This window comes from Crinia signifera, chromosome 3 (genome assembly GCF_055691185.1).
Source record: "Crinia signifera chromosome 3, ASM5569118v1, whole genome shotgun sequence".
Taxonomy (NCBI): Eukaryota; Metazoa; Chordata; class Amphibia; order Anura; family Myobatrachidae; genus Crinia; species Crinia signifera.
Window position 1 is genome coordinate 40,707,892 of NC_139219.1, and position 72,089 is coordinate 40,779,980.

A 72,089-nucleotide genomic window follows, 5' to 3' on the forward strand; every position below is an offset into this window, starting at 1 on the left:
CATAAGAAAAACGGGAGCCCAGATATTACATAAGTACCGAAAAATGTGTATTTCTGATGTTATCCACCATGTAACCTTTTTTTTATCTAAAGCTTGGTGGATGTGATCACATGGAGTAACCAATTTATGGCATGACAACTATGCCATTGTTACTGGTATAATCCACTTGACACCATAACGTTATGCTGTTAATCTCTTGTCACTTTGCTCCACATCATGGACAATATTTTAAGTGGAAATGAAGCCGAGCCTGCAGGGGGCTTCTTTACGCTCTCCCCACTGTCAGAGTACCGTAACTCAGGATACCGACGTTGGTCTAATGACCATTGCAATCCCCACTGGCGGACACCCATAACACACCTGGTGCAGCAGACAGTCAGTGGATGGGGCATAGTTGGTGGCCTTTGTTGTTATGCCAGCTGCTGCAATCATCATCAGTATCTGTGCTATCATCAATGCCATGCTAGATGCAAGAGTTCTATCACAAATGCCCATTTTCTAAAATTACCCCTTACCCATCCCTTTCACAGCCGAATCCAATATGCCACCCCCTTTCCCTGTAGTAACTCTAAACTCTCTATCCCTTATCCTTCACATACTGCCTAACCTTAGTACTTACCATCAGGTTCCTTTGGGATTCTGACTATACGGAATACCCTTTCAGTATCCTGCCTGAAATACTAAATTCCATGGAAAGACATATCCATGCACCTCTGTCCAACAGAGGGCATTATTCAATGCAGCGATGGTGGCCATCCTGGCCATCTAACCGCCTCGCCCTATTCTATGTTCCAGGGGTATTCTTGCCGTCCTCTTCCCCTGAACGGCGAGGGATGATGCTAGTGCAGCGAGCACGATGCATATATCGGTGACCCTCGCCGTTTTGACAGCCACACTCGCCATTTCCACCTCGCTGAAAAATCCCAGCGAGGTGGAAACGGCGAGTGCAGGGGGGTCAGTTGAATGCTGACCCGTGAGCTCTGACGGCAAGCAATAGGCACTGCTTGCCCTCACAGCTCGCCATGGGGCACTGATTATACCCCAGAGAGGCAGACACTGGGTAAGGTCATGAGAGATTACTGAAAATAAATACTAGTGCTTTTTATAGATAAAAAGTAATATTTTGGGTTTAAACTCTCATGCAAGTAGAAGATAAGAAAATACACTTAAGCAGATTTTTTTTTTTTAGCATGAGTCAGACATGGCTTAAAACTGAAATGTTACCGCTTGTACAATATATATCTTGTGTTTGGGTCAGATAACACCTAGTACAACAGTTTCCCTGTTATTTCTGGATGAGTCTTGACCTTCATAGTTGTATTTGACAGTTTGCAATTGTGGAGAATAACACCATGGCACCAAGTCACTGAATCACTTGTAAAACTGGTTCCAGTGTTTACTGGAACAGATCTACTTTAATTCACAGAGAAACAATGACATATTTCAACTCCCTAAGAGAATCATTAATGCTGCTTTATATGTCAGTGTCGCTCCTGGAGATACAACATGGGAGACGGAGAGTTTGTTGTATTTATCCCAAAGGGGAGTCATTGATGCTTGGGGCAATTTAGAAAAGTCAAACCTTTGTGCTGATTTATGGGCAAAGTGGCATAAACTACAAATTATGAACAACTAAATATACTACATTACTTTCAGAATGGGAACATACCTGTATGGAAGCATTAGACTTAATGCAGTGCCTTCAAGGGTCTGTGGCAACAGATGTAGATTGGCAGGAGACTGTCAGTGACTGATGGTCTGCTGCTGTTTGGGCGTGGGAATGGGCGGCAAAATGTATCCAATTCCAAAAGCACAGGCCTGTCGCCGCTATTGCGTGGGAGTGATAAATCCAGGATTTCCATTGGGAGATGAAGATTTCCTGTCTTTTTTGTTGGATCTACGGTCACGGCTGTCTTACGCGACCACATGAGCCATACAGCCAATGATGTCACAGATAAGCAAATGCAGTATTCTAGGATGCAGGATGGATCACTAATATGATCACGGAGCATAACATCTGAATCAGGCCCTTTACATTTTACCCATAAGTGCTACACAGTATCCATAAGAATTTACAGTGTCTGCTAGAGCTACACAGTGCCCCTAAGAGCTACCATTGCCTGCTGACAGAGGCTGTCCGAGTTGGAGGTCGGAAGTGTCAAACACATGAAATTTCTTAGCCCGATCCATTGGAATCGGGTGAAAAGTAGGCAAATTGTGCTAGTGTATGGCCAGCTAATCATAATCCAAAGTGTGCAGTTCATTCATCTGGCAATAAAAGGGAGTATGTGAATTAAGCAATAAACATGAACAAAACAAAACACATGTACACACAAAGCACTGACATCTTATGCCTAGTGTTGTGTATTATACTATTTAGCCTCTCTCTATTCTCTGCTCTTCTTCTCTTCACTATAGAGACCAATGGTCCTGACCTCCATCACTTATCTCCTACATAGATGAGTCAGAAATAATAAAATTCGGTACTTGTTTCTAGAAGGGCGCCCAGTTTTCTTACGTACGCTACCGTAGCAAAATCGTATTGCATTGCATCTCATATGCCATTATAGCGCCATGCGATGCGATGCGATTTTTGAATGTAATTTATTCACTGCTTTTTTGGCCGTAGGGGATTGCATTGCATTGCACCTCCCGAATAATTGCATGAGATTTTATAGGGTGCGATGCCATGCCATTAGCTATACACTTGTATGACATACAATGAGGTTTCACTGACCCCCTCCCCCAATATCCACGCCACCCTGAAGCGTGGCGAGTGCAGTGGAACGCATCCTCCCGACCTTTTCGTGGAGTTGTTCTTACATAGGCCCTTATTCTGGTTGGTGCGGTCAGAGCCGCACACGGGGCTCCGACCGCACAAACCAAGGGCCGCCCACCCGACGGATCGCCACGGCCGTCCGTACACGGACGGCTGGCGATCCGCACAAAAATGGTGGAGGCTACGCCTCCACCATGGTGGGAGCTGCCCCCTGCCTTCGATGGTCGACGACCATCGAAGGCAGGCCCGCACGCCGCGGCAGCTCCCGCAAGCTCAGACCACACGGACAATCGTCCGTGTGGGAGCTTGAAAGGGGGCTGAAAGCTGACATCCGGCGACGTCAGCTTTCCGCCCCCATGTCATGGTAATGAGGGCGTCATGCCCTCATTACCATGCATACGCCCCGCGTTTGCATGGGAACGCCCATGAAACGCGGGGCGTACACATAGGGTAATGAGGGGCTGAAGCCCCTCACGCCCCTATACGCCCCCTTTGCGGCGGACGAAATCCGTCTGCGGCGAAGGGGGCTGCACATGCGCAGAATGACCTCTGCGCATGTGCAGAACAAAAACATCGGCGGTACGGCCGCACGCGGGCCGTACCGAGCCGAGTAGAATAAGGGCCATAGTGTGGCAAGCGCAGCGAGCCACCGAGCCCCATGAGGGGACGTGGACTACATGTTAAGTAATATGCGTCCGCTCGCTGCGCTCGCCACACTATCCACCGACGTGGATAGTGGGGGTATGAAAAGGTCGGGAGGACGCGTTCCGCTGCACTCGCCTTCGGGGTGGCGTGGATAGTGGGGGGGGTCAGTGAAAATTCATTGTATGTCATACAAGTGAATAGCTAATGGCATGGCATCGCACCCTATAAAATCTCTTGCAATTTTTCGGGAGGTACAATGCAATGCAATCCCCTAGGGCCAACAGAGCAGTGAATAAATTACATAAAAAAATCGCATCACATCGCATGGCACTATAATGGCCCATGAGATGCAATGCAATGCGATTGTGCTACGGAGAATAGCCCTGTATGCTTACAGAATACTGGGCACCCTGCTAGGAAACAAGTACCTAATATTCTACCAGTAATCTTCACTTTCCTCTTTACTCTCAGGAATATACGTACAGTATGAGCTCAGGGTCCTGCAATTATGATAGTATAGGCTGCTCCAATATACAATAAAAGACTCATCATGATTCATTAATTAATATGTTACATTTATATTTAGTACTTCCTATATTACTACTCTCCCATGTATAGGAGTTGCTAAGTAACGTGGACAGTCCCAGGAGGCTTCATGATGCATTTTGCATCATCATCATAGCCCCCCACACTTCACTACATACACTTTGTATAGAAGAGCATGTGGTCACAACAGGGCTGGTGCAAGGCATCTCCGCACCCCAGACAACAACCTGCTCCACGGGGCAGGGAGGTGCCGCTGCGTTGACCTGCTCCATAGGGGGAGTGCTGGCTGCCGCTGACCTCCTCCAGTGCCTGGTCCAGGGGGGAGGGGGCGGGTGAGGGTGCTACCACTGTACTGCTCTACAGGGTGGATGATTAATGGTCTTGGATGATAAATGGGCTGGCGGCTGCTTTACAGCTCCTCGTGTGGCTTCTTTCCAACTGGGTGCTGCCCTCCAGTGGCCAGCTCCCACAGGCAATTGCCTAAAGCTGCCTAGGTCACAATAATGCATGCACCCCACCTAACCCTCTGTGCACCACCTACCTATCTTCCTGCTGCACCACATGCCCCTTTACTGGAAGAGACAGCCAGGATATGAACATCTATGGGCACTAAGTAATAATAAACAATCATTATAATACAGTCCACACTCCCAGGACATAAAGACAAGTTTGTTGTAATATCTGGTGATAACATATATTTGTGAATAATGCTGTTACTTTTCTATTCTAGTTCAATTATCTAAAATACATAAATCTAAAATATATATATTTTATTATACAAAATGCCTTTCACAGCAAAAAATCACTGTGTAAAACAAATTAGATTTTCTTATCCAAAATGATATCAGAAGAAAATAAATATAATGAACCTGGTAACAAATATACTTTTGAAGCACATAACGGATACGATTTCACAAAAATAAGTGTTAATCACAAAATTGTGCGCCGGTATACAATGATATGTCGTGTCTGGCACTTCAAGTACTGAATGTTTTTTTTCTTCCCGAATCCCAATCACTGTGGTCAGCAGCTATTGACAGGTAGGTCCGCAAAACTTCTCCCCTTTTCCCCGCTCTCCCACTTGGCCCAGCACATGTGCACCTGTGGTTTCTCGCTCACCTGCCTTCATCTGTGCCCCCCTCTTCAACCCAGCCCAGAATCGGTCTTTCTCAAGTAGCAAATTGTAGTGCCCCTATTTCAATATATGGCACAGTGCACCCACATTGGTAAGGTAGCTATGTGTGTGTATGTTGTAGCTATTTATGTGTTGGGGCGCAGGGGGCAGTGTGAGGGAGGTCCTGGGCACAGTGTCCTTGTTGTGAATCTGGCTCTGTGGTTTGGACTACTATATATAAAAAATAAGGAGACAAAAATCTCTTTAATAAAATAGAGAACAATTGTTTTGGGAAATCTTTTATATTATGTAATAAATGGTGGGGAATGCCCAGCGTTTTAGGGGCGTCATCATGAAAATGCTTGGCATTCCCCTGGGAACAGAGGCGGAACTACCATTGGTGCAGCAGGTGCATTGCACCGGGGCCCCTGAAGACTAAGGGGCCCACTTCTGCCACCCACTGCTGTGTGGCATATTGTGAACTTGGGTTGGAGTGGAAGAGGAGGGCCCAAAAATGTAGTTTTGCACCTGGGCCAACCACTCATAAGTTCCGGTACTGCCTGGGAATGCAGGTGTTGTCTTACCCACTTGGGGTGGGCGGCTATGGTCACATGACACCAGCACCTGGCTTGTCTTTGGCGGACTCCGATGGAAATAAAAGTAAGTTTAGACTGATTTTTCTCCCCTTTGGAAATAAAACTCAGTCTATGGTCGGTGACCATCGAATGATTTCTCTCCCCTCCAGCCGCAGGAGAGGGGATGCGTTCACGCACATTCCCTCACATGGTACCAAAGCGATTCGGTGACAGCATGCGGGTGTATGGCGAGTTGGCGTTTATGGGCTTGCTAAGCAGCATATGTATGGGGGGCAGAAGGAAAGAAGGGGTGGGGGTAATGTCAGTCAACAAAAAAGAAGAGGATATAGGGGTTATTTTGGTTCACTCCTTCTGGCAAATTCCTTCTTAGATGGACAAAACCATGTGCACTGCAGGGGGCAGATGTTACTTGTGCAGAGAGAGTTAGATTTGGGTGGGGTTTTACTTCAAGTTGTGAGATCTACAGTATATTGCAGTGTAGAAAAAAAGCAGTCAGTATTTTCCCTGCACAGAACAAAATAACTCACCAAAATCTAATTCTCTCTGCACATGTTACATCTGCCCCACCTGCAGTGCACATGGTTTTGTCCATCTAAGAAGGAATTTGTCAGAAGGAGTGAACCAAAATAACCCCCATAGACTTACAAGAACATAGCATGACATAAGACAATACAATCTCTTATGAGGATTACAATTTTAAATATCCGCAGATATTAAATAGATAATCAATAAATAAATAACTAGTCCCTAAGTAGATTCAACCAGGCTTTGTTTTAGAAGATCAGCACCTTCACCTTCCATAACAAAGGCTTTCCAGGGGTTCCAGCGGGCTAGGGAGGAGTGTGTAGAAAGATATAGTATGTGGAGGAATGGTCTGTCTCCATTAAGAAGTGAGAATGGACTTTATGTATGACTTTGATACGGGGGGGTGGGGGTGCTACTTGTTTCCAGCACTGTGCCAAAGCAGCCCGAGCTGCAATGCATATATGACCAAGGACGTAGTGTGAATGGGAGGGAACTGAACTTGGGAAACAATTTAGGAGGGCTATGATAGAGCTAGGGCTTTATTAATAAGGTCAAAGACATCTTTCCAAAAGGGTATTATATATGGGCAGAACCATAAGACATGGAACAGATGACCAACTTCTCCGCAAAGGAGCCAACAGAACTTCAAACAGGAGGGCCAGATCATATGGAGTCTGTCTGGCGTGAGATATAACCTGTGTAGTAGTTTAATATGCATCTAAGAGTGGTTCAAGCACTTGGACATTTTATATGAAGATTCAAAGATTTTCTTCCATTGGGCCTCCTGCAACACACAACCAATATCTACTTCCCAACGGGTTTGAGCTTTGAACTTGGGGGATGGGATCAATTCTAAGAGTGTTCTATACCAAAACAAGATCTCTCCTTTCAAATCTTTGTTGGAAAGTCTAGAAATTATATGCGCTAAAGAGGGTGCTGGTACTGTTGAGCAGATAGCCCCTCCCCGTTTTTAATAATACACAAATGATTGTAGTGTAACCTGTTCATTGACCCAGTGGTACTTTGGATTTCATTTTGGCTTATAAACCACATCAGTCTAGTCTTGCATAATATTACCAAATGTTATATGTAGAGACAGGATTATATGCATTTGCATATTTGCATATGCATTTGCATATTTTGCCCATTCTCACTGGTTATTGCATATTTTACCTCAAATCTAGTGATGGTGCATATTTTAGGCCCTGCCCCCTTTCCACCCGCGAGTCATAGCACTGTTTTGCCCTGCTGCTGCTAGCCAGGTAGTGGTAGAGTGTGCAGGCTGGGGCAATATGTGCACAGTGTGGGGAACCTTGGATGTATGCTATGTCTGACACTGCTCTAGGCTGCCAATCCATGTTGATAAAAGTCAGTCGGGGTGGATGCCATTACGAAGCTCTTGAACCTTTGCCTGCCCTGGCCTGGGACTTTACACCAAGAGACAGACTTCTGCAGCAGAGGAGGCGGGCAGAAGGGTTGTGGCATCACGCGGCACGGAGGAAATGCCGTGTCACAGTGAGTATACGGCGCAGAGAGGAAGTCTTCCACTGTGCTGCCCACGCATGCTATGCTGACATTTGATCCATCGGCGCTGGAGATGAGGGTCCGTGTAGTTGATGCAAGAAGAGCTTTGGACGCTGCAGTCTGCTGTAGCAGCCAGGAAGAAAAAATACCTGTGTATAGCGCTAGACATCTGCAGATGATGTGGGCCTATTTTTGTGGTTTATTTGCAACTAATTTTATGCTGATTTTTAAATAAATAAGTTCAAAATTACTTTTTATTATTATGTAATGTAGCATATTTTAACACTTTTCATGCATATTTTAAGTATTTTTTATGCATATTTGCATGCATATTTCAAGCTTTTTATGTTGCATATAATCCTGTCTCTAGTTATATGTAATTCCTCTGTAGGTAAATATTAATTAAAAAAGCCTCTCATAGAGAACCATGTATGCTGTGAATTTGGAATTTTGCTCAGGTCAGATATTAGAATTCAATTTAGGAGAAAAGCAGAAAAAATAAAGTTCTGTAATAAAAAAGTAGATAATGTAGATAACTCAAAATGTGTTTGGTAAATAGATTTACCAAACAAAATTACAGATCTAAAATGTTATTCCTTCCCATTGAAATACAATCGTAAAAAAAAAAAAAATCTGACAATTCATTTTGGGCTTAAATTTCAGTGGTAAGGAACTGAGGTAGGGAAATGTAGCTTGCAATTTGTTTAAAATAATGGTTTTCTGGGCGGAGATACTGTATTGCATTTACCCCAAATGACCAAAACAGTGGAAAATGTCATACATCATGATACTAAATGCCCGCTATCTTTTGAAGGTAAATAAAAATAAGGTAATGATGATTTCTGACTACTAACATAAGGGTTCTACACACTGTGCTATTGTCTTGTGATTTGATCGGATCGGGATTGAATCGCATGCAAGCAAAATGCAAGAATATTTTTTGTGTGATTTCCACTAAACAGGAGCACACATACGGATCAAATCAGCATCGAAGATAGCTGAAAGATGTTTGGCTTGGAATTGATTTCCACTGTATAGTCAAAACCAAATAGAAAGTCAGAATCACACCGTGTGTACAGGTGTCATCAGAAAATAAAAAATTATAGATTTTAAAAAAATGATCAGGCAACCAGGACTGGACCACTCCACATAGATTTATCATATGCTCGAAATTTCCTAAGATGGGAGTTCTATTTCAGATGGGATGTTGCTATGGGTAACCAATGAGATACCAATGAGATCTATTATCTTCTAGAATGTTGTAAATAAGAAGAAGATTCTGAGTGGTTGACAATAGTAACATCCAATGTGAAATTGAACTCCCATCTTAGTGAATTTCACCCTATAGCATGACACCAAAAATAATCAACCCTGCCTGGTGGCATAAATACATTGCTAATAGACACACTATTAAAGTGGTGGTGAGAACATTTTTTGAATATAGTGCAGTTAAAAACACAAGCAAGGCTTTCAGCACCTTGTGACATATGATGGTAGAAACAGGTCAAGATCCAGCTCACTAAATATTTCTGATGCATTAGAGAGGTGTTGAGTGAGAATTGCAATCATGAAGTGTTGATAAAGATGATATGCAATCTTAAAGACTATTTTTGGAACATGTCTTTCAAACAGCTCAACAACTACTTCTGTACTGAGATTTCAGTTTCTATAAAGACAATTTTAATTTTACCCCCTTTGCTGAGAATGACTGGTACTCATCTTAAGCAGATCAGATAAGGTTGGTTACTCGCCTTATAGTCTCCCCCACTTAGGGGGAAATTTACTAAGATGGTAGCTCTCTTTCACATGGGATATTGCTATGGATGAGATCAAATTGCACCCTGAACATGACCAAAAATCGCAAGAAAAATAGCTTCTGGCAGGTGAGTTTGACAGAACCTCAATGTTAAAGTCATTTTATTTATTTTTTTAAAGCGTGGGGTCCCTGGCTCTTTGATCCGGTCCTGGCTTCCCAAATACTTAAATACAGAAGGAACACCATCACTTTTCCCCCCTGTCTTTGAGAACCCTAGACCAGCTCCAAGACCCCAGGGCTGGTTATGCTGGGGTAGAGAAACGGGACGGACCTCATGCTATTTTTTCTTAATTTAAACAAAAAAAACAAAAACCGCACGCTACGGTTACTAAAAAAAAAAAAAAAAAAAATCGAACCTTTACAAAAAAAAATCAAACACTCCCGTTAATAAAACCCTGCACCTTTACTAAAAAAATTGCACATTTCAGTCTCTAAAAAAATCCCCAGAAATTGCATGTCATTTCTGGTTTGGTTTAAAAATTTGCACTCTATTACATGTGCTATTTTAGGCCGAAAATCGCACGTGACGTGAATTTTTTTTTTAGCTGTCTAAAAAACCAAACCATACTACATTTCGCCCCTAGTGGTGTTCCTCTGGCATTCTGGTGAGTATTCTCTGCTACACCCTCCTTCTAGTGCCAAGCCCTAATCCATCCCTACTCAGCCTATCCTTATATCCTCTCCCTGCAAATCTATTTCTCCATCCACAAACTAACCCTAATGTCGGCATTTTATATGACAACATACTGCAGTGTTGACATAATGAATGTCAAACTTTTGACTGCATCCCTCATTTCACGGTCTACTCTTTTAAACAATGTGCTGCATTAGTATTGATTGTTGATCACCATACAATACCACTTTATATTGCGTATCTTGTTCTTGCAAAAAGAATTCGGCAAATCCTACTGGTTGCTACTTGTTGTACATGTTGTTTAAATCATAGTTTATTTTTATCTATTTATAAAATGCAGCATTTGACATTTGTAAAGTTCTTATGCTTAGCCAACAATCAAGTCCATTCATTCTCCCAAATCTGGAAAGGTAAAATTCTTCTGGGACATCGGGGAAAGTCTATTGTTTTCTTGTGACTGTAGCTCCCACTGAAAGTATTCATTTGTTTTTGGGTGCCCAGCATGTATCACAGATTTGCGTTTCCATTCTTCTGAAATCTAAACAAAGGCTTTTGGGCCTCTTAACTGCAGAGCAACCAGAAGCTTGCATGGGAAAAATATGCTTTATGCAGCTAAACCAGGTGCATTTGGGTGCGAAAATACAAGACTTGTGGATTGGCAGTGGCGTAACTAAAATTTGTGGCCCCCCTCCTCTTACCCCCTCATCACTGCATCTGCCGCCGCTGGCCCGCCAGGACCAGCAGATCCTCCTGTCTGCGGTCCTGGTGCTTTTCCGGTTAAATTTAAAATATCACTTGCAAAATGGCCACCGCCTTACAGTAGACAGTTACTTAGGATGCAAGAGAAAGCCGCCGCCGCAGCCGCCTCCTCTAGCATCCTTTATAACAGTCTGCTGTGAGGGGGTGGCCATTTTGTAAGGGGTATTTGTGCTTGGACTGCAGACAGGAAGCTCTGCTGGTTTCGGCAAGCTGGCAGCAAGAGACTCGGCGGCACTATTAGCAGCAATAGCTTCCGAAGCTTTAGTTACACCACTGTGGATTGGACTAGATTAGACAGGAGCTATGGGCAGAGAAAACCACCAAATTCTCCCCATACGATTCCCCACTTAAAACATAATAAATTAAAAATAAACATGCCATAAAATTCCTATAATATACTTATAATTGAAAAGTAATAATAGAGATAAAATTAAAAAAAGGTAAAAACAACCTCGGATTGCAATTATGCTGCATGGAAAACAATTGGTTTCTAATTATATCCACTGCAATTTGAATACATCATATACTGCATGACACCTATATGATTACATGCTGACATGAGTAGAATTGGATTCTCTCGAAGTGTATTCCAATTATCACATATTTAAAATGACTGTCAATTAAACAATGCAAAAGCCAGATATATTTGCTTTATGTTATTCCACACTTTATTCTAGAGATGCGTAAAGGACTTAAGTTTAAAATTGAACCCAACCATCTGACATCCGCTGGTCAAACCAACTGCTGCAACAGTGGTGTATTTTTAGTTTGACCATGTTGTATTTTATAATGGCTGAGCTGTTAAAGTGAAGCTTGAGTCCATGTCTGCGCTAAAACTTAAAGACATTAAAAAAAATAACTAAGTTTAATTTAATTTCTATGCAAGCTTGAACTATATTGACCTTCGGTACTTATGTAATATCTGGGCGCCCGATCATCGCATCGCATGCAATATAGTGGCATACAATTCATGCAATGCGATTTTTCATTGTAAAGACCCGATTTTTAATTGTATAGTCACCCATGGGTGATTTCATACCCCCAATATCCAACTACGCATGGAGTTGATTTTATATAGTGTGGAGAGCGCAGCGAGCCCGAAGCGTGGTGAGCCCTGCGAGGGGACGCAGAATACATGTAAATAATCCGCGTGTGCTCGCCACGCTTCGGGCTCGGTGGATCGCCACACTATATAAAATCAACTCCATGCGTAGTTGGATAGTGGGGGTATGAAATCACCCATGGTTGACTATACAATTAAAAAATCGGGTCTTTACAATGAAAAATCGCATCGCCTCGCATGCCTTAAGTAGTGGCATGCAATAAAAAAAATCGGGCGCCCAGATAATACATAAGTACCTGAGCTTCTTTTAAAATATGCTCTCTGGAAGAAGCCTAAAGAGGACAAGCAGGTGTGCTGTGATGGGGGTGTGGCCAAAGTACTTTCATCATTAGGCCCTGCCCACTTACTACAAAGTATGGCGCATTGCGCATATATGAAGATGGGACGGGGTTGAAATGGCAACATTAATAGTATTGCGACACTAGGCCCCAACTGCATATTCCAGTAACTGTTCTTTCCATCATGTTCCCAACCTGGGGTACATTGCAAACCGGTTGGGGGTACTTGAAAATAATATTTAAATGGCAGAGGCGGAAGAAGTCTACCAATGGCGGAAGTCTCCAATTGCATAGAGATGAACCACATTGCGTTACTTCTAGTTCCGTCCGCAGCGTCATCTACATAATCTTCTCCTGCATTTGCCTGACCAGCAATCCACTGGGAGCTACCCACGCTGCCCTCAGACATCAGCAATTATCTGCCCCACACTGTAACATGGGTGGAGGAAGCAGCAGAATTAATCCTACAGGTGTTAGTGGGAACCTCAGAGACAGTACACAGCAAGCGGGCCAGACACAGAGGTACCCTATTCCTGACCGCTCACTACTCCTCTGCTACTGCTTAATATAAGGGCACACATGCTACTCACTTCCTCTCGACTCATAAGTACTGTGGATATTTTAAATTAAGGGGAGGGGTAACTCATAAAAAGCCTAATCAAGGTGTATGGGAGAGAAAAAAGGTTGAGAACCACAGCACTAGGATGTACTCTGCTTATTGTTTTATTTAGAAATAAACACCTACAGTAATTACAGTGATGGTGTAGAAGCAAGGCAGCCCCTCCAATGAAAATGAGGATTGGGGCACATGACTTTTTCAACTGAATGGGTTTAATCATAAGTCTAAGATCAATCTTTTTATTGTATTCAATAAACCGCAGATTGTTTAAGCCCTGTAAATTGCAAGGTGGGGCCTCCATGGCTCGGGCTTGTTTTTTTCCAGCACATACTGCAGATGTTTCATTGATTTTGGATCTGGAGGAATTTAGAGACCAAGAGAACACCTCAAACTTTTTCTCATGTTCTGCAAACCATTCCTGAACACAATTTGCTGTGAAGGCACAGCTCACTATCCTGCTGTAAGAGGACACTGCCATTAGGAAATACCATTGCCATGAAGGTGCGTATTTGGTCAGCAATAAGGTTTAGGCAAGTGACATACATGTAACCATGTTCAGCTTTACCCGTGACAGAAACACACGCCATGCAGCTCACCACGATGTGTATGACACATCATGGCAATGTGGCTACAAATGTACATCCACATGAATGTGAGAACCCAAGTTTCCCAGCTGAATACTGGCCAGAGTATTACACTGCTTTATTCCCATATGGATCCTGGCGCCATCTCTTTCCCAGGAAAATAATTTATATGCACTTATCCAGCCAGAGAAGGGAAAAGAACATGATTCGACAGACCAGTCACCATTCTTCCATTGCACCATAGTCCAGCTCCAATAGGCACATTCACCTGAAGGTGCTTTACATGAGAGTCAGTATGGAGATTATATCAGGATGCCAGCAGGTAGAAGAACTACAGCTTCACCTTGATAGTCAGGATCCCAACACCTTTTAGGTAAATATACTTAACCTACCCCCATCCTTCTTCAACCCTCCTTTACTTGCAGCACAGCTCTAACCAACACCTCCTCCCCATCCCCTACCCCAACACCAGTTACAACAATATGCCAGCAGTCAGGATTCAGACAATGGCATTGTGAGCGATGTCAAGATTCCGGCAGCTAACTGCATCCCTCAGTATGGTCACTATGTCTGACCTGTGGTTATGGCACAAACAGTAACTCACTATGTCTGACCTGTGGTTATGGCACAAACAGTAACGCACTTTCAGTTAAGACATGTTTTCATCACAGCCATCATTAACTTTCTCAGCAATCTGTGCTACAGTAGATCTTCTGTAGTATCTGACCAGATAGCCTACCCAATTGCATCAATGAACCATGAGCTCCCATGATCCTGCCCAGGAAACATGATCTGTTGGGAAAACTTGAGGATTGAAGTTGAGAACCACTGCGCTAGAGGGAGAGGTTACAAGTGATACAGGTTGGCAGTAGCCAAAAGGGTAGATATTTACAGGAATCATTGTGATAAAGCCATCATTTAAACAATGAAAATATACAATTGCAGAGACACATACTAAATATTTTATTGTTTTATTTCAAATAGAATAAAACAAAAACTCTTAAAAATATAGATCTTTGGAATAAAGTATATACAGTACACACACACAATTACGTTCAAGAGATTTTTTCAAAGATCGAGCCATAATTGTTACACTACCAGTCTTATTTTTTAAACTGAACCATTGGTACACTCACAAATAGATATAGTTGATCAGCTAACTGCCCCTTCTGTAGTCTGCTCCAAGAATAAAGTAACTGTACTGTGTTATTTACAAGCATGTCCAGAAACCTGGCCTGCTGATGGCTATAGAACGGCAACATCTGGATGGTTATATTTGACTACATATACCATGTTCAGAAAAGATCAATCATGATCATTCATAATTGGACTGGGTGAGATCAGCATAAAGACACAAAACATAATATACTGTCTTCTATGAAAGCATAACTAATAAAATTCTCAAATGAGATTATATATATATTTTTTCCCAATAATTGAGATAATCAACATTTAATCTATATGTGATGTGCATGTGAGTAAAACATTAGGTCCTCCTCAAGTTTTACAGTGTGGTACCAGATATTTGTCAGGAATTGTGTAGTTTACTAAAATCTCCATTCACACCACCAACTTACAGTTCAGGAACATGTACCGACAGTTATATACTGTACTAGTGAGTGTTAGATGCTCACCAACATAAACCAACTGGTATTGTACGTTCACATTTTGCTTTTAATGGCAATTACATTGTACACAAATAGGTTGTTGGGAGACTCAACAGGCATTATACAATACCTGAATCCATGGGCATGATAGATGGTCCTTCAAGTTTAGATCAGGCATGGCTAACCTGTGGTCCTCCAGCTGTTGTGAAACTACACATCCCAGCATGCTTTGCCATAGCTTTAATATTCCCTAATAGCAAAATGGTGGCAAGGCATGATGGGACTTGTACTTTCACAACAGCTGGAGGGCTATAGTTTGGCCATGCCTGCACTAGATGAACCAAACAAACAGTTTCTATTAAGAGATTAATGGTGTCTTCTTCAGATATCAGATAGTACTAAAAAAGGAGCTGTGTCCATTCTAGATTTTGGTACTTATATGTATAAATAAAACCGAAAGAAAAAAGGTATCATTGTGTTATTACAACTGACATTGGGATGAACTGAAACTTTATTAATAGATTAGTTCAGGAAGTGCTGTGATCTCCCTCAAAAATACAATACACCTTCACTGCCACTAATCTAGCCAATTATATAAATCCAACCATTCTTCATAGCCTTGGTGTGGCATGTTCTTTGCAACAAGACGATTCACTCTGTATTTGTGCTCAGTTTTTATTTAAACACTTACTTACAGTGTACACGAGTCTCACTTTCACTGGACATAGAACCAGCATCCTTACAAAGGCATTGCATCTTCCCTCATTTGTTTGGCATGTTTATTAATGAAATACTCAGGTCATAATACAACATTCTTATTAAGAGCAGATTGAGACAATATCACTTCCCAATGATTTCATTCACCAGTTTGTGTATTGCTTATTAAACCAGGTACTAGAACAAGTGAAGTCTAGAACCACTGGCTCAGTGCTCCCTTTAAATATGCATTGCATAAGGTAAATTGCAGGAAGTAGGGTTGTTGGAGACAAATAATAACCTGCCAATCTCCCAGTGCTTGGTACAGAAGTATCCAAGCCACCATATCGTTGATTAGTTAATGAACCAAATTTTTTTGCAAATAAATTACAAAAAAAGACTGTAAAACATCCCATAAAATGCAATGTACGGTGAAAAAAATAAAACTCTGATAGTTGGTGTGACCATGTTCGGCAGTCCCATCCTCCTCTATTTCTTTCTGGGCTGCGATGCCATGTAGATGGCTACGAGGCAGTAGGCGACCCCTCCAACCGTTAATGCCATAGTAGTACGATAAAGAAGTCTATCGGGAAATCCTCGTTTTAAATGTACTGGTAGGCCATCAGGTTTCTTTGGAGACAAAGATAAAATGAAAGTGTCAAAAATGTATGAAATAAAAATCACAATTATTTCAGGAGATGATATTTGGGAAGTGGTGCAAGGAAAATAAAGGATCATAAGACAACGTAAAAGATATTACTAATCTCATAAATCCCTCCCAAGGCAAACACTTCTGCCAATCAGAAATCATCTATTAACTTTCATATGTCAATTCCCCACAGAATATAAACGTCCGTTTGTTAATGAATAATGGTACACGGTGTTTGATATGAGGAAGTTTCATCTGATCATCTCTTAGAACTTATTCAATGTTGCAAATACCATTGCTTACTAGTAATTGGCATCTTTTGCATGCAAATTTCTATCTGAAAAGGAGAGTCCATCATCACATCATTGAACATTAATTTAGCATATTCATAACTAAGAACTCCTATATTGTATAAGATATAGATGCAGTTAATCAGCACCCTGTATAGCCAAGCTATGACGATGTGCACCTAGAAAGCTGGACATGCCAGCTGGCATCACTCAAAAGGTACTGTGAGGCTGGATTTGGAATCTTTACAATATGGCCTTTCAGCAGATTACACACATCAAGGTTATTTGTTTCACCTTATAATTTAGTTGAAACCAAAAGAAAACGTATTTTGAGGATTTTATATCCATCAGCTAGCTCCTTTCACTTTATTATTGGAGTCTAGCATAGGAGAACATTATCCTTTTTTGACAATTACCTGGAACAATTTTTGCAGCTCTGGGACTTTGTTTTTGCCAAGGTATTCAGAAGCAGCTTCACTTGGGAGTTTTGTTGGAGTGGCAAAAATGGGTGCTGGGGCCTCCGGATTAGTGAATGGTCTCAGCCCCTGCAAAAGTAAAATAAATAATGAGATGTAGTGAATTAAGAGTACAGATGGACTGGCAAATATATGTTCAAGACGTTCGTATTACTGAGAAAGGTGGATGGTTAGAAAAGTAGAATAAAAAAAGTTGCTGTTAGCAAAACTTCAATGACCATGTTGTAGATATACCAGGCTTACAAAGCCATTTTGATTAATAGCTTTGACCAATAGATTTTAAAGGGCAATAGCAATTAATGCTGAACCAGGTTTGTTTAACATTAATTACTACAGCTCCATTGGTCGAAAAACAGTGGCTTTGCAAAGCTGATGGATGGTAACCTTTCCATCATGTGTGGCACAGTTGTTAACACTGCAAACAATGCTGAATGGATGGGCACTACAGCAGGCTTACTCCCCCCATCACTATAGCATACCTCCCAACATGACCCTCTCCAGGAGGTTAGCTGACTAAATTACCTAAAATTTCCTTCAATGGAATGAGAGTCCATATGCATCAGGAGACTTTTTCAAATGCAGAGATTGTTATAATTAGAATACAGAAATGTGCCATGTGAGAGCCAGTTGCCATCCTATACAGAATCTTTTGATAACATTTTAAAACAAACATAATTTATGTTTTAGAAGAAACACCTAGAGCAGGGCTGGGCAATAGTGGCCCTCCAGCTGTTGATGAACTACACATCCCAGGATGCTTTGCATTAGTTTGCTATGTGGCCAGGCTGAAACTGATGCAAGGCATGCTGGTATGTGTAGTTCATCAACATCTGGAGGGCCGCTATTGCCCAGCCCTGACCTAGAGGGACATCACAAGACAGGAACAATACACTTGAGTTGTTCCCCCACAGTTCATGCCATACAATGCCAAACCCAATTATTCTTCGAAAAATGTAATGAAAAAAACTTTAAAAGGCACCTGTTCCAGAGATCAGGCCATGAAATCAGCCCAAATTGCATGTCTGGTCTGATGCGAGGTCCCTTGCGCATCGGACCTCAGCCAGAACTGCATGCTGGTCAGACCTCTGATTCCTGGCAGTGGGCGAACAAGTGCGATCCATTACAGGTTAAGGACGGCATGCGATGCTCTGCTGCCCGGAACGGTTCCGGGCAGCTTGCAGGGAATCGGATGGCCATACACTGCTGCAAAACATTGCAGTAGTGTATGGCCAGCTTTACTCTTGGGTGTATAGAAACCACTTTATTAAAAGGTGCCACAGATCTAGCGCCCAAGGATTATGTTATTACGGCAAACCAATCTAGAGCCAAATACTCAGTAAGCTCCAATTGTTTTAATTTAAACTCTGGACCTTCATACACAACAACTGACAATAACAACTGTCCAGGGTGATACGCCGACAGGCCTATTCTGATCTCACAAATGCATAGCTGTAGAGTAGCTGTACAGTATCTGCTTCTTACAAAGCTTTGTTAATGAAAGTCAAGCCAATGAAGTAGGGGAAGCTAGCTCACTTTCTGTTACCAGAGCCAGCATGAGGCTGCAAAGTGTTAACACAAGACAATGAGTTGCCGGTCCCCCTGCCTAAAACAAACCTGTCAGAAGTACTTGTCATTACACCAGACAACAGGAGAGCTGGCCTATTTCTGTCTCGGCACCTCTCGTTGTTATCGTTACAGCCATTTGCTGGAAAATTATCACATAAGGGTGTCTAATGACAAGAAGAAGACTTCCAATGTCAACGTAACCTTGATAGAAGTCACCAAGCTGCAGAGACAACCAACCACGACTAATAACGCAGAGTGTGACCTGAGGCTTGAGACTGAAGGTATTCATCGTCTTGCAGAACTAGTTCCTCCCCTCTTCCAGCAACACATCTTACTTCTTGAAGTACTGTATGCTTAATGCAGAAATGGGATTTATACATGTGCAAAATCTTAATAACATAATTAGTATCATCAGCCTTCAGAAATAAACGTAACTGTCCTCAACATAATTAGCAGAAATTACTCTCAAATTCAATATAGCACAAATTTCCCATCTGGAACCAAAAATACTTATGAATGCTGCTATTCAATAATGTCAACTTAATTTCCAATGGATCTAGGTGTTCCAAATTATAAAAATTAATAAAACCCTGGATAATAACTGCTGCACCACGTACACTGTAAAAGCTTCGCTCAATGAATTCTACAGATGGAGACTTACGAATAACTGCAAATACAAAATGACAGTTAATTACCAATCACTGCTGAACCAGTGCCAGAGCGGAAGAGCAACCACACCTGTGTGCGAGATCAGTGAACATATAGGGGTCCATCCGATTAACCCCGAAGGGTGCGAATTGTCATTCGGATGCAGTTTTCACACTGGAAACGGCACCCAAATTAACCCTTCGCAGGGCCAAATTCACTGAAATTTGCTCGCACCCCTATGGAGGTGAGAGCACTTTTCAGCAAATTCAGCCCGCCCGGTGTCGTGATGATTCGCGCTCGGCGAATCATCCGTACACAACGGGGATAATAGGACAGACCCCATAGAGCAGAGATTCTCTGCCTCGGTCCTCAGGACCCCGACAGTGCACGTTTTCCATGTCTCCACACAGGATCACAAGTGAAATAATTAGCTCCATCTGTGGATATTAAAATGTATCAGTGAGTGCACCTGTGCACATGCTGGGTGACCTAGAAAACGTGAACTGTGTGGGGGTCTTGAGGACTGAGGTTGAGAACCACTGCATTAGAGGGACCACAGCGTTCTGATACACTGGCACTTCTATAATGCTATAGGGCCCAGTCACCTCCACTACGGCCTTCATCACAGGACTAGCGAGCTCTAACCTATTAAATGCTATGTGACTGAAGAGACTGCTCCACAACGATTGTGATTATGTGAATTTAACCCTTTCCCGACGGGGCGTTTTTTGTTAACTTTTCTTTTTTTTTTCCTCCTCGCGTTCAAATAAGCGTAACTTTTTTAATTTTCCGGCTATATAGACACATGAGGGCTTTTTTTTTGCGGGACAAGTTGTACTTTTTAATGGTACCATTTACTATACCGTATAATATTCTGGGGAATCAGGAAATAATTCAATGTGGGGTAAAAAGGAAAAAAAACGCAATTCCACAATTTTGCGCTGGTTACGTTTTTTTTGGAGTTCATAGTTCGTTTAAAATGATGGGTTATCTTTATTCTATGGGTCGTTACGATTCCGGTGATACCAAACTTATATAGTTTTCGTTACGTTTTACCACTAAAAAAAAAAATAGAAAATTTTACGGTTTTTCTAATTTGCGTCGCGTCGCCATGTTCTGCGGCTTATAACTTTTTTATTTTTCCACCTACGGACCTGGGTGAGGGCTCATTTTTTGCGGGCTGAAGTGTACTTTTTAATTAATACCATTATGGGATATGTGCGACTTTCTGATCTCTTTTAGTTACATTTTTTTGGGTAGGCGATGCGACCAAAAAACGTAGTTTTGGCGTTGGGAATTTTTTTCCGTTTACGCCTTTAACCGTGCGGGATAACTAATGTTATATTTTAATAGATCGGACTTTTAGGAACGCGGCGATACCAAATATGTTTATTTTTTTTATTTTTTATTTATATTTGTGAAATGGGGAAAGGGGGGTGATTTGAACTTTTAATATTTTTTTATTTTTTTTTTTATTTTTAAACTTAATTTTTTATTTTTTTTTTACTTTTACTACAAGGCCCCCTAGTGTACTTGACCACTAGGGGGCGCGATCGCCTGTACTAGGTTCAGCCATAGAGCTCTATGGCTGAACATAGTGATTTTCAGCACTTTCTATTACATCCTGCCTCAGGCAGGATGTAATAGGAATGCTGACATGGCCAGCACAGGGGTCTACATTAGACCCCTGGCTGCCATGGCAACCGATCGGCACCCTCCGATCTCGCCGCGGGGGGCCCCGATCGGCGCCGGAGGGGGGCGCCCCCCCTCCGATCAGCTATTTAAGCACTGCGGGCGCTTTGCCCGCGGTGCTTAAAGGGTTAAACGGCCACGATCGGCGAACTCGCCGCTCGTGGCCGTGAGAGCAGGTACCTGGCTGTAATATACAGCCATTACCTGCTCTCTTTCAAGCCAGCTCACTCCGTGAGCTGGCTTGATTCCCCCGCAACCGACATATGACGTACATGTACGTCATGTCGGGAAGGGGTTAAGAAACTGCAATTTCTAAACCACAGGCTATTTGGGTAGCTTAGCATACATTTTCTAAGAAGATTTCCTATCCATCATCCAGCTATCAATTCCCATAATATAGAACAATATTAAAATTAGATTTTATGATTAAATGGTCAAATTTCTCATATAAACATCAATAACAGTGATCCTAAAAACATTTTACAAATTAAATTCAACCAAATCTTGCTATGCAGCATTAATAATGCAGATTAGACATACATAATTATTCATTTACTGCTTGGGCCAAGAGGCAGGGTCACATGGGCGCCTGCTGTGATTGGACAGATTGTGGGTCATCTGACACAGGGAGTTTATTCATACCTGATCGCAAAGCACATTTTTTAGCAAATGGACAAAACTATGTGCACTGCAGGTGGGGCAGATTTGGGTCTTCAAACTGAAATCTAAATTAGTGCAATGCCCCATACAAAGTGCGATTCAGTGTCACTTTCCATTCGATTTGGACTATATAATACAAATCAAATTGAAAGTGACCCTGAATCGCACAGGGTTAGCCGCATGTGAAGCAAATTTGATCCGCGGCACCGGGATAGGAAGCAGAAAGACTGTGCAGGCAAGTATATTTCTGCTTTGATCTGCTAGATCGAAAGGAGGGCTCAATGTAGCATGACAATATAAATTTTATCACACCAGTACATGGTACATTTTGATTTATTGCAACACCCATGGTGGGCATATGAGAACTACTGTACCATAATATCAAATTCTTACATAAACAAATAAGGGTACTTATGTAGTATCTGGGCACCCGATTTTAAAATCGGGTCGGAAAAAATCGCATCCGATATCGCATGCTATCTGATGCGATTTTCCATAGGATTCAATGTTAACATAGTCCTGTTCATTTCCACACTATCCAAGTGGGCATAGAGTTGATTTTATAAAGTGTGGCGAGCGCAGCGAGCCATCGAGCCCGAAGCATGGTGAGTGCAGCGAGCCCCGCGGATTACGTAAAATGTTTTACGCATCCGCTCGCCACGCTTTATGAAATCAACTCTATGCCCACTTGGATAGTTGGGATATGAACAGGACCTTGTTAACATTGAATCCTATGCAAAATCGCATTGAATCGAAATTTTTTCTCTATTAATTGTATTACCATCATACAGATACTACCTTATGAAATAAATATTTCATATATAGAAAAATCAATGCTGTATGACCATTAGCCATTTTATATTTATTTTTATATGTGTATTGTGAAAAGGAACACATACACCGGTTTCAAATGAAGTCTTTGGTTGGTTAGCAGGTCACAGCATACCAGGTCATTTTCACAAGCAAGTGTAGTCAGAGCATGCAGTATACAGGTAATCACAGCATAGCACAGACTCCAGCAAATGCTCCAGTGGTCCCTACCGTAGCCCACACACCAGCTTATCGCTTGGGCAGCTAATCCACCATCAGGAGCATTTAGCCTCTGCCCTGGAAACACATATCAGGAGAGCACAGGTGCTGCTGATTACACAACTCTGCTAATGCCACTGCTTTCAAAACCTGGTCTGGATCCTCCACATATATGCACCTTTTCTTATTGTCCCTGTCAAACTAAGCCACGTCAACCTTTTGTCCCTGTCAAACTAAGCCACGTCGACCTTTTGTCCCTGTCAAACTAAGCCACGTCGACCCTTTGTCCCTGTCGAACTAAGCCACGTCGACCTTTTGTAACTGTCGAACTAAGCCACGTCGACCTTTTGTAACTGTCGAACTAAGCCACGTCGACCCTTTGTCCCTGTCAAACTAAGCCACGTGGACCTTTTGTCCCTGTCAAACTAAGCCACGTGGACCTTTTGTCCCTGTCAAACTAAGCCACGTGGACCTTTTGTCCCTGTCAAACTAAGCCACGTGGACCTTTTGTCCCTGTCAAACTAAGCCACGTGGACCTTTTGTCCCTGTCAAACTAAGCCACGTGGACCTTTTGTCCCTGTCAAACTAAGCCACGTGGACCTTTTGTCCCTGTCAAACTAAGCCACGTGGACCTTTTGTCCCTGTCAAACTAAGCCACGTGGACCTTTTGTCCCTGTCAAACTAAGCCACGTGGACCTTTTGTCCCTGTCAAACTAAGCCACGTCGACCTTTTTAAGGTGTCGACCCTATTACCCATACCCGTCTACTTTATGTGTATATCTGTACACTTGAAGTTTGAGATTGCTTCAGTCTAATTAGCACCCCTCCCTTACCACCCTCAAATTATTTTTAAGCAGGGACCTAGAAGTGACTGCACATTATTCAGACATAATCCAATATAAGTCTACTTGTATAGTTTGTTTTCTTGGGGTAAATGTTTGGGCGCAGGGACTCATGATCTTATCTGTCTACTTAACATATTCAAAAAATTTTTTACCACATTCTACGTTTTTTTAAAACTTTTGTAACACCTTTAACACTCAGCAGCTGCGTTCACATTTTACGCTCTCCCACCCCCAATACCGTGAATAGTAATGATTGCATAGTGCACCTGCATCCCTCCATTTTTCCATAACCAGTTTGGATTCATTCCTAATACCCTGTCAGTCTTTGGGGGTCGATCCTATTAACCCCAAAGAGTGCGGATGATTCACCGAGTGCGAATCATCACGGCACACTGTACAGCGGGGTGCGGTACAGGGGTCCGACAGTCGGGATCCCGACTGGCTGGACCCAGACAGCATGGTGAGCGCATAGGGTGCGAGGTAGGGTTAATTAGGGTGCTGTTTTCAGCATAAAAATAGGGGATAATAGGATCGATCCTAAGTCACCAGAGATATAAAGGTTTTACTGACTCCATTAAACTGGTTTATCCTGCAGTGGGCTGAGAGGAGCGGCTAGTAATACTGCTTCACAGCTCAGAGGTTATGAGATTAGTACACACCAAGCGCCTATCAGTGAGAGATTTGTATGTGCTCCAAATGTATTCACTCCTGTTTCCTGTCAAACTACAAAAGCTTACTAGTAGTTTAAATGGATCCCAACTCTATCATACGTATATTATATTTAGCAGGTGTACACGAGATAGGGAATATAGATTGTAACATCCACTGGTGAATAGACTAGAGGTGAACAACTAATATATTCTCTGTAAAGAACTACAAAATACATCTGCTATATGCAAAGCCAGATTAAGCCTTCGGGGGGCCCGGGGCACTTTAGAAAGGGGAGCCACCTCCTACTTGTCATTACTGGCCGCAAACTGCACATGAAAAGCCTTTGTTCCTCTGTACCTTACTCTGTAGGAGCCCTGACGGGCTCAGCGCTGCCTCTGATTAAAAAGCCTCCCATGAAGAGGCCGCTGCTGCTGCTATCCTTCATGGGCCTGAGAAGCCTATGATGAGCTCCACCAAGTAGAGGTCAGCACAAGCCTCTCTGCCTCTGACCTCTTGTGCAAAGTCTTATGGGACTTAGTCAACTCCTAGTAATGCACTGCACACTTATGCAGTCAGTGTGCCTTGGCACCCGATGCTCAGCACCATTAATCATTGTCACATTGGCAGATGGGTGAAGCTGCAGCACTGCCATGAACAAAACCATTAGCTAAAAAAAAATAAAAAATTGGGTACTTATGTAGTATCTGGGCTGCCGATTTTTTGATTGTATGCCTTAAGTTAAGGCATACAATCAGATGCGATGCGATGCGATATCGCATCGCATCGCATCGCATCCGATATCGGATGCGATGACCCGATTTTTCCATAGGAATCAATGTTAAAATGATTCCTATGGAAAAATGGGTCCTTTTCATACCCCTACTATCCAAGTGGGCATGGAGTTGGATATAAACCTGTAGCGAGCCACCGAGCCCGAAGCGTGGCGAGCGAAGCGAGCCCCGCGAGGGGACGGTATTCGTCCCCTCGCGGGGCTCGCTTCGCTCGCCACGCTTCGCTCGCCACGCTTCGGGCTCGGTGGCTCGCTACGCTCGCCACAGGTTTATATCCAACTCCATGCCCACTTGGATAGTAGGGGTATGAAAAGGACCCATTTTTCCCATTGAATTCCATGTTAAAATGGACTCAGTCCATTTTAACATTGATTCCTATGGAAAAATCGGGTCATCGCATCGCATCGCATCGAATCGCATGGTCGCATGCGATGCGATGCGATCTCCCGATCCGACCCGATTTAGAAATCGGCAGCCCAGATACTACATAAGTACCAAAAATTGTTATTTTGAAAAATACATGCCAACCACAGGGGGCCCCCCTAGATAGAGGGGGGGGGGGGGGGGGCAGGAGTACTGCCCCCCTGTGCCCCCATTATAATCCGGCCCTGGCTATATGAGAAACTTAAATAGCTAAATTATTAACCATAAGTATAGGACCATACATTGATTCAATATAGAATTCACCTGTATAGGAATCATCTTTCATTATTGGGTATACGACATGGTCAAAAGTTTGACCTACACTGACAAAATGTTGACAAGCAATAGGTCCATAAAAAGGTAGACATGAGTTTTTCAGTCAGATAAACTTAACGTTCCACATGGACTACAATTGGGAAATTGTAAAGTGTGCAGAGCAAGTAGAGTAATGGGCCCCATACATCAGTAATCACAATTTATGGATTTCCAGATACAGGGATTTTTTGGCCAGATAAATGGATTCTACAATCTATCTGACTTTGCCCACACATTACAGATTTATTTCAGTGAACAGCAGATTTTTCCATTTAAAGATTGCATCTTCATATCTGGAAATTGCCCAATCGATTGTCGTTTCAGCTGTTCATAATGTAAATAGATGAAGAAGACGAATTGGGAATGCCCACACATATAAAAAAGATCCGCAGATAATACCAGATTATTAAGCAATCGATTGGCGATTTTGATTGGGATTGCCAAAAGGGGAGCCCACACATCTAAAATTAATTGTGGCAATCATCTCCATATCTGAAAATTGTCACAATTAATTACTGATGTATGGGGCCCTTAAGGCACCATGTCCAAACCAAGTAATGTCAGGATAGACGTTACACTAATTGGGGCTCCATTTCCACAGGTGTCAACATAGACACCAAAGAATGTGAGAAACTCATGTTGACCTTTTCATGTGTCAACCATGTACATCTCAACTAAGTGATCTACATCCCATTACTGTTGCCCAGGTGTAAGGCAGGAGACAGTGAGGAGGCTAGCAGCACATGCAGTATACACCACAGAGACACACGCCGGGGTACATCGTAATTCCACACCTACATTATAGTACAGCTGTGCTTTATGCAGATGCCAGAAGACCTGTGAGCTAGCAGTATGGGTACAGCTGCGACCGGCAGGACACGCTTGCGGTGCCCCAGGCCGCCCTGCTGAAGGTCAGGGAGTATCAGACCCAGCACCCGGCGCTCTCCCCCGCACCCTCCTCACCTGCGGACTGTACGCCTCAGCCGGCACCGCCCCGACCAGCTTCTGGGAGAAGCCGCTGAACTTATAGTACATGACGCGGCTGTGTTGGGGCTCTGCGCGGCGTCTGCTGCCGGTCTCCGTCCTCTCCGGCAAGAAGGGCCTGACACCCTTACCCGTCGCAGTGTGATGACGTAGGTGCTGCCCGTGCACCGCCTGCTGTCGTTCTGACAGCTACTGCCCTGTCACGCTTGGGTTCGGGCACGGACCACTCCCGGGTATGGTGTATGCCTCTATCCCGCATGTCTGCGGTCGGCCATGGCTTGTGCCGGGGGGTGTGAGCTGCGGTTACAGGAGCAGGCAGTGCGGCGGGCAGGCGCCTGGAGTCACCTTGTGTTATAGTGTGTGTGCACGCACGAGCTGCCCTGCTGCTGCTGGCCCTGGGTCACCCTCACTCACTGTGTATGTGACATCACATGGTGTGTTACACAGTACACACACTGTGGCTCAATCACCCTGACCTCTACACTGCTATAACAGGCACACCGTGATCCCTGCACAAGAATGCAGCTCACACAGTTCCTGTGTAATAGCACAGCACCATACAGGCGGGGCACCTTCAGGGAAACTTCTTCCTTCCATCATCACTTATTGCTACGATGTACCTGATAAGTGTGAAAATGTAATTTCAATATTTATTTTGCATACCTCCCAACTGTCCCACTAAACGTGGGAGCGTCCCTCCCTCAGCCGGCAGTGTCCCGGACTCCCGGTGGGGTGGGGGAGCGGATTCGGTCAAATTGGGGGCATACTTGCCTTCCTGACCCTCTCCATGCGGGAAAAAATGCTCTGTTCCTGGCCAGGTGATTGCAATCATACATTACCAGGGAAGTCCAGAAACTGAGCATTTTCTCCCGCATGGAGAGGGTCAGGTAGGCAAGTATGCCCCAATCCAGAGGCGCAGTGGCCGAAAACGAGGGCGCGGGCTAATTTGCATAAACTTGAGGGTCCCTATTTTGCATAAGCGCGAGTTTCCCTATTCTTGTATTAAAAAAGTTGGGAGGTATGCTTTTGTATGCCACCTTATGGTCTCCTTGTGGATCTCCCAGGAGGACACAGAGATTTCTGTTTGAGATATAGGGGCCAACGTGTGTATGTATTGTGGGATTATGGGGTACTTGGGATCTACCAATTGTCTATGTTTTCCAAATCACCTGCTGTAGCTGGTGCACTGTCACAGCTGTAGTCATTACTAAAGGCCCCCATAAACTATGCAACTTGGGCCCTGTTTCACCTGATTGCGGTGGATCAGGCTGGGAAATCGCCACAAATTGAATGTTTGTGATTCGATGGGCGGTTCTGTGCGCAGCGCAGCCAGAAATAATATTTGCTGCGCGTAAGATCTCCGGATCAGACCCCCTCCCAGCGGCGGGGAAAGGGGATCGCATGGGATACATCATATGTAGCAGTACTGCATGTGATGTATTGTATTGCGATCCCTGCCACCCAGGGCGGTCTTGGACAACTGGAGAGATTAGATGCGGAAGAAGTTGCATACTGTATGGGCAACTAAACTCACATTTTCAAACATGCTGCATTCGTTCCTACTATAGATCCACAGGTTGCTTGAAAAACATCAACTGTTGGTAGGTCTTGAGGACAGGTTTGGCCACCCCTGTTCTAGGTGCTTAAATAAGGGTCCACCTGCTGCTAGATCATGTTTAAATGAAACAAAGTAGTTTTGATGCTGTCAAAATAAACTGAAAATAAAAGCCTAGCCCGTCTGCAGTGCACTAGTACTACTTCACTTATTGCCTCCCTTATTGCACCATATCTATAAAGGGCAACTAGTCCATACCTCCCAACAGTCCTGATTTTATCGGGACAGTCCCGATTGTCAGGGCCTGTCCCGATGTCCCACCCGCGGGCGGCAGTGTCCCGCGGTGTGGGGGGGCTGTTGGGAGTCCCCCCTGTCAGCTGCTAAGCAGCGGGGAATAAACGCTGTGCGCACAGCGTCTATTCCCGCAGCCAGGGGACTGGGGGCATGGCTAGAGGCTCACAGAGCCTCTGGGTCATGCCCCCATAGCGGCAAAATGGGGGCGTGGCCTCGCGGAAGAGCCGTGAGTATAGGCCACGCCCCAAATTAGGCCACGCCCCCCGAAAATTTCGGCACGCCTCCGGCGCGCAGGAGCATCGTCCCGCATCATGAGGTGACAAAGTTGGGAGGTATGACTAGTCTGCACACCTTGGGTCTTATTCAGATCTGAGCTCAGTACAAATTTGTTTGGAAAATGGGCAAAACCACGTGCACTGCAGGTGGGGCAGATGTAACATGTATAGAGAGAGTTAAATTTGGGTATGGTGTCTTGAAACTGAAAACTAAATTGCAGTGTAAAAATAATGCAGCCAGTGTACCCTGCACAGAAACAAAATAACACAAATCTAACTCTCTCTATACATGTTACATCTGCCCCACCTGCAGGGCACATGGTTTTGCCCATTTTCCAAACAAATTTGTACTGAGCTCAGATCAGAATAAGGCCGCTAGTACAGTCTGAATTGCCTTCTTTTTGCAAGTATAAAGACTGGTCTTCTGGCCTGCAGCACGGTAGCCACAACGTCTCAAAGTCACACCCATTCTTGTGATTTCCCTGCCTCCTGCTAGAATGGACCCTAGCCTCTTTGGCCGCCTCTGCCTCACCTGTGCTATGTACACAGGTAAGCCTCACTTGACTGCCACAACCCATACTTGTCTACCTTCACGGAACACCTGGGAGGCGGCAGAAAATCAGGTGGCACTACTGTTCCCTTCAAAAGATGGGCACTTCCAGTGTCCATTCCAATCCGCTGGGTGTGGGCACAGCCCCTTTTCTTCCCCTCATGGGCAGATCCTCCAGCCCCCACACAGAATCTACATTTGCCATATGAAACTAGGAGGTATATTTACTAAAGTTTCTTAAAATTAAGAGATGATGTTGCCCAAAGCAACCAAGTGAATTCTGTCTCTCATGTTATAGCATCAATATAGAATTGATATACAAAATATGATTGGTTGCTATGGCAACATCCTCACTTTTCATTTTTACAAGCTTTAGAAAATTTACCTCTAGGTGTCAATAGTGAGTCACAGATTCTGTGTGGCAGGAGGGATCCACCCACACAGGGAAGAAAAGTGGCTGTACCCACACCCAATGGCACTTATGTACTGTATATTTATTTATGTATTTATTTACAGTTTACTATATACTATTGTATATGTATGTCCATGCTTAACCATACAATCTCTATTTCAGCATGTGGTGTGCAGTAGACTCTAGGATAGGGATGCTTTAATTATCAGATATCCATGGTCCACCCATAACCCTAGGGACATGTTCCTACTACTAGCAAATTAACTTGACAGTAAGGAAAAAGGTGTAATGAACAATGATTGTGATATCGTTGTGTCAAGTCTTTGCTTTTCGGAAGTCTGTGAATGTACCTCCTAATTTTTGGTTGCAGTCTCCTGTGTTGAACTACTGGGGTAAATTGTTTTTGGGTGCGAACCGTGATCGCTCCTTATCGCTGGAAATGTTTTACACCTCAAAACGCACATTACTGTAACTAACAATTGTGTTGGATTACTTATTGTCATTTAATGATGTATGTAGTCATTTTGTGGAGTGTTGTTAGGTGTGAATCTAGCTGCTATAAAGTAGCGTGTTTGCTGTGAAGGCTGCGTGGATCGGGGAGATCCAAGCAGGCTATTGTGGAAACCAGCATCAGGCTAATGAGCTGGTCCTGGATCAAGAAATACAGGGGGAAGGGGGAGGTAATTCATAGGGGTATCCAGTATTTCCAACAAACAGCACCAGGTTCTTATGGTGGGGGGGTAATGCCACAGCCAGAAGTCACACTTGACATGGTTCCCCCAGCCAAATGCCAAAGCATTTAGCCCTCCCCCCCACCAGTCAGCCTAAGAAAGAGGGGGCCCCAAATAAAGGAGTCTGACCTCCTGAGGACCCCATGGCTAGAGGGAAGCCCTAGGGTGGTGGGTGCCGAGTTGATAGCAATCAGTTGAAGCCAGAATGATATTGTCTTTAACAGGAGGACTACAGGTCCCAGCTAGCCTTGCCTGCATGGCAGTACAGCATGGACACCAGTACACACACACACACACACACACCATTGACAGTCCAACTTTAGTAAGCACGTTAATACTCCCATAAACTGACCATATACAGGGTGCTGCTCAGTCCACTCAGTCAAGTAGAATCTTCTACCTGCGTTTGTAGATCATCCAAGCGCTGGGATCTTCCCATGCTGAATACTAGACATGAGTTGTATGACCCTGGTTACCCGTTTCCACTGTCCCTTAATCCAGGACCAACCCTGAAAGCTACCTGGGTTAGATTCCAAGGTCTCTGGACCCAGTTTTTTTTGGACTCTTTCACATTAAGTGTTAATCCACCAATAACCTGGGTCAAAAGCTTGGTGTAAAGGGTTTTAATTGGATTAAAAATATCTTTCTACCCTCATTAAACATGTGCATATTATCCCCAGAGATAGGCCTATGGAAGTAGTACTATAACTGTTTCCAGCCTGAGGCAGCCAAATACTACTTAGTTACCTTGGAGATATTATTTTGATGTATTGCAATAATATTAATGTTTTATTACTATGTTCCATTGTAAAGCGCTGCAGAGTACTGTATTCTGACGCTGTATAAGTAGATGTTAATAATATAATATGAATCGTAAATTGCAGCCCAGCATATTAGATTAAGGCAAAATGTTGTACGGTATATGACAAAGTACAAATGTGTAGATATTATTCATTTTGTGTTTGCATCACATTATTTAATACATGGATGTGTAATGAGCAAAATAACTGGGCAAGAAATTTCATATATACAGTATATATAATATAAATCACCATTATTTTATTTTTGCATGGTTTGGAATATGTTATTATTGTTGCAGAAAAAGAACAATAAGATAGAAATGCACGCAGCAGCAGTAACTAACCTTGTACATAAAAGCCGAAGATTAATATCTCATATGCCGTAACAATTCCAGAGTAAGAAATTTGCTGTTCCTGCACATGCTATTCTTTTTATTGGTTTATTAGAAATGTAAATCAATATATGTGAATAAAGGCAGCCAGACCTAAAATGAGCAAATACAATTATACACAATTGGGTTTGCCAACATGTGCCTTTGCATCAATAATACTCATTCACTTGATTGTATATCGCTTTTTGTGTAATATTGATTTGCATTCTTTACACCTGTAGGCAGAAGGGGGGGGGGGGGGGGGTGTATTGGAAAAACAAGCAGTACAATAAGAGTATGCTAAGCACTATTGAGTATACCCCCCCCCCCCCCGGCATACACAGACCCCCCACCAAGAGCGTAACTACCATAGGTGCAAGGGGTGCAGTTGCTATGGGGCCCAGAGCTGCAGGGGCCCATCTTTACTGTTTAAGTAATATGTTTTACATATATTTATCGGAACAGGGCCTAATTTATGCCCTTCCGAGTATACCTGAATCAGGCTGTACATTTCTTACTGTTCTGTGGGGGAAATGTATCAATTCTTTAAAGAATGTCAGAACCCCCTGTCAATGCTGTCAGCTGTGCCCATGATATCTTTCTGAATACATCATTAAAAGAAAACAGAAAACAACAGGATATATCAGTTGTAGCTATTATTTAGCCTTGAGACATCAAGCCAACATAAGAAGAGGGCGGGTGGGGGAGCAGTGTACATATATCCTCAGATACGTATATTGGCAAAACCTCACATTACAGCAGCATTAATAGGTAGATGAGCAAGATTGCTTCTCATCGCTCTGCTCTCGAGGATCAAGTGAATTCTGGAATGTCGTCTCAGCCATTCACTTTACATACTGAAGCTAGGATGCCTTTCCTTCTCATAATGTCTAAAGGAATGGGTGCTGCTTTTAAAAGCATTCCACTTTTTAATTCTAAAGGATAATCAAAAGAACTATTAATATGACAGCAGACTAACTCATTCCCTTCTTTGTCTCCTGTACGCATCTGCAGCTGTTCTCTATATGCCAAAATATCCATCTGTTTCTGTCGATGATGTGTATTGATATACTTAATTACAGAAATATTCAAAAGATCAGTATTGACCCTGTAATTGTTCATGTTAATTCTATAATCAAATATCTACTGTAAAAGAGCCATAACACAGAGAAGAAGTCTTCAAGGCTTTACTGTATACAATATCTATCTATAGAATATCTATCAAAATGAATCAAACTATGAACAGCCCAGTTACTTAGCCAGAGGTGTAGGTTGCTTGATAGATAGCAATGCAGCCGTGCTCACTGTCACATGTAAGCAGGTGATGGAGCAGAGCTTGAGTGGAGAGGGGTATCATAGAGCTCATCAGTCAGTGAGTGGAGTTGTGGAGCAACAATGAGTTGTGGTGCAGGATGCTGTAATGTTATAGTAGTTAATAATCAGGTTTCTCAGTTAAGTAGGAGACTGCTGTCTTCCACTATGGCACTCTGCAAAAACAAGATGGCCCCTGCACATGTGCAGTAGTGATCTCAGAGGCCATCTTGGGTCAGGGCATGAGGCCTCAATGGAGGACAGGAAGACATGTATGCACAAAAACTAAGTTCATACAGGTATTGGAACTTAATTTGAGCAACTACAGTGAAGATGCTGGGATTGATCCAGCTATTCAGGATTTGCCACAAGATACTGGGTTTGAACCAGCTATTTAGAATTCACTAAAGAATACTGGGATTGAACCAGCCTCTCAGGATTCACCACAAGATACTGTGATTGAATCAGATATTCAGAATTCACCATAAAATAATGGGGATTAAATGAATTATTCAGGATTTTCCACAAAATACTGGGATTAAACCAGTTTCTCAGTATTCACCACAAAATACGAGGATTGAACCAGCTATTCAGAATTCCTCACAATATAAAGTACTTTGTTTGAACCAGCTATTCAGGATTCACCACAAGATAATGGGATTGGACAAGCTATTCAGGATTTATCACAAGATACAGTACTTGTGATTGAACTTCAAGATTCACCACAAAATACTGGGATTGAACCAGCTATTTAGGACTCACCACAAGATATTGGTATTGAACCAGCTATTATGGATTCACCACAGGATACTGGGATTGAACCAGTTATTCATAATTTGGCAGATGTGGCAAATTCTGGAACAGGATCAGTCAGGATACAGTGGAGCCAGGAAGTGCTCAAGATGAAAATTATTCTCCTACACTTCCTCCTCTCTCCCCTCACCTGTCTCCTGTCCACCCTTCTGCTTCCATTTCTATCCTGTTACATCACTTTCGGTTAATATTACCTCTGCTGATTATCTCATTCACATCACTCCCACAAACTCTCTTTCTCTCTCTCTCTCTCTCTCTCCTGTGCCCTCTGGAATGCCAGATCTGTCTGTAACAAATTAGTTCCTTTCCATGACCTTTTCATCTCCACCTCCTTGAATCTACTAGCAAATACAGTATCCAGGATTTTTCCCCCTGACACCACTTTTCCCGCTGCTTTCTCCACTCGAGGCCTCACATTCACATACATCCCCTGGTCTTAAAGCTTTTGCTTCAGCAACCGTTATTCACTCTCACAGGTCAACACCTCAACACTAACATTCCAAATTCAACTGATATCTGCAAAATCGTTCACATGCCGCTAAGCATCAGTGGAGAAAATCACACTCTGAAGCCAACTTCCTCTTCTGAATTCTTGTTCTCATCCTACGTGATGACCTTTCTATCTCAAAACTGTCATACTTCAAGAATCTCCTTTCAATCTTCTCTGTACCACTGTCAACTCAGTCATTTGCCCACCCAAACTCTATTCCCATCTTCACTCTCTGCCCTTGTCTTTGCCACCTACTTTGCTCCAAAATTGACACTATGGGGGAAATTTACTAAGATGGGAGTTATATTTCACATGGGATGTTGCTATGGGCAACCAATAAAATACTATTATTTTCTAGTAGGTGCTAAATAAATAGGGAGTAGATACTGATTGGTTGCAGCATCCAATGTGAAATACAACTCCCATCTTAGTAAATTTACCCCTATATGTTGAGACATCCCATCCCAACAGACCCTCGGCAACTTTCCCCCTCCATTCCCTGACCACCTCTCCCCATCCATCCCACCAACCTTGCTTATTTTTCAACTGTATCTGGAAATAAAATAATGGCCCTGATCCACTCTTCCCCCACCAGCTCCCCACTTGATCCTATCCTCTCCCGCCTTCTCTGCTACTTTTCTTTGTGTGTTTGTTCCCATCTTTCCCACCTTCTCAATCTCTCCCTCTTATTAGTCACTGTCCCATGTGCCTTCGAGCATGCCTTGATTTTTCCCTAAAAACCTAACCTTGATACTCCTCTCCCTTTTGCCTCCAAACTATTTGAGGGTATTGTCTACAACCACCTTACTGCCTTTCTTTCCTCCCACACCCTGCTTGACCCATTTCAGTCTGGATTCCATTCTCTCCACTCCTCTGAGACTACCCTCACAAAAGTCTGTAATGACCTTAATGCTGCCAAATACAAATTACTCTTCTCTCTGCTTATTCTACTTGACCAATCTGCTGCTTTTGACACTGAATGCCACCCTTTAATCCTGCAAATCCTTCATTTCTTTTGTCTGTTTGATACTGCTCTCTCCTGCCCTTCTTCAGACCTCTGTGATGGCTTATTCTCTGACTCGTAGCTCCACTCCATTCGCAATTCCCCCAATAGTCGGTGTCCCCCAAGGTTCTGATCTTGAATCTCTCCTTTTCTTTATCTATACAACCTTTTTAGCACATTCACTCTTTTGACTTCCAATATCGTCTCTATGTCGAAGATATTAAGATCTACCTTTCCTCTCTTGACCTCTCCTTCTCTCTCCTCACTTGAATTTTCAGCTCTCTTTTTGCTATCTCTTCTGGTTCATTAACATGTCTAAGACTGAGCTGATCATCTTCCCACTCTCCCACATAACCTCACCTCTCACAATTTCACTGTCTGTTGATTGTACAACTGTCGCCTCTGGCCCTCACGTATGCTGTCTTGGTGCTATCCTTGATTCATTCCTCTCTTTGAAACCACACGTTCAGTACCTCTCGTAGTTCTACCATTTCCATCCCAAATTTTTTTTCAGAGATCAAACTTTTTCTCACCCTGGATGCTACCAAGACCTTCACTATTTCAGGTGACGTAAAGGCAGGTAAGCAATGTAACACAGCGATGAAGAAGTCAAGTCAGATGCTTGGTTGCATAGGGAGATGAATCAGCATGCATGCGGGTGGGCTGAGGGCGGTGCTTAGATGACCCGCAAAGCTGCAAATTTCTCAGCTTGCGGGTCAATCAGAATGACCTCCTAAATGAGCCTCAACATCGCAGATATTGGCAGCGGGTTGCTAGCATTGGCAAGTGCATACACACTTGTCGATGCCAGCTGGGGAAGGAAGTGTCATCGGGGAGCCCAAAGGGGGGAGCAGGGTCCATGCTGCAGCTGCAGCATGGCCATCATTAATGAAGGCCTCCCTCATCAGAACATGCATGACAAAGGAGGGGGTCCTTAACGATATTCATTGTACACAGAAAAAGCCCTTTCTGAGCTATATCTTTTACTATATCCTCTAGTGTGTATGGTTCTTTATATTCTAACCTGAACTACAAAAATGAGAATGTGGCTGGTTATTAATTGCACATCTTGCAACATATCACTAAATGTTCTGCTTCTTGTTATGGGCATGCATACACCATGGTGTCCTCACACACCCTTCTTTCTCGCGAAATACCCTTTTATTATTGCACACAACAGAAGCCCCTGCAGCATCCCTGCACCATGGTTTATCATAAGGTGCATTATTAACTTTCAACATCCTGCAAGATGTGACAAACGCGCTGATCCACAGAAAAATGGGACAGTCCCTTCATAATGTGACTGACCCCATGAAATCCAGGCAGTTGGGAGGTATTTAATGCAAAGCTATGCACAGCTATGTGCTCACAAGATTAAATACATTATGATAATTAAAATTAGACATAGCTAGATATGCAAATCGCCTCATCTAAGTAACTTTGTAAATCTCCCTGAACATAAGCAGCAGTGTGTATATTTTAATAGCTTTTATACTTTGCCTCATAACGCAGAAGATTAGAAGTTCATTGGTGGCAAGTTCTTGCATATAAATTAAGCATATGCAGTCATCTGTCAAGTTGTTCACAAGGCTATTTGCAATTAGCCCTTCATATTATTATTAAAATACAATGAAATGGGTAGCTTTAGCAGGATGATCAGCTTTGGGATGTAAATAAAAAGTACAGATTTTCAGATTGGATGCCATGGAACAATGGGTCATATATTGAGCATTTGAAATCTTACTAGATTCTTTGTATGCCACACCATAGAGGAGTTCTTACTTGCTTGTGCACTCAAATAATAAAAGAGAAGACAACTGCGAACAGAGGGCCCGATTCAGTGCCGCTTGCTATACAGCGGTCATTCAAATTATTTCTCTCAACTTCGGAAATGAAAGTCAGTCTAAACTCAAACCCTTAAGGGATTCGAAAAGAAACTGCAATATGAACATACAACTTCTTTACCCTGTGAGTTGGGGTACGCCCATTATTGCTTCACTTGTTATACAAAGATATCTTAATGTGTTTTTTATTACACCAAAATTGAGTGAGGTACAATGTGAATTGCAGTATTCACCTCTCTACCTCAGATCACAATTCACTATACCTCGTTCATTAGATCATACTTACACAATGGATTTTGTTTCTTCATTTTCTCCACTCCTTCACACTGGGAGCACAATTCCTGTTGATTGAACCCCACACCTGAGGATTGGGCGACCACCACTGACTAAAGAAAACTTTACAAGCTTGAAAACATCCTTACTGTACCTACTGTGAGTAGGGTTACACCCATCATTTCCCCCCGATATACACCGTTTAGATTTTCCCGTATTCACAGAAGACACTAACACTTTTTTTGTTTTGTACTTTATTTTTGAGAAATCACCACTTCAGATGATCAACTTTTGAATTTACTAAAAGAGAACATTCTACACAAGGATGAGTCTCCTTTCATGAACTGTAAACCTATGCGCCTTTGAAAAGTATTTTCCTTCCTCTTTTTTTACTTTTATTTTTGTCAGAGTCCACTGACGAGGGGGCGACCGTTGACATCATTTGACATCAGCCACCCATCAGCAGTGGGCCCCTGCTCTGGTGCCCTGTCTGCCCACACCCACCCCTCTGGAGCAAACAGCTGGGCGAGTGTGAAACTCGCCGAAACCGTACGCTCCAGGGAACTGCACTTGCGCAAATACGCACATGCCCAGGCCCCCCACCATCGGAACGAGGCCAAATTCAGTCTCGTCCAATCGTTATTGAATACCCCCAGAGTGGGGAAAAGAATTGACCAGAGGGGAAAATAGAATGTATGACATAGAATAGAAGAAAGAGAGGGAGAGTGTATGGACTGAAGAAATAGAAAATGGAAATGGCTGGAGGAAAACGTTAGGAAGAGTATGGAGAAAAGAGAGGAAGAAATGAGGACATGGGTGAAAGAGAACAGAGGCAAGAGGGGAAAAGAACAGGAAGGGAAACAATGGAAAAAAGAGGAGAGAGAATGGGTGAAAGGAGGGGCAAGAACTGGGGAAAGAGGGGTATGGTGACCAAGAGAAAGAACTGATTTTGGAAAACGGGTAAAGCCAGAACAATGAAAAAATGTAGGGTGAAAGGGAATTAAAGAAGAAAACTCAGAGCAAAAAACAAATACAAAAGAGAGGGCGAAGACAGAAAAAAACTACAGTTAATACTAACTTATGACTTTAATATATTCATTGTAAATACTGGCTGTCTGATTTGTTCACTGGAATTGTACATAACATTCTCTCCACAGAACAAAATACATATTTATGAAATTACATCCGAGCATGACAGTTGAAATTGCTCAATTAAAATAACACTTATTTTGTACAACCATCCATGAAAAACATTAATGAGATGTTGTAGAAGTGATAGCTTTGTTCTTAGTAATAAAAGCAAATTCAAATTAAGAAATGAAAGTTATCCCCCCACCAAAAAACAAACCCAAAAACCTTGATGATCTCCCTGGCAGTTTTGATAGTGATTCAGTGTTCAAGTCTTTGTTGTCTAAGCAGCGAAATTGTGGAACAAGATGAAAGGTTCTGTAATCTGCCAGTGTCTCTGATAAATTGACAAGTGGCATTTCCAGTAAAGGTTAGCACTTGTAGCTCATTAAGTGGTTGTCTCTTGGCTTACATAAACCCTTTAGCAATGCTTTACTCTCAGAAAGACGTTAGTCACTCAATAATATTTGTATTGTTGCCTGTGGACATCTCATGTAGAACTAACATGCTAAAAATCGATTGGGGAACAGCAGTTTCCTCCAAGAGCTGTGTTTAGTGTTATGCGTAGATAGTGGAAATTAAATATAAAGATCAGTATAGAATCAATAACGTTTCTGGAAAATGTGATGGGCCAGTTTTTCACTTTAGCTGACACTAAATTGACACTGAGTGGTCTATAAAAACTAATTTTAAATTGATTCATCTATCTGTCTCTACTCAATTTCCAGGCACGTCTGCCCACTTGTATCGCTGAGGAAGAACTGGATAGCCTTGCCAAGAAACACTTTTTTATTTATTTTTTACTCTACAAAACTAAATGTACATTTTATTTATTTTTACGAGAGACGGGACTTTCTGTTGAATATATTGAAATAAATGTAGGCAAAAAAAAAAATTACTTTTCAGCAAAGATGGCGATCTAATTAATTTCACCCAATTTTGTGTGGGGTACATGTGGTTAATGCGCATTAATTATGATATTGCAGCCTGCGTATTTCCATAGGGGGGATACCGTCCCCCTTGAAATGGAAGAACTGTAATGTTAAATATGGAATAGCCTGGCGCAAATATCATAAACAAAATGTGAGTTGTTAAAAACAACTTTTATTTGCAATAAAACACAATAAAAAGAAACAAATACCTCACCCAAAGTGAAGGCTGCGGTCGGCTTAATTTATTTGTAAGATCTGCGGCACCACCGCAGAAGGCTTAGGGTCAGGATCCCGGTGAAAAAGTGCAAATGCATCCTTTTCAAAGTGTCCAAGTGCCAAGAAAGTGCAGTCTTTTGGAAAGTGCACCAGCGTGGTAACAGCAACGCGTTTCGGAGATGGTACTCCTTCCTTGCGTGTCTGGAACAAACCATGTTGCCATGCAAAGCTAATACATTTATATTTTTTTTCTGTGCAGGGTAAATACTGGCTGCTTTTGCATGTAGCCCACAGATTTTTATATAGCTTTATTTTTTCACTGCAATTTAGATTTCAGTTTGAACACACCCCACCCAATCCTAGCTCTATCTGCATGTTACATCTGCCCCACCTGTAGTGCAGCATGCTGTTGCCCATTTGTGTTCTTTTTTGCTTTGCTAAAAAAGCTAAATCAAGCGATTGGTCAGCTCATTCAACAAAGTCCTGGTTATCCCCAACTATATATTACTTCCATGCGTAACGTTATAGTTATTGCATAATGCACAGAAGTCCTATTGGTATAATTTACTAAGATGGGAGTTCTATTTCAAATGGGATGTTGCTTTGGCAACCAATCAGATACTATCTATTATCTTCTAGAAAGTACTAAATAAATAGGAAGTAGATTTGGAATAGTTGCCCATAGCAACATCCCATCTGAAACAGAACTCCCATCTTTGTAAATTCACTCCATAAAATGTTTTCATAGTCACAATGGTATGGGGATTTAGCCATTTTGGGATAAATATTTCTTTTTGTTGTGTGAACACCCACTCGCTGGCCTGTGGGAACCTCCTCCATCCTCCGATGGTTGCCGACCAACGAATGATGGATCGAGAGGTTAGGCAGCCACGAGTGCTCCAGACCACTCGGACAGTTATCCGTGTGAAAGCAGGGATATGGGTGGGCAGCTGACATCCGGTTATGTCAGCTGTCCGCCCCCACACATTCGTCACAGCCGGATTACCATACGCACGCCCAGCATTTTTATGGGAAAGCCCATGAAACACGGGGAGTACACATATGGTAATGAGCCCAAACGGACCTTCACGCCCATCTCCACCGCCTGCTCGGATGATCGTTTTCTGCACGGAATTCACGCCGTGTTCGGACGTGCGAGGCATCCGCACATGCGCAGAGGCGCCTCTGCACATGCGCAAACACAAAACATCGGCCGGCCGCCCGCACACGCAGCCGTCCGACTCAAACAGAATAGTGAAAAGCAGAGCGTGATGTTAGGCTATGAAACAAGATAAAATACATGGGGCCAAATGTAATAAGGTGTAAGAATCAGAAAGTGATAGGTTTTGGGAGAGTTTTCTAATTTTTTTAAGCGGCAATCATTTACACTGAAAATCTAGGTCTGGTGAAGAATATTTACTGTTATTATTTAGAAAGATGATTTAAGCACAATAATGGTCCATTAAGAGACAGCATGTAGCGAATAACCATTTAACTACATGATGACAACACTCACAGCAGTCTCGTTCTCATGAAGCTCTCACATGAGTCACACTCATGATCTTCCAAAGCCATGTAGTGGAGACCCCTTCTTCTATATTGGGCCTGCTTTCCTCACATTTTATCTTCTTCTGGATACACCAATCACACCACAATCACAGCAAGCTCTCACACATGTAGAGACACATTTACTGCAGTCTCTCACAAACAGCACACCAGGGGGGAAGTTCACTAACAAAAATACACCTGGATTTGGCATATTCGTAGGCAGACATATTCAAATTTGTATCCGTATTCAAGGCACATTCGTATATTTATTTAGGAATACGAATGCATATCCCATCGAAAGAATACGAGTAGGAATTACCATTCAGTGGAATGGTGATTCCTAATTTACTTAGCGGCTGTATGTAATATACATCCGCTAATTGCCGTGAAAATGCACCTGGAAAATACAACAAATTTTCCAGGCGTATTTGGCTTAACCCTGAATGGATCAGTCAGATCCGTGCAGGCTGCAGTGTAAACAAAGGATGAACAATAAATAATTTCAAAATAACGGCTTGCGCTCAAAGAGCCATTCCTGGTTTTAATAACTCATGGGGCAAACCAAGTCAGGGTTCCCTGGATTTTTTAAAACCAGTCCAGGGCCAGTCCTGGTTATCAAAATGCAGGAGATAAAACTATCATGGGTCCCATACGAGTATTGGCAACCTGCACCGGTCCCATCCAGCCAGTAGGGTAATGCCACAGCTGGGAGAAACTATTTATATTAGTTCCACCTTGCCCAAAACTTTAAAAAAGTATGATCGGTGAACCCTGGCAGGGAACCTAGGGTAGTGGGGACCCCCCCCCCCCAACAAAGTTAACCCTGCCTGGGCTGAAGCCTGGGGCTATCTCCGGCGCCCCTAGAATAAACTATTGCATTCTGCTGTGGAACTACGTGTCCCTGCAAGCCTGGGACTTGGAGAACCACAAGTCTCAGGATGCGGCCCATTAATGGTTCTACTGGGACTCTTAGTTCCACAGCAGAACCAATAGCCAAATAAATACACACTGACACACCAGTACAGTATAACTTTATTACATACACCCCATACACAGGGCCGGCGCCACCACTAGGCAGCTCTAGGCATTTGCCTAGGAGGGCGGTAGTTTGGACCAGGTGTACCCCTTCCTGGATGGAGGTGAGTGGCGTCGTCATCATCCCTGGATCCCCCGTTCACCCTCCCCTGCAAATACCCTCCCCCGTGGAACGTCGCACCCCCCTGTAGAGAGAGCGCTGTGTGGAGTGGATGGCCTCCTGCCGCCGCAATTCCAGGCATCCCCCCCTGTGGAGCGGCACACCCCCACCCCCCCCCCCCCCGCGCGCACACCTGGGGTGCTTCGGTGCCTGCCCATACATACTGATACTTACCAAATAGCGCTAGGTGACCAATACCACTACTCGGGGGAGGAGCCCCCCTGTTCTAGTCCCGGCAGTTGGGATTCTGATGTTGGAATAATGGCCCTTATTCTTGTTCACTCACTAAGGCAAATTGTAATTGTAAGTCTATGGGGGTTATTTTGGTTCACTCCTTCTGACAAATTCCTTCTCAAATGGACAAAACCATGTGCACTGCAGGTGGGGCAGATGTAACTTGTGCAGAGAGAGTTAGATTTGGGTGAGTTATTTTGTTTCTGTGCAGGGAAAATACCCACTGCTTAATTTTTACACTTCAATATAGATCTCACTTTGAAGTAAAACCCCACCCAAATCTAACTCTCTCTGCACAAGTTATCTGCCCCACCTGCATTGCACATGAAGGATTTTGCCTTTGCGAGTGAACCAAAATAAGGGCCAATGACCGTCAGAATCCCAACTGGCTGAGAGTCATACCACACCAAAAATGAAGGTGCCCGACTCCTGATACCATTAAAGAATGTACTCACTGAGATAAAAATAGTTCAGCGAGTACAGGTGCACACATACTCTATCCTAAGATTAAAGCATTTGTTTTATCCGCAGAGAGATCTGCACAGTGTCTACCAGGATTTAGTAACAATGCAATCCAAATCATTGTTTTTATCACTTTTGATTTATTAAAAATGTTGATTTCATTTTGCTACTGCACACCTTATCCCATGTATATGATTGTTAGATAATTATACTGTATTTGTTATTTTAATTCATACTTTCTGCTATATTACCACGATATTCATGATGATGGTGTTGCTAAGGTACAGCTATCAGTAATGGGCATATATTTTATTTCACATCATTTTTATACAGATGTCTGTACTCAGCCCGTGCAGGTTTGTTCTTACATGATAGAGAACAAATGAGTGGGTGGAAGTAGAACACAAAATTGCAGCATGTCCTCATGTTTTGTTTATGGAGCAATCGTTTGAAAAGGTTTAAATTTCATGTTTGCCCTTTATACAAATGAATTCTCTTGTATTGAAGAAGACATCATCGGAAAACTGATTAGGAAGGCTTAACGGCTGATGAAAGTGGAAAACTGATTGCTCTGTGAAAGTGAAGGATTTTAAACCTACATTCTAAATCGTGTATGAGTTAGACTTAAGCTGGTTATGCACTGGAGTGATGGGCATTCGTTCTGACATCGGAAGGAATGCCAATCAGCCCAGATTGTGTGTACATACTGTAGCAATTTAGATGAAGGATGTAATGATCATGTTCCGTCCTTCATTAGCATAATAAAGGATATGATCAGGGCATTACTGCCTCACAGCACTGAGGTCATGGGTTCGATTCCCGCCATGGCCCTAACTGTGCGGAGTTTGTGCTTGCTTGGGTTTACTCTGGGTACCCCGGTTTCCTCCCACAATCCCCAAAAAATATATTGATAGATTAATTGGCTACCAAAATGAAAGTGTTTGCATGTACATGTGGTAGGGAATATAGATTGTAAGCTCCACTGTGGCAGGGATGTGAATGTTGAAATATATTCCCTTTAAAAGCACTGCAGATAATATATGTATATATATATATATATATATATATATATATATATATATATAGATATAGGCGATGTGGAGGGTGCGGCACTCAGAACAAAATACACGCTGATACTTGGAGTTAACGTCTCCAAGTATCAGCATGTATTTTGTTCTGAGTGCCGCACCCTCCACATCGCCTACAAATTGTTCTAGTGAGGGCACCGGAATCGCTGTACATACTCGTTGGGAGTGCTGGACCCCCTACACACTATATATATATATATATATATATATATATATATATATATATATATAATATTATATATCTCTTATATATTTAGCCAGATCTGTCACTCATCCCCTGTGTATATAACGTTCCCGCCCAGCAGAATACACAAACCCGCCCCCCTAGGGAACAGACCAGTGTTCTATGTGTATAACGTTCCTGCCCAGCATTATACACAAACCCGCCCCCCCTAAGGAAAAGACCAGTGTTCTACTCACCCCACCACCTTGACATCACCCCGCCCTGCCCAGCCAGGGCTACAGTACACGCCCACTATCCACCATTTCTCCACAGCCACCATTACTCCCGCACCCCCCCTCTGCCAGCACCCCCCCTCAGACACCCGTGACCCCCCCTCCCGCGATTTGCTGCACCCCCCCCGCGATTTGCAAACCCCCGCACCACCACCCCCCTGCGCCCTCCCTTGATTCACGACACCCCCGTGCCCCTCCCGCAATTTGCGGACCCCCCTTTCCCGCGATTCAAGCCCCCCCGCGCCCCCTCCCACGATTTGCAGACCCCCCCCTCCCGCAATTTTCAGACCCACCTGACCCCCTTCCGGCAATCCCCCCCCCAGTGGACCCAGCGACCCCGCTCCCGCATTTCACATACCCCCGTGAGAATGGGGGATGTTGTACCGCCACAAGCAGGTGCCGACCCTAGGTGGAAAATCCGGCCCTAGCTGCCGCGCTGCAGGTTCCCCCACTGCCAGAAGTGTCCTCCGCACCAGCACCACAACTTTTATCAATGTCTTGCCCACATACCACTATTATACAGCCTCCGCTCTCTCATGCACCCTCACTCCCTCCCAGTGGGAGGAGACGCTCACCCACTGCTGGGAGCTGCATACTGTCCCCCACCCTCTTCCAGTTCTAGGGATACCCATCGACCATCAATGATTTCAAATCATCAATGGTTTATGGCCGATGTTGAATACTTTTGCCATCGATGTGGGAGGACCAGATGGTTTCCCTACATCAATGGCAAAGGAAAACCGATCAAGTTTAAAAAAAATTTAAGGTGCCGGGACACGGAGCATAGCTCCGCCCCCCCACACCCGGAAGTCCCGCCACTGATTTCTGATTGACCCACGGCCTATTCAGTCAGATATATTGGATGACCATCGATAGCTACAACAAATCGATGGTTATCCAAGTAATATGTTACTACTTTGGATGGCAGGGTGCAAAATCGCCATCAATGCCAACCATCGATGGCGTCTGCACTAATGCCCATCCCTACTCTGCAACAGCCAAAAACCTTTACTACCCCTCATGCCCACACACCTCTATCACTGCCCTGCCTCCTGTTCTCCTGCCCCGTAACTTCCGCCAGTGGGGACCCGCTCACCCTGTGTTGCCCACATTCCCCTATCATGCTTTACCACCCAGCCTCCTGCTCTCATGCATCCTAACTCCCACCCAGTAGGAGGAGACACTGACTCAGGGGCACCGTCCTGTACTCCTGTGCTGCCACGCTGGACCCTCACCCACTGGCAAAAGCTGCACAGTGTCCCCCATGCTCCTCTTTAGTCCCCCGTATGCCCACACACCCCTATCACTACCCAGCTTCCTGCTCTCCTGAACCGTAACTTTCACCACTGGGGAGTCGCTGACACTGTGTTGCCCACATACCCCTTTCATGCCTCATAGCCCAGCCTCCTGCTCTCATGCATCCTAACTCCCACCCAGTAGGAGGAGACACTGACTCAGGGGCACCGTCCTGTACTCCTGTGCTGCCACGCTGGACCCTCACCTACTGGCAGAAGTTGCACAGTGTCCCCCACCCTCCTCTTTAGTCCCCCTTATGCCCACACACCGCTATCACTACCCAGCCTCCTGTTTTTCTGTGTCGTGACCTCTGCCAGTGGGAAGCCGCTGACCCAAAAACACCCTACTATACTATTGCACACACACACACACACACCTAAACAACCGCTTTTTAATTAAACAAAACAATACACACCCCCTTCCAAATAATATGCTCTCTATTTAACACATTTCACCTATAACTCAAGTTGCAATACAGGGCATCTTTCATACAATTCTAACCATATTCCTCACAATACAAACGTTCACAAATTAAGGGGGTACAGCCCCTTACGACGGTGTGAAGAGTGCCCTTAGGGCGCGATGAATCACCTAGTAATATACATATATATATATATACATTCAGCTGTCTCTGTATCACAGTGACGGCGGCTCCCGGAAGTACCGGAAGCAGCGTCACATGTGCCTCACAGGCCGGAAGCCGCGTTAGTGTGCGTTCCAAGGCCAGAGATGCAAAGCGCAGTTTGGCGCTGAATATTGATTAGATGAACGGTATAAATAGCTGGGACAGGGGGGATGTTGGTTGTGGCTCCCACCCCATGGAGATTGTCCGGTTGGCTACACTTTTCTTTGGTGACTATTGAGTTAATGTGTCTTGTACTCCTTGACAAAGATCACCGCAGTGATCGAAACGTTGGAGATAAAGACTGTATCAGCAACAGTTTTTTTGCATTTGATCATATTTCTATTGTTAAAGAGTTTTTTTTAGCAGGTTTTTTTCCCAAAAAAACTGTTTGTGGAGAGTGCTTTTTTTCTTACTTAATTGTAAGATAATTGGTTGTATGGTTTGGTCACAGGCTAGACCTGTGTCCAATTAAGGCACCCCACGCAATGTGCATAGATGAAGGTGTGAGTGCAGGCTTTGTGGATCTCTCTCTCTCTCTCTCTCTCTCTCTCTCTCTCTATATATATATATAATTCCCAAAATGCATAAGGATGCCCTCAAACCGCCTGGAAGACCTATCATAGCGGCACGGGATTCCCTGTACTATGACATATCTAACTTTCTTGACCACTAACTCCAGCCGCTTATCCAGTCCCATCCCAGATTCCTGAAGGACACCACAGCATTCCTGCTCAAATTGCAAGTCTGGTCTCCACTACAGCAAAAGGTGTTGCTATGCACGATTGATGTTGCTAGCTTGTATACAAACATCCCCCAGGCAGCAGGAGTACAAGCGGTCAGACAATTTCTCTGCAACAATCTTGGCTACAAAGGTAATGACTTATCCTTCTTTCTACACCTGTTAGAACTAACACTTACCAGGAACTATTTCCTCTTCAATGGGGAACTGTACATTCAAAGCTCGGGGTGTGCGATGGGATCTTGCGTAGCCCCGAGCTTTGCGAATGTATACATGTTCGAGGTGGAGAATAGTTTCTTCTTTACAGATCTTGAGATCTCATCACAGATCTTAGGATATACAAGATATATAGATGACATTTTTCTCCTGTGGGCGGGGTCACAAGAAGATTTTACTGCCGTCATCACAAATATCAATAACCTGGATTGTCCGATCAAACTCACCTTTGAATGCAGCTACAACTCGGTGCACTATCTCGATGTGGAAATTACCCAAGATCAGGAAGGCAAATTGTCTAGTTCAATGTTTATAAATCTACAGACAGAAACACTCTGTTGCAAGGCAGCAATCATCATCCCGAATCTTTGAAAAGATCCCTACCGTATTCCCAATTTTTGAGAGTACGACGTATCTGCAGCGAACCGGAGGATACCAAGATGCACATGGACAGTATGCTGCTCAAATTTCTAAAACGTGGATACAATTACAAATATCTGATACAAGCTAGATCGAAGGCTTGGGCAATTTCAAGACAAGAGTCTCTCCTGGGCAAAGAACAACATTCTGAGAGACGGTCCGTTGTATGGACACAGGAATTCACTACTAGTAGTTCCACACTGATGCAGAAAGCCAAAGCGATCTGGCCAATCATTGCCAACGATCCCACACTACCAGCCCTAAAGGACACCTCCATCCTTCCATCCTATCGCAGGAGTAAAAACATTAAAAAATGTAGTGGTACACAATGATGTAACGGACATGGGTAAAACCAAACCTAACCACTTCTTGACCCGCAAACCGGGTAATTACAGATGCACGGGATGCACAACATGCAGTACGATGGAAATTGGGGAGACATTCAGTCACCCACACACGGGCAAAAAGTTTAAAGTGAACATGCTCGAGCCGATACGTGGTGTATCAGATCAAATGCCCATGTGGCTTGTTGTATATAGGCAAGACGACACGCTAAATAAAAGAAAGAATTGCCTTACATAGGTCCCACATGCGAGCAACGATTGAAGGTAGAGCAGCAGATCAGCCTGTTGCTCGACATTACAAAGAAATGAAACATAGCATCTCTAACATTAAATTTAAAATGATTGATTGGGTACCCCCGGATAGAAGAGGAGGTGATAGAGGGCGTACCTTGCTCCAAAGAGAAGCATTCTGGATTTTTACATTGTAAACAGTCCATCCTAAGGGACTAAATGAAATGCTTTCTTATACTCCATTCCTTCAACTTATTTGCATTATGTGTATTGCCCTGTAGATATGCTCATGTCTCTCATTTACACTCTTTAACTTCAGCAATTTCGGCATGTGCATGATGTGTTATCTCTCCCTCTTATATCTCTCTCCCAGGTCATTGCATTTGTTTTTATCATTATTATTCACCTCACATGGTATTGTTTTCACAGATGCCTCCTGTTATTTGCATATCTATGTGCCCCAGAAGGAGTCCGGCCGTCAGCACTACTATGACAGCTTCATGTACAGTTCCCAGAGGGTGAGTGCGATGATCGCCATACACAGCATTTGGTAACCATGGCAGCGCAGGCATCGGGTGTTAGCCGCGCCCCCTGGGGGTGTCCGGCAGTCAGAATGGTCGCATCCCTATGACATCACCGGACCCCGGACGGTGAGCATGGCTGGTGTCGGGTGCACACAATTGTAAGTCTTGTCAAGTGTATATATGTTCTTGTCTGTAATATTGCATCAGGTCTTGATAAAAGGGGTAACTCCCTGAAACGTTGGCCGCAAAGCTTTTACCTTCTAGTCATTTATTCATGATTATTTGTTTCCGAGTGACATCCAATCCCTGGTTTACTTATTGTTTCATGCGGATGGGCACCGGAGCCAGCTGTACTACTATTCAGAGTGCCGGAATCTGTGGGACTTATATATATATATATATATATATATATATATATATATATATATATATATATATGGCTAACTACTTCTCACCTCCATGTGGTGAAGTACCACAAATGACCACTATAGGCCACACAGTGGACTAAATTATTCCTTTGTGTGCTAAAAGATGACATAACAGAAAGTGTAAGCTATTTTTGCATGGACACTGCAAACTTTCTGGATATGGAGAGAGAGCTTTGAAGACAGAGATTGGAGGCAGGAGCAGATAGGGACTGGGGGTGGGGTGGAGAGTTTGTGTTCTACTCACAATCTCCATACGCAAGCTACTCACCATTTCCATATGCAAGCTACTCACCATCTCCATAAACAAGCTACTCACCATCTCCATATGCAAGCTACTCACCATCTCCATAAACAAGCTACTCACCATCTCCATAAGCAAGCTACTCACCATCTCCATAAACAAGCTACTCACATCTCCATACGCAAGCTACTCACCATCTCTATAAACAAGCTACTCACCATCTCCATACACAAGCTACTCACCATCTCCATACACAAGCTACTCACCATCTCATACGCAAGCTACTCACCGTCTCCATACGCAAGCTACTCACCATCTCCATATGCAAGTTACTCACCATCTCCATAAACAAGCTACTCACCATCTCCATACGCAAGCTACTCACATCTCCATATGCAAGCTACTCACCATCTCTATAAACAAGCTACTCACTATCTCCTTACACAAGCTACTCACCATCTCCTTACACAAGCTACTCACCATCTCATACGCAAGCTACTCACCATCTCATACGCAAGCTACTCACCATCTCCATATGCAAGCTACTCACCATCTCCATACGCAAGCTACTCACCATCTCCATAAACAAGCTACTCACCATCTCCATAAACAAGCTACTCACCATCTCCATACACAAGCTACTCACCATCTCCATACACAAGCTACTCACCATCTCCATAAACAAGCTACTCACCATCTCCATACGCAAGCTACTCACCATCTCCATACACAAGCTACTCACCATCTCCATACACAAGCTACTCACCATCTCCATAAACAAGCTACTCACCATCTCCATACACAAGCTACTCACCATCTCCGTAAACAAGCTACTCACTATCTCTATACGCAAGCTACTCACCATCTAGCAATATCTCCAGTGCCTGCTGTCTTATATCTCCCAACTTCATGGGGTGCCGGAGACTCGCCGACAGTCGGAATACGGAAACTCCAACATCAGTATGTCGTTCAACTGCCCGACAGTCGGGAACCCCCTGCATCCCAATGTTGTATAATAATCCTAATTCAGCAACACTCGGAATGGGGCGAATGGGGCGAATTTGGCCCTGTTCCTTTCTTTGGTGGTCCGGGTATTGCAAGCAATGAATGGCTTCGGTGAGTTACACACTTATCAGGCCATTTGTTGCGGGGAGGGCTGGGGGAAGATGAGAGCAGTGACCATGGGAACAACCAGCCTTTTATGGGCTTCCCCATAAGACCATCCAATGATTTAGCCTGACAGTGGAGGCATGCAAGGGGATTTGTTGTACGCATCCCCTCGTATGGTACCGAGGGGATTTTGCTGTGTGAATGTGTGTGTTTGTGTGTGTGTGGGGGTGGGTATTGGGTGGGACGGCCTCTCTGGCGCTCGGTAAACTGCGATGTTCACAGTTTACCGAGCCAACCTGAATTAGGGCAAATATACCGTTCTCACATCGACAGATGATACTATATTAAATTATTTTGATCAAATATGATTGAAGACGCACTACTTGTGACCAGTTGTCCCCGAGTGAAATAATACTTTGACATTTGGAACACAAACAAAAGGCAGGAAAAGAAGCACAGAGCCCACATATTGTAGGAAAGCCAACTAGACAGAATGTTTGCTTGCCATAATCAGGGGAAGTATTGAATTCTGACTGATTTGGCAACACAGAAGAAAATAATTATTGAGTCCTTCTGTAGGATTATTACACAGACTCATACATTTGTTTTCAGTGATCATCTACAATGCACTGCTGTCCACCTGGCAAGCGGAGATATAAAGTTGCATTCTATATTGAATGCATTAGTCATTTCATTATGACATGGGTTACACAAGTGTAGGGGGATTTTTCTCTCTTCCGGTTGTATCCCATCTGTTTGCCTTCTGTGAGCGTTATATATATTTTATTTTGCATAACAGGTCACATTCTAATTCATTTCAACAAATAGTCATTTTGTTTGGGTTTAGCCTTGGCTACTCATAAGTGTGGATGCAGGGATTGTGTTTCTGGCTGCTTTTAGTTACTTTTGCATTAAATAATAATATTGTGCTGTTATTGTCTCCAAACAAGAGAGGGCTAATACGCCATGAATGGAAAAGCACAAGCTTAGGAGCATTACCAACCACGAACACAGCATTTCCAAATGTATTCCATTCAAGGTCAATATGGCTTCATTGTACGTAATGGATGTCCTTACTACAGCATTCACCTCAGAATTCAATGATCCCTCTTTGAAGTCATACTTATGAGTTCCATTAACAAAAAAAAAAAGCTTAAAGATATATGTAACACTGGTGGTGATGCAACCTTGGATGCAAGGCCGAGAGCACATCTTTGTCTCTACTGTGCTGACATCCCACAAAAAACATAATTTCCTGGCAGATGCCATACACACACTGGCAGGGGCGTAAGTTCATATGAGGCGCTCGGAGGTGATATAGATAGTGGTGCCCCCCCCCCCCCCACACACACACACACACAAACACGCGTGCAGACAGGATTTGTGACCACCATATGCTATCCAAGGCCGTCAACAGGGGGGTGCTGTGGGTACAGCTGTCCAGGGCCCCGGCCTCTGGAAGGGCTGAGGCAGCTCATTTTTGCCACCCCGACTGCCTCCACTGTGCTGCCTGTGCTGCATTCAGTGCACTGAACAAAGCACAGGTTTCTTCAATGCAGGACGCCGGCGGCCAATTCAAATGCTGCACCAGTTTTTGAGCCAATCATAGCTCATGCACCGTTATCCAATCAGAGCAGCTGCCTGTACAGGAGCTCTGATTGGAGAATCCAGTACTTCGGGAGTTGGGACCTGCAGGATTCGGGTGGTCAGTGGCAGCCCTGATGCTATCTAATAAAAATGTTTTATCTATAATATATATAAATATATATATATATCTGTAAAAAAGATGAGAAACAGCGCCTCCTAGTGCAGTATCTTCTAGTTGTTTGATACCCTTCACCACATGTGAGAGTTTTCACCCCAACAAATGAAGGAGTACCGTAAAAGGTGGTCCTCCACCACTGTGATTAGAGCCTGTTGTATAATGCCCTCCCAGACAGATGTTTGCAGTCCTGGTTTCCGATACTTCTAAGGTTTTCCTCCTCTATGGAACCTTATACATCCCACTGTTTTACTCCTCAACAAGTAGGTATGTATTAGAAAGCAAAAATGGAGATGATAGTGTAATATGTCAACAACAATTTTATTACACCACACTATGACAACACAGTTGCCCTTACAATGTTAAAAATGAGAAATAGCTTATCTGATGAGTGCTCTGCCAGCACCTTTGAGGTCAGTCAGTGTTCATAAAAGATATAGCCAATGCGTTTCGTCCTTCGCATATTACTGCTGGACTTCTTCTGAAGAAGTCCAGCAGTAATATGCGAAGGACGAAACGCGTTGGGGATATGGCAAAATCAACCTGCGTTACAAAGATATATGCCCTCGATTTAATTTTTCTTGTTTTTGATGTTTTTGTCGACATGTGTCGACACGGACAACTTATAAGTGCATGCTGTCCCCTCAAAAAGCTTGGGCATGGTGCCTGACTATGCTATTATTATCTCCCTCTGTGTCTACCTGGATAGTTAAGTATGAAAAACCTATTTAAAAAAAAAAAAAAAACATGAAAAACTCATGTCAGCTTTTCCCATGTAGCTATATTTATTGCTTGTGTCTACCGTTTGACCATGTCGACCTTTTTCATGTTTGACCTAATTACTGTCTACCAATCAATCGCATACCCTTCCATCAAACCTACTCTATCTATTTAAACACAACTTTTTGTACATTCCATAAGAAATATAATTTGCACACATCTGCCGACAGTTCCTGGGCACAAATTTAAGCTTCATGCTTTTGGAAATACTGACTCTGAGCTGAAGGGAACTCATAATAATATTTGCTATGCTACAGAGGGCGGCTTTTATCCGACAACAAACATTTCGTTTGTTAGATTTCCTGTGTATGGTTCGGTATAGATGTAAGTGATAATAAATGTGAAAATAGATAACAGATATCAAAACTAGGATAAAGGATAAATGCCTCTGCCAGCCCAGCTGCACTAGTCTATAAATGCTTTAAATAATTGAGTTTTTTATTATAGCATTTACCTAGATATCATTCCAAAACACCCTGTGACATGCAATCTGCTCATGTGAATAAAGACGGTTTGAATAGGAAACATTGGTTGAATCATCTCTACCAGGTAGCAAAAGAGAGAGAGTGACAGATTGCATTCACTACATTCATTATTCGGTGGCATTGATCATAATGGGGACTAATAGTTGCGCATGTATGGCAGACAAGATTTCAGCATCCATCATGTTTTATATGTGCTCTGTCCAAAGTTCTCTCTGAATAGAGCAGTGACAGCAGCTACAGCCCTGCTCCCATCAAGGTGAGAATTAAAAAGAATTCTTCTTATTCACCAGAAGTGAATAATCTGTGTGGACCCTTTTTAAAATCTCTCTGGTCAAAACAATTTAAATGTATAATTGTTTCTCCTCTATGGGAGAAGCTAAAAGAGGAGACTTTTTTGGAGGTGTGGCCAGAGCCTGACATAATCAAGCTCCACCCTTAGACCTGCCACGATTTGCAGGGGTACATGGAGGGGGCGGGGCTAAAATGACATCATTTACATCTAGTGGCAGTAACGCTAGAGGACCAGGGGGGGTCGGCAGTAATGCTACAGTACCGGTGTGTGTGTGGCGGTAATGCTAGAGGACTGGGGGGGAGCAGGAGGACTGCTGCTAGTAGAGCTACTGACCCCAGGGGGAGCGGGTGCTACCGCCGCCTACCATGCTCCGGTGCACAGCATGCGATGGGAGGCTGGGAAGGGGGGACTCCCCAGACCGGAACTCTACTCAGTGTGCTCACCGCGTTATGATGATGAATCAGGGTGTCAAACTCACAGCGCCGGCCACGGCCATCTTCCAACTGGTCAAAGCCGCGGCCATATTTACTGCAGGCTGCATAGCCAGGCGGCAGCCCAAGGGGGAAAACGACGGCCCGGCCAGGGGGGAAAAGCGGCCAAATCTGGACCGGCCAACAGGAAATGGCCCGGTTTCCATGAACTGAACAGGTAAATTCAATGAGAATTAAAACATAACTAATGTATTTTTAAACCACACTTGGTGAAATGTAATACGATGAGAGATTCAGAAAGTGAGAGATTTGGTAAGAAATCTCCAGTTTTTTTTTTAAAGCGGCAATCATTTGCACTGCAAAACCAGTTTGGTTTTGCAGTGTAAATGATTGCCGCTTTAAAAAAACTGGTGATTTCTTACCAAATCTCTCACTTTCTGAATCTCTCATCCTATTACATTTCACCCTCTATCTTACTTCTCCCGAAGAGCATGCCCACACATACAAATTGAACATTATTCTAGTCAACACGAAGCGCTGCAAATTTCGCAACTCTGCTTGTGGATTTAACACCGGCCGCCGATGAAACAGCCGCCCAACCCCCCTTGGTCGGCGAGTTCCGAGCATGTCTGCGAATGAATATTTTGGGTAAACATCCATTCGCAGCCTTGGGTATGGGGGACAATTAATTCAATGGTCGCCGACTATCCAATAATTTTATAAGGAGCACGCAAAACTAAAACACTCTTGGGAAGAGGGCAGGCAGCTGACATCCAATGATGTCAGCTCTCCACCCCCGGCAACTGCGTCACTGCCGAATTTCCATGGGAACGTCCCGTGTTTTCATGGAAACATGCATGAAATGCTGGGCGTTACCATGCCTGCTCGTAAGTGTATGAACATGCTCAGAAATGCACATGCGCAGTAGTAAAACATCGGTCCCCTGTGCGAACGGGCGGGGGGAGGAGTGAACCAGAATAACCCCCTTACTCTTTAGTTTACAACCTGGACTTGTATTGGCGTAAAGCCAATTAAATATATTCCACATAAAAATGACATTATGACAATGTGTGTCAAAGATTTACATTTGTTTAAACCAGTAAAACACTTTCTATAACACCCGTACAGTTCAACATATGCAAGAAGGCTTCAAACGTTTCCATCATCACCTCAAACACCTGTTAACTTTGTTATCTGAAATACATTTTATTACCAGACAGATTGTTAAAATCCATTGTTTGCTTGTCTAAGCCGGGAGCCAGAGTGACCACCATGAATTTCTAGACGCTGCAGAAGTCAGATATAAATGGTGCTTGGCAAGGCACCAACATGCAAATGCAAGCATAGTTTTAATGGTCTGATAATTCAGCATGATTAGTGCAGGTGCATTGGGCTCTCAGTTCTCAGTTCTTCTGAAGAAGTCCAGCAGTAATATGCGAAGGACGAAACGCGTTGGGGATATGGCAAAATCAACCTGCGTTACAAAGATATATGCCCTCGATTTAATTTTTCTTGTTTTTGATGTTTTTGTCGACATGTGTCGACACGGACAACTTATAAGTGCATGCTGTCCCCTTAAAAAGCTTGGGCATGGTGCCTGACTATGCTATTATTATCTCCCTCTGTGTCTACCTGGATAGTTAAGTATGAAAAACCTATTTAAAAAAAAAAAAAAAACATGAAAAACTCATGTCAGCTTTTCCCATGTAGCTATATTTATTGCTTGTGTCTACCGTTTGACCATGTCGACCTTTTTCATGTTTGACCTAATTACTGTCTACCAATCAATCGCATACCCTTCCATCAAACCTACTCTATCTATTTAAACACAACTTTTTGTACATTCCATAAGAAATATAATTTGCACACATCTGCCGACAGTTCCTGGGCACAAATTTAAGCTTCATGCTTTTGGAAATACTGACTCTGAGCTGAAGGGAACTCATAATAATATTTGCTATGCTACAGAGGGCGGCTTTTATCCGACAACAAACATTTCGTTTGTTAGATTTCCTGTGTATGGTTCGGTATAGATGTAAGTGATAATAAATGTGAAAATAGATAACAGATATCAAAACTAGGATAAAGGATAAATGCCTCTGCCAGCCCAGCTGCACTAGTCTATAAATGCTTTAAATAATTGAGTTTTTTATTATAGCATTTACCTAGATATCATTCCAAAACACCCTGTGACATGCAATCTGCTCATGTGAATAAAGACGGTTTGAATAGGAAACATTGGTTGAATCATCTCTACCAGGTAGCAAAAGAGAGAGAGTGACAGATTGCATTCACTACATTCATTATTCGGTGGCATTGATCATAATGGGGACTAATAGTTGCGCATGTATGGCAGACAAGATTTCAGCATCCATCATGTTTTATATGTGCTCTGTCCAAAGTTCTCTCTGAATAGAGCAGTGACAGCAGCTACAGCCCTGCTCCCATCAAGGTGAGAATTAAACAGAATTCTTCTTATTCACCAGAAGTGAATAATCTGTGTGGACCCTTTTTAAAATCTCTCTGGTCAAAACAATTTAAATGTATAATTGTTTCTCCTCTATGGGAGAAGCTAAAAGAGGAGACTTTTTTGGAGGTGTGGCCAGAGCCTGACATAATCAAGCTCCACCCTTAGACCTGCCACGATTTGCAGGGGTACATGGAGGGGGCGGGGCTAAAATGACATCATTTACATCTAGTGGCAGTAACGCTAGAGGACCAGGGGGGGTCGGCAGTAATGCTACAGTACCGGTGTGTGTGTGGCGGTAATGCTAGAGGACTGGGGGGGAGCAGGAGGACTGCTGCTAGTAGAGCTACTGACCCCAGGGGGAGCGGGTGCTACCGCCGCCTACCATGCTCCGGTGCACAGCATGCGATGGGAGGCTGGGAAGGGGGGACTCCCCAGACCGGAACTCTACTCAGTGTGCTCACCGCGTTATGATGATGAATCAGGGTGTCAAACTCACAGCGCCGGCCACGGCCATCTTCCAACTGGTCAAAGCCGCGGCCATATTTACTGCAGGCTGCATAGCCAGGCGGCAGCCCAAGGGGGAAAACGACGGCCCGGCCAGGGGGGAAAAGCGGCCAAATCTGGACCGGCCAACAGGAAATGGCCCGGTTTCCATGAACTGAACAGGTAAATTCAATGAGAATTAAAACATAACTAATGTATTTTTAAACCACACTTGGTGAAATGTAATACGATGAGAGATTCAGAAAGTGAGAGATTTGGTAAGAAATCTCCAGGTTTTTTTTTAAAGCGGCAATCATTTGCACTGCAAAACCAGTTTGGTTTTGCAGTGTAAATGATTGCCGCTTTAAAAAAACTGGTGATTTCTTACCAAATCTCTCACTTTCTGAATCTCTCATCCTATTACATTTCACCCTCTATCTTACTTCTCCCGAAGAGCATGCCCACACATACAAATTGAACATTATTCTAGTCAACACGAAGCGCTGCAAATTTCGCAACTCTGCTTGTGGATTTAACACCGGCCGCCGATGAAACAGCCGCCCAACCCCCCTTGGTCGGCGAGTTCCGAGCATGTCTGCGAATGAATATTTTGGGTAAACATCCATTCGCAGCCTTGGGTATGGGGGACAATTAATTCAATGGTCGCCGACTATCCAATAATTTTATAAGGAGCACGCAAAACTAAAACACTCTTGGGAAGAGGGCAGGCAGCTGACATCCAATGATGTCAGCTCTCCACCCCCGGCAACTGCGTCACTGCCGAATTTCCATGGGAACGTCCCGTGTTTTCATGGAAACATGCATGAAATGCTGGGCGTTACCATGCCTGCTCGTAAGTGTATGAACATGCTCAGAAATGCACATGCGCAGTAGTAAAACATCGGTCCCCTGTGCGAACGGGCGGGGGGAGGAGTGAACCAGAATAACCCCCTTACTCTTTAGTTTACAACCTGGACTTGTATTGGCGTAAAGCCAATTAAATATATTCCACATAAAAATGACATTATGACAATGTGTGTCAAAGATTTACATTTGTTTAAACCAGTAAAACACTTTCTATAACACCCGTACAGTTCAACATATGCAAGAAGGCTTCAAACGTTTCCATCATCACCTCAAACACCTGTTAACATTGTTATCTGAAATACATTTTATTACCAGACAGATTGTTAAAATCCATTGTTTGCTTGTCTAAGCCGGGAGCCAGAGTGACCACCATGAATTTCTAGACGCTGCAGAAGTCAGATATAAATGGTGCTTGGCAAGGCACCAACATGCAAATGCAAGCATAGTTTTAATGGTCTGATAATTCAGCATGATTAGTGCAGGTGCATTGGGCTCTCAGTGCTATTTCTGGCAGGGATGCATGACAGGAATGAACAACAGAATGGTCCACAGGATTCGATTTAGCTCATGCTATTTATTGAAAGGTTGATTACATCCCTGTAAAGATTTGGAAAGTGCTCGAGCACTTAGGCCCTTATTCTGGTTGGTGCGGCCAGAGCCGCACACGGGGCTCCGGCCGCACAAACCAATCCCCGCCCACCCTACGGATTGCCACGGCCGTCCGTACACGGACGGCTGGCGATCCGCATAAAAATGGTGGAGGCGTACGCCTCCACCATGGTGGGAGCTGCCCCCTGCATTCGATGGTCGTCGACCATCGAAGGCAGGTCCGCACGCCCCGGCAGCTCCCGCAAGCTGAGACCACACGGACAATCGTCCGTGTGGTAGCTTGTATGGGGGCTGAAAGCTGACATCCGGCGACGTCAGCTTTCCGCCCCCATGAGTTGCGTCATGCCCTCATTACCATGCGTACGCCCCGCGTTTGCATGGGAACGCCCATGAAACGCGGGGCGTATACATAGGGAAATGAGGGCATGAAGCCCCTCACTCCCCTATACGCCCCCTTTGCGGCGTAGTAACGTTATGTGCGGCGAATTCGCCTGCACATGCGCAGATTGACCTCTGCGCATGTGCAGACGGAAAACATCGGCGGTACGGCCGCACGCGGGCCGTACCGCTCGAAACAGAATAAGGGCCTTAGTTACTTGTAACTTGAACTTGTCATAATGAATTAGCATTCTCCGATGCAGCGGTTGATGCAAAAACGACTTTCCGTGGTTTATTTTTTCTATTTATAAATATTATCTGAATTCGCTTGGCTGCAAACTCCTTTGGTCAGTTATTTATTCCGTCTGTGTGTGAGCAGCTTTGTAGTATTCAGGTTTAGGGACTAATTCAGACTTGATCGCAGGGCAAATTTGTTCTCAAAATGGGCAAAATCATGCTGCACTGCAGGTGGGGCAGATGTAACACAGAGAGTTAGATTTGTGTGGGATGTTTAGGCTGAATTTTAAATTGCAGTGTAAAAATAAAGTAGCCAGTATTTACCCTGCACAGAAGTAAAATAACTCACCCAAATCTCACTCTCTCTGCACGATACAGCCCCCCCTGCAGTGCATATGGTTTTGTCCATTTTGAGAACAAGTTTGCCCTGTGATCAGGTCTGAATTAGGCCCTTAGAACCAATCTGTAGTCATTGAATGCATTTCTTCCTAGCAAACTTTCACAAGTCCTCTTGCAGGAGGTCCAAAGCAAGGATGAGGCAGGTGGGTGGGATGGGGCCTCAGCCCGTGTACCGTTTTACCAGGATTCCAGATTTTGCAATGAGGATGGGGCGGTGATGTCGTAAATCTATAAACAGGTTTGCCCTTGATTTCTTCAAACATGATTGGCTGGTGTGCGGGTCTAACTCATACTTGCCTACCTGACCCTCTCCATGCGGGAGAAAATGCTCTGGTCCAGGACTTTCCTGGTAATGTATGATTGCCATCACCTGTGGGGAAACACCTTTCTTGTCAATTACCTAGCTCCCCACAGGTGATGGCAATCCTACATTACCAGGGAAGTCCAGGAACAGAGCATTTTCTCCCTCATGGAGAGGATCAGGTGGTCAAGTATGGCCTAACTCCCTGCATTGCAGGCTTGCTGGGACTCATAGTTCCACAACAATACACAATAGTTTCTTCTACTTTTACACATTTATCAGCCCAATGCCCACCACTCAGGGGCATCAGGGACAGCCCCGGGCTTCAGCATGGTCCAGTAAATTCTGGAGGGGGGGGGGCCTTCATTGGGGGGGTCCCCACTTCCCCAGGATCCCTGCCCATGCTGACCAGTCAGGGGGTGAATGCTTTGGCCAGGGGGACTTGTATAAAAAGTCTCCCCCCGGCTGTGGCATTACTCTGCTGGCTGGTTGGGCTCAGTGCTGGTTCTTGACATACGGGGGACCCCTACTCATTTTGTCCCCATATTTTGGGAACCAGGACCGGCCCTTGAGCCTGGTGCTGGTTTTATAAAATTTAGGGGACCCTACTCGGTTTTTCCCATGATTTTATGAAACCAGGACCGGCTGTTTGAGCCAGGGGCTGCTTATGCTCAGGAGTGGGACCCCATGCCATTTTTTTTTCTTTACTTTTTTTACACAAAATCGCATATGTTGGAAAATGCTCACATATTCATAACTAAAATCACACATTTTCATGACTAAAGATCGCACCATATCTCACTTTTTGCCACAAATTCGCATCTCGTTAAATAGTCGAATTCAGGCAAAAAAATGCGATATTAAAAAATGCGATATTAGAAAATGCGATAAGGTGCGATTGAGAATCTGCCCCACCCCCTTTTCAAATACTCCGGTGAGAACACTGGCGATCTGACTAGATTTATCCTTCATGCAGGGTATCGGTCACCGTGGCCCCCTCACACGGAGAGATGTAGGTTAATTTTCTAAACAATATAGTTAGATTGCTTAGAAAATGGTCTGAAATCCCCCCATGTAGGCCCTATTACATATGGATTATTCTGGTTGATTTGCAAGGCTGCAAATTCGCAGCCTTGCAAGTCCACCAAACCCCGCCTTGTAAATGATGGCCTGGCCGCCACTCACTCGCAAGGGCCTGCAAATGGATGTTACACAGTAACATCTATTCGCACCCTAGAATCAGAATAAACTTTATTGGCCATGTGTGGATTACAATGCAGCATCGAGCAGGGATGGGGGATTGGGGGGGGGGGCATTACATCCACATTACATGTGGGGAACACATATCCGCCGAGCTGCACCATCAGTGGCACCATTGGTCATTGCAGCAGCAAGGTAGGTAACGATATAAGCAGGTATAGTACAGTTGTCACACAGGGAACATATACGCCACCAAGCTGCACATCGTCTACGCAGCCATCAGAGGCACCACTGGTCATTGCAGCAGCCAGGTAGGTAACAGTATGAGCAAGAACAGCACAGATTATAGCAGAGACAGTACAGTTATCACATGGGAGACAGGGTTACATAGGGCTGAGTGCACAGTGTTCCTAGGCAGCCATTTGCGGCGCCATCTTCCTGTAGGTAAGGCCAGCATGGGGTGGGGTGGAGAGTCAATGAGGCTGGGGGAGAGTCAATGATGCCAGGGGGGTGCCGGGGCCGCTGTGCAGCCCGCTCGGGGGGGGGTTTGAGGTGATCCCACCGGCTCCTGGGTCGTGCCAGTGTGATGCCGGTCCTGCCAGGATCCACAGGCTGTTCCACCTCTGCTGCCACATTGCCTCCAGGCAATGACATCCCTAGGATCCCAAGGCTGAGACGCTGCCCCTATCCCATCAGCACCGCCGCCGGGACATTCAGTGTGACCCATAGATGCGCCATCACTTCCGGGCCAGGCCGGACTCCATGGCCGCCGGGACTTCCTCTCCCTGCTGCTGTCTCTCCAGCCGCCGCTACTCCACCGCTGCTGGGCGCAGGGCACACTCTCCGGGCTGCCAGTGGGACCTCCAGGCTGACCCGCAGCAGCCCAGTCCTGCAGGCCGACCAGCAGCCGATGTTCCCACACGCCGGGCGTCTCCACATCTGGGGTGCTGCGGCGTCTCCGTCTCCGACCACAGGACGCCTCACCCGGCACCAGGGACTCCCCAGTCTCCCCCTGCATCCTCCCCATCCACACCACGCTGAGCTCCCCTTCACCGGGGGCCGGGGCATGGGAGCTCCGAGGATGGAGGAGCTCTCCTACGTGCGACCATCCCTGGCCCCCACCGGAAATAAACCTGGGGGATCCACCCACTTCATTTGATGGTCGGCGACCATCGAATGATGGTGAAGGTGCACGCAAGTCACTTACTCTCAAGTCACTTACATATGTGTGGATGCTCGGGAGGAAGTGAGCGGGCAGCTGACTTCTGGTGATGTAATCTGGCCACCCGTGTCATCGGGGCATTTCATGAGAACGCCCAGCATTCTCATAGGAACGTCCACGAAATGCTGGGCATTCCCATATGCAAATGGCCTGGCCCACTTGGGTGCGTGAGTCCAGTGAACACCCTGTTCACCATGGGTACATGGACCTGGCATCTGCACATGCGCAGAAATGCGCCTGCGCAGACGCACACCATTGGACCCCTTTGCGAAAGAAGGGGTCGGAACGAACAGACCTGAATAATGTCCATAGTAACAAGAACAAGGGGAGGGAAGATTGCGCAAAATTGATGACAGAACAAAAAATTAGATAAAAAGTAACAATATTAGTTTAATAAAACATACATTTATATATGTAGTGCAATTGCATGGGGAAGGGGTTAAAAATGTAAAAATGGGGATAATGAAAAAGCTGCGTCCATTACTGGAATATATCACCTTACTGGCAGGCTAGTGAAGAGGGAGATTGAGGATAATTTTTTGTAAGTCCTCCTTGACACTGGGACATAAGATCCGTTGTACAGAGTGTCCTCCAAATGGGAACTATGTTGGTAAAAGTCCTCTCAATGGATTCTCTGTATAGTTGGGTTCTGTTTTGAACCGAGGGTGGGTACCTTAGAAAGGTGGCGTCCCTTCAGACGTGGGTACTCCAATTGGAAATAGGTGGATAGGTGTCCCGGTCTTGGTCTCCTCTGAAGAAAAGTGCAATTTTTCTTTTTCCTTCTTACTTTAGCCAAGGTGGTATAGAAATAAACAGCAGGATGGGAGGGGTAGGTGGCTGGGTAGCCTTGGCCAGGGACTGACAATCCCTTTATTTGATTGCTGCAGGCCTAACCGCCCATACAGGCGCCCCACACAGACACTTAGGTGTCTGTCCATTTCAATGTCCATAGTAAGTATACAAATAGTACTGAATCATTTGTTTCCATATATATATATATATATATATACAGTACTTATACGCTGTACTTGTCAGTTGTGCTATAAACTATCTATGTATCTATCTGTGTCTACTGTATATAGAAATACACAGGCAATTCAGTTTCATATTACAGCTTGGTATTAGTTAAAGCACTACAAGGTGAAAATAGTTTGCTGCATCCAAAAGGGAGTTTGCTACTAACACACTGCAAAAAAAAAAAAATTGATTTGGTCATTTATATAACATGAAAAGAAAATCTATCAGAAAGATTACATCAGTGTGCTACAATCTCAGTTGTAAGGAAGAAAATAATGAAACTCAATAAACTGTCACCAAAACTCCCTCCTAGAGGATAAAGAGTCCCCAGTTCTCAAATCTTTAGACAGAGAATGGTAGAAGAATACTTACAGCAAATGGATCTACAGTGCTCCAGCTGATTGTTAACCACAGGAATATTGGAAGAAGAAGCATGACCAGTAGTATGGGTGATCGAAATTTACCATTAAAACAACAAATTACCCATGCTCCTGTATATTGTTCTAACGAGTTGTGATCCGTGTAGATACCAGTAGAATTGTAACACAAAAATGTTTCCCTAAACTAAAAATTCTAAGATTTCTAAAAAGGAATTAACAATGGGTAACCAGTAACCTCACCAGTAACGTCACCTTTCCCCAAGATGTTTTACAAGAAAAAAATCTGCAGTCATAAGTAAGAAAATGACCATGAAAAACATTGATTTGGACCAAATATTCAGCTGCAATATAATGCAGATCCCAGATATGAATGAACTAGTTTTATAGTTGAGTAACGAAATGCCAACACTTGACATGGAGTGAATTAAACATCCACATCTGCGTGTCACACTGAGATGCATGTGACTCGGAGAGCCAATAAGGACATAGGTCTGGCAGTGGTGACTGATTGATAATAGCAGGAAGGGGAGGAGACTTCCTCTTCTTCCTGCAGAATTCAGTGTGGAAAGTCGCAGTATTGTGCTCCTGCTTTAAGAATTGATTCTGCACCCAGCGCGCCCTGTACCCCGCTTGTGCCAGGTATGTCAGCTGGTGCCCCCTCACCGCGGCCCAGACGGTCTGCCCGTCCACCCGCACGCTTCGCGGAGGACGGTGGCCTGGAGGCGTCTGACGCGCTCCCTGGACTGTCTCCCCCTGTCCGCCTGCACTCACCCGCTGCTCCACGCCACCGGGCCCGGGGGTCTGCTAGAGCTGGCGCAGGTTCTCCGCCTGCGTCGGCGGGGCGATCCGCCGCGCGGCCGGCTGCTGGGAGAGGCACGGGGGCGACGCGTGGCAGGGGTGCGTCATCCAGGGGTGCCGCGTCGAGCAAGGCTCATTGCGCCAGGTCTGGGAGAGGTGCGAGGGGGTCCAGGACTGTGGCGGCGGGCGTCAGGAGAGCTGCGCGGGGTGGCGCCCAGCCTCAGGCTGCAGCGCAGGCCCCGTCCCCATCCCAGCAGCATGTCAGCTCCGGCTCTGACAGAGAGTCGGGGCGGAGGCGGGCGCATGCGGACGATGAGCAGGGGGCTAGAGGGGAGTCAGCCAGTAGGTCGGGGTCCCCACGGGAGGCTTATAGGGGGCGGCGGCGCAGTGGCAGAGTTTCTCCCAGCCGCAGGTCTGGTTATGTGCCCACCTATGCCCGGGCGGCTGAGTCCATTGGGGGCTGGGGCTACCTGGGTGCGGCAAGGGACGATGGTGGGAGGCATGGGGCCCGGCGCCACGGGGGCCGCACTGAATCCTCTTCAGGGTCCAGAGCGGGTTCCAGGGTGAGGTCCCCCGCTCCGGCCTTTGATCCATCCGCGCTCTCGGCAGCTTTGTCCTCTATGGCGGGCGCCCTGGCACCCCTGGCGGGCGGCCAGCCTGCGCGTACTGGGGGACACGGTTCTGCCCGGCGCAGGTCCTCCGGAGCCCTCACGATCCCCAGGCCTGCCGGCTCAAGGCGGCGGCGAGCGAGGGGAGAAAGGGGGCCTGCTGTAGGCAGGTCCCCTACGCCTCTGAATTCCGCTGCAGGGCGAAGAAGGCCTCATAGTGGGAGGTGCAGGGCCGCGGCCTCTCCACCGCCAGAGTATGACGATGGTGAGTTGCCTGCGGAGGAGCAGTACGGGTCCGGCTCAGGTTCGGGTGATCCAGATGACCTGGACGATGACGATGACACTTGGGCTGCTCAGCCGGAGTCAGCAGGTGAGGACTCCTCGGAGTACGGTTCAGGGTCCGATAGGGGGAGTTCCTCTTCTGGGGGCTCCCGGGATAGCCACTCTTCCACTTCCTCTTCCTCATCTGCTGGGGGGTCTGATGTGGGTAGCGCTGCGAAGGCTCGCAAGAGGGCGGCCAAATATGCTAAGAGGGAGGCTGGAAGACGCGCTCGCCACATTAAGCGTAGGAAGGTTGCCTCTCTGTCCCGGAGGGAGAGGAAGAGACGGAATCAGCCCGGGGTGGTACACTGCGACTATACCGCGGTTTTGAGAGGGCTGAGGGAGAGTTGTAGACGTAAGATTGAGAAGGGAGATTACGTGGATGTGTTCAGCTTGACCGAGGACACCAAGAAGGCCTTTAAGGCAGCCAAGGATAAGGGCGGCATGGGCTCTGATTCCTATCGGTCATATGACAACTGGCTGGCGGGTTTTTGTGTTTTCGCGGCCTGCTATCTGGAGGATCGGCCGGATGAACACATTAACGTAATACGCTACATTCACATGATACATGAAATGCAGCAAAAGTACGGGGGTTTTGCTTGGCGCACGTACGACGAGCAGTTCAGGCGTAAGCAGGATTGCCTGCATATCCTAGACCTGGGCTGTAAGGACGTTGAGGTTTGGATGGAGGTGGCTCGCGTGCATTTAGACACAATGGAGGCAGCGGCAGCCGCTCCTCCCTCCACGTCGGCTTCCCTCCCGCAGCAGCGACTGGCGGTGGAGTCCGCCGCCGCCCACCGCTTCCCTGGGGCGGGGAAACCGGCTCTCCTGGGGGCCGCTAAGGGCAGGTGCTTTGCCTTCAATAATTCCACCTGTCAGTTGGGTTCCCGGTGCAAGTATAAACACCTGTGCATCAATTGCTCGGGGAACCACCCGGCTGCCACCTGCTTTCGAGGGTCCTGCCCCCAAGCCTGCCGGGGGTGGGGGCGCTCGATAGGGCGGCTACGCCGGTGCGGGTGGAGGCCATGTCCGAATGGCTCCGCTCGTACCCAGACAGGGAAGCGGCCGCTTTCCTGCGGGACGGTTTTAGTGTAGGTTTTCGCCTTCCTGTAGTGGGGGAGGTGCAAGGGGGCGCTTTCAGGAATTTACAATCTGCCAGAGCGCTGCCCTCCGTGTTGTTGGAGAAGGTGATGAAGGAGGTACAGCTTGGACGCATGGTTGGTCCATTTGCCACGCCCCCATTGGCGAACTTGATCATATCGCCAGTGGGCGTGGTGCCGAAGAAGGTCCCTGGGAAGTTCTGGCTCATCCAACATCTCTCTTACCCCACGCGACTCTCTGTCAATGACGCCATTCCTGCCGAGTGTTGCTCAGTGACTTACCAGTCATTTGATGACGCTCTGGCGATGGTGCGGTCGTTTGGGCAGGGGGCACTCATGGCTAAGGTGGATGTGGAGTCGGCTTTCCGTTTGCTCCCGCTCCATACCGATGGTTTTAGGTACATGGGCTTCCGCATAGGTGACGAATATTTCATCGACAAGTGCTTGCCGATGGGGTGTTCAGTATCCTGTGCATTTTTTGAGCAGTTCAGTACTATTTTGCATTGGTGCGTGGAGCAGTCCTCGGGGGAGAGCGGGCTCGCTCACTACCTCGACGACTTCCTATGTGTTGGTCCGGCCAACTCTGACCGTTGTGCACGCCTGCTGTCCTCCCTGCAGTCCCTTTTCCACCAATTCGGGGTTCCTATTGCCGATGACAAGACTGAGGGCCCGGTTACCTGCTTGTCTTTTCTGGGGATCCAGATTGATACGGTGGAGGGTCTTTGCAGCTTGCCGGCCAACAAAGTTGTTAAGTTGCGTGAGGCTGTTGCTCTGTGTAGGTCCAGGAATAAGATCACCCTGCGGCAGGCTCAATCAGTTTTAGGACAGCTGAACTTCGCTTGCAAAGTTATCCCCATGGGGAGGTTGTTTTGCAGGAAGTTTGAAAGGGCCACGGCGGGTGTTAGCAAGCCTCACCACCTCATTCGCCTGTCCGCCGAAACTAGGCGTGACCTGGCTGTGTGGGCTTCCTTTTTGGAGGAGTTCAATGGGGTGCGAATCTGGCTGGCTCCCGCAGTGGCCAATAGTGAGCTACAGCTGTTCACGGATGCTTCAGGTTCGGTGGGCTTTGGCTGCTTTCTGGCCGGTCACTGGTGCGCTGAGAAGTGGCCGGGTGACTGGTTTGAAAGGGGTCTCACTAAGGACTTGTTGTTGCTGGAACTTTTTCCTATAATGGTCTCTATGGAAATCTGGGGCTCACGCTTGGCGTATAGGAGTTTATTGTTCTGGTGTGACAACTTTAGTGCCATGCATGCCATTAATCATCAGAAGGCTAGGTCCCTGTTAGTCTTACGTCTGTTGGCGCAGCTTTCACTGCAGTGCTTGCGGCATAATATCCTGTTTAGGGCTCGCCACGTCCCTGGTGTAGAGAATGAGGTCGCCGATTCCCTCTTCCGTTTCCAATGGCAACGTTTTCGGGAGCTTGTTCCTCAAGCTGATGATGTTGGGGTGCCCTGCCCCTCTTATGTTTGGCAGGTGATCGGGTCGGATTGGAGGGGTTAGCCGAATCCTCATTGGCCCCTGCTACCCTTAAGAACTATCGGGCGGCCTGGACAGAATGGGAAGCTTTCGCGGGAGGGGCTGCTCAGTCAGGTAGGCGTGGGCAGCGTCTTTTGCTGTCTTTTTTGTGGTCATTGTATTGCACGGGTAAATCCAGGGCAGTGGCTGCGCGCTATTTGGCTGGGATTGCCTTTTTTGCTAAACTCAAAGGTTTGCCCGACTATACGAAGTGTTTCCTGGTGGTTAAAGCTATGAAGGGCTGGTCGCGCTTGTTCCCAGTTAGCCCTGATTGTCGTAGGCCTATAGATGCGGCGCTGCTCCCGTCTTTATTGGAGGAAGTAAGTCATTGCACAGACTCTGCTTTCGAGTCCCTATTATTTAGATTAGCCCTTTCCATGGCGTTTCATGGAGTTAGTTGCCCCTGGTAAATCCCGCGAGGCAGTGCTTTTAGCGTCAGATATTCGTTTAGATGCAAGGGCGTTGTGGTTCAGAATTAGGCGGTCTAAAACTGACCAGTCAGCCAGAGGCAGGTGGGCTTCAATGACGCCGGTTGTCCCGGTCTCCATTTGCCCGGTGGCTTTAGCATCCCTGTATGCGGAGGTCAGGCCAGCCTTGGATGGCTCCTGGCTGTTGCATTATAATGGGTCTCCGTTGACGGTATATCAGTTCCGATGGATGCTGAGGCGCTGCCTTGAACGATTGGGCCTTTCACCGAGGGAGTTTGGTACTCATTCCTTTCGGATTGGGGCTGCTACCTCGGCCGCAGCTGCTGGCTGGCCAGTTAATGACATCAAGTCTTTAGGCAGGTGGCGCTCTGCGAGCTATAGGAAGTATATTAGACCTCACCTCCTGCCCTGACAGGTTCCTGTGCTCGTATGTTATGCCTGCCTGTGTCTGAATGCTCATTCTGTTCCCCTGCCCTATGTCCATCCTACTCGGGGGCTATCTACGCTCTGCCATTAGGCCAGCGTCCGGAGTTTTTTCGCTTTTTGCCTGACCTGACGGACTGAATCTGGCCCTCTGATTTGGTTATAGTTAATTATAGTCCCTCAGCAGGTCCAGTCGTTTTCCTCCGGCCGAGTACACCCTTCATTCCTTTACCTTCCAATACCCCTACCTCCCTTGTTTGTCTCTTTCCCATTGTGTCCCAGTATGGCTCCAATTGTGATTGGAGCATGTCTTCAGGCACCTTAATTATTGTGCCTCAATTACATATATCAGAAATTTTCTTTTTCTTTTTGGCAGATCCTCCTAATATGTAAAAATGGCCTCATCAAGAATCCAATCTAATCCCCTCTTTTTATATCTTCCTCAGGTTTGGGAACCGATAGGCAAAGGGTCTGGGTAGTCGGCCATTCCTTTGTATACTTGGCAGCTAGGTCAGTCTCTGCAGGTGAAGGTCCAGCCTGTGCCTGCTCCCGGGTGGTTAGGTGGTTAGGTGTCCGGGGTATGTCTTGGAAGGACCTGCGGGCATTCCTGATGGTGAATGTCCGCCGCTACGGGTTGCCTGAAGTGTTGGCGATACATCTAGGTGGCAATGACCTCGGGAAAATGTCCCAATTAGAGCTGCGGCATCTGATCCTAGATGATCTTGCTGCCATTAAATCAGCTTGGCCGTCTTGCACCATTGTTTGGTCCTATGTGATTCCTAGGCTTACTTGGAGGGGTGCTAGGGACCCCAGGGCGATTGATGAAGCTCAGAAAAAGCTTAATGCGGCCGTTGCTCGTTGGGTGCTGGAGAATGGGGGGGCGGTTGTTCCTCATGCTATGATAAGGTTTGGGCGTCAGCACCTATTCAAGCCAGATGGGGTTCACCTAGCGGGTGAGGGTTTGTTTATGTTTCTGGAGGGTCTGCTAGGAGTGTTAGATTTAGTTGTCTAGATGGTGGCGGGGCGGGGGTATTTCAGTTAAATCCCCCGCTTTGGCGGGAAAGAACGGCAGATTTAATCAATTAGCTCACACCACGTGTTTTGTGGGCGTTTTTATGGCTTGTTTGCGGTGCACTCACCTCACATTGGCTTAGGCCTTTTCGTTGTATCACCCGTGTCGGGGACAACGTCCCTACCCGGCTGGGTGGGTAGTCAATGTGTTGGGTCGAGTTGGATACCGCCTGTATTTGTGAGTTAGGCCAGTTACGTCAGAATTGGGGTGGAATTACATTTGTAGCCGTTCTTTCTTGGCCACCATTAATTAATTAATTAATTAATTAATTAATTAAATTAATTCAAATAAACAAAATTAGCTTAAAAGTTGCTACAAATAAATCAGTTAACAATTTCTGCCAAACCTATGCCTCCGAGTCTTTATTTCAGGTTTAGTTATGCTAAGTTAAGTTCACATATGTTATGACATGCTTAAGGTACACATGAGATGTTGGGATGTTTAGAGTAACGAAATGCCAACACTTGACATGGAGTGAATTAAACATCCACATCTGCGTGTCACACTGAGATGCATGTGACTCGGAGAGCCAATAAGGACACAGGTCTGGCAGTGGTGACTGATTGATAATAGCAGGAAGGGGAGGAGACTTCCTCTTCTTCCTGCAGAATTCCCCGCCCTCAGTTCCCTGTTACTTATTCGAGGGTGGTGGGTGTTAATCGAGTTAGCTGATAGGCGGGAAAGAACGGCAGATTTAATCAATTAGCTCACACCACGTGTTTTGTGGGCGTTTTTATGGCTTGTTTGCGGTGCACTCACCTCACATTGGCTTAGGCCTTTTCGTTGTATCACCCGTGTCGGGGACAACGTCCCCACCCGGCTGGGTGGGTAGTCAATGTGTTGGGTCGAGTTGGATACCGCCTGTATTTGTGAGTTAGGCCAGTTACGTCAGAATTGGGGTGGAGTTACATTTGTAGCCGTTCTTTCTTGGCCACCATTAATTAATTAATTAAATTAAATTAATTCAAATAAACAAAATTAGCTTAAAAGTTGCTACAAATAAATCAGTTAACAATTTCTGCCAAACCTATGCCTCCGAGTCTTTATTTCAGGTTTAGTTATGCTAAGTTAAGTTCACATATGTTATGACATGCTTAAGGTACACATGAGATGTTGGGATGTTTAGGAATTGTCTAATTAATTATTAATTAAAATACATTTTTTGGCAGACCCCTCTTTATATATAGGGGGAATTTACAAAAAAAGGAGGTCTATTTCCCACTGTATGTTGCTATGGGCAATATAATAGATAGTATCTGATTAGTTGCCCATAGCAACATCCCATCTGAAATACAAATCCCATCTTAGTAAATTTCCCCCATAGACAAAATGAACACCAGAAGGGCAGTTTTTGTAAATAATCGATCTGTTTAAAGATCTTAAAGTAAGATTATAATAGGCGTACATCAAGGTTTCCCGAAATACAGCTTATCTGTACAGTCTGTTTGATTGTGACCTTTAAGTCTGGATCGCTCTTCTAAGATGTTACAAT

The 72,089-nt window shown here is 44.9% G+C and overlaps 1 protein-coding gene across 1 annotated transcript; it reads right to left on the minus strand.

The window, feature by feature from the left end:
* Positions 1 to 14,497: 14,497 nt before the first annotated feature.
* Positions 14,498 to 27,131, minus strand: COX7A2L (cytochrome c oxidase subunit 7A2 like). Its single transcript, XM_083175691.1, has 3 exons — positions 26,844 to 27,131; positions 17,201 to 17,329; positions 14,498 to 16,475 (listed from the first exon to the last, which is right to left on the minus strand). The coding sequence occupies exons 1-3, from the start codon at positions 26,913 to 26,915 to the stop codon at positions 16,335 to 16,337; spliced, it is 342 nt and encodes a 113-aa protein (XP_083031817.1). The 5' UTR covers positions 26,916 to 27,131; the 3' UTR covers positions 14,498 to 16,334.
* Between the last annotated feature and the right edge of the window lie 44,958 nt (positions 27,132 to 72,089).

Excerpts from the sequence above, each read along its gene's own strand:
- COX7A2L (XM_083175691.1), bottom strand. The coding sequence starts at position 26,915 with ATGTACTATAAGTTCAGCGGCTTCTCCCAGAAGCTGGTCGGGGCGGTG. Across the intron at positions 17,330-26,843 it reads CTGAGGCGTACAGTCCGCAG|GGGCTGAGACCATTCACTAA; the intron begins GTGAGGAGGGTG and ends TTACTTTTGCAG. Across the intron at positions 16,476-17,200 it reads AGCTGCAAAAATTGTTCCAG|AAACCTGATGGCCTACCAGT; the intron begins GTAATTGTCAAA and ends TTGTCTCCAAAG.